Source organism: Phoca vitulina, unplaced genomic scaffold (assembly GCF_004348235.1).
Source record: "Phoca vitulina isolate PV1807 unplaced genomic scaffold, GSC_HSeal_1.0 scaffold41, whole genome shotgun sequence".
NCBI lineage: Eukaryota > Metazoa > Chordata > Mammalia > Carnivora > Phocidae > Phoca > Phoca vitulina.
In genome coordinates, this window is record NW_022589744.1 from 5,790,964 (window position 1) to 5,853,124 (window position 62,161).

Below are 62,161 nucleotides of genomic sequence, written 5' to 3' on the forward strand. Positions count from 1 at the left end.
GATATGGAAACAACCTAAGTGTCCATCAATGGATGATTGGATAAAGACGTGCACACGTGCGCACACACACATACATACTTCTCAGCCATAAAAAGAATGAAATCATGCCATTTGCAGCAACATGGATGAGAGTATTATGCTAAATAAGTCAGACAGAGAAAGACAAATACCACATGATTTCACTTATATGTGGAATCTAAGAAAAACAAAGTGGATAGAAGAAAACAAAACCCAGACTCATAGTTACAGAGGATAGATTGGTGGTTGCCAGATGGGAAGGGTATTGGGGGGGGGAACAAAATTGGTGAAGGAGATCAGGAAGTACAAACTTCCAGTTATAAAATAAATATATCATGGGGGCTAATGTGTAGCATGGGAAATACAGTAGCTAATACTGCATTAATTTTGTAAGTTAACAGATGTTTAGTAGACTGATTGTGGTGACCATTTCCCAGTGTATACAAGTGTTGAATCACAATAGGTCATACACTTGAAACTAATATAATACTGTATGTCAGTTATACCTCAACTTTAAAAACCTCCTTTTTATTCCTATGATTCAAAAAAAGTGTTTTAAAATACACTCCATAGAGATTGCTGGTTTTAAACTTTCTTCACATGGACTTTTTCATATAAATACAGATGCATTTAGTAGCAAACTGAGGTTTCTAAAGCTTGCAAGTAAGGGGAAAAAAGGTAACTAGGGTCTTGTGATATGAACCAAAAGATTTTTGGCAATTTAAAATAATTTTCAAACATAAGCCCTGCTCCTAGAACGGAAGAATTTTGTACATGAGAAAATGGCAGTGTGATTACTATCATGTTTTAAATGATTGATCAATGGCCACAAAAGATGCCGAATCAAGGAATTCAAACTACAACCTTATTTTATTCATAGGGCCTTCCTGCAGGAAAAAAACTCTCATCACCTCTCACAGGAATAGGGCTTGGGACAAATACATACTGCCAATCAAATGAAAAAATGTACCCAAAGTGTCTAGCACAGTGCCAAATGGGAAGTCTGATCGAAGAAGTTTAGTTGTAATAGTGGATTCCAAACTCAGCCTGCACTTAGAGAAAAAGACACACTGATACCCCTAAATGCATTCGTAAGGGTCTTAACTTATTTTAACATCCAATGTCATACCCTCTCTGGCTCAAAGCAACTGACTGTGACAAAAACTTTTATTTATAGGTGAGACAGAGCTGTCCAGCAGAACCTTCATCCAAGAAAACAGAACTGACAGTAGAGACAAGGAAATTAACTTTCCAGGCACCCAACAGCTTTGAAAATAACATTCTTACCCAAGTGCTATAGAAAGCCGGGACTCAGCTAAAGTAAAAAATCACCATCTCTTTAAAAAAAATCTAATAAACAATGTTACAAAGCAGAATTTAGAACATTTACTTCCAATAAGCAAACTGACTCCCCTCCTTGTCCTGTGTTTGGTTGGGAAAGAAAACCTTCTGGCATTTATTTCAACAGCCATTCTCTCTTGCAAAATGCTACTTACAAAATGTCAGAATTTTATCTACACCATCATTTCTATAAACTGCAGGTCTCAACCAATCAGCTGATCTTAAAAACAGTTCAGTGAGTTACAAACACCTTTAAAAGAAGGGATCACACATAGCAGGGGTAAACACTATTTGATGAATCACTTTTCAGGGATATTCTATGTATGTGGGTATTACGGGATGTTGTAATATGTATTTCTTATTGTCGATTGTGGTAAAAAAAAAAAAAAAAAAAAGCTTCAAAGTCACTCATCTAACCAAGCTGTCCAGCTATCCGATTACCCGATTACACACAGTTTTTTCGAACAAAGGCATATTGTTCGGCATAGGGTGTTTTTAAACAGAAATACAAAGGGAATGAAAGCCAGAGTTACTTATGGTACAGCATGGCCTTAATTACACCACTGAATGTTCAATATTAGCACAGCCTCGTCACAGGCAGCCAAAGCACAAGCCTGAAGCCGGCTCCAAACAAGGAACACAACAGAAACTGGTACAGCAGGAAGTGGGAAACTGGAAAGCGGTCATCGCTGCTTGATGCTCTGGGTGCACATTCCAAAGAGATTATTCCATATGGTCCCCAGGACTGGCGTCTAACAATTCTATGAAAAGAGGGAAGGAAACAGGCGCTTGCTTCCAAGGGACTGAATCCTTGAGATGTCTGCAATACAGTTCTGCAACTCGCTCTCTGGCCAAAGTCCAAATGTGCACATCGAAGTGAAACATTAAAAATCCACTCAAAAAGCAACTGGAGCTCGTGCTTCTCAGAGAAGGCAGCCTGGGCCCGGGAAAGGGCTCTTGGACTCGGAGAAGGAGATGCTGCCTGGCCGAGGGGGGGCTACGGGAAAACAGTGAGAGGGGTGGAAAGGTTTCTGACACCCCGAGCCGGCAGGCGAGATGCCCTGGGCTGGGCTCGGACAGGGGCTGGCCTGGCCACAGGGATAGGCTGCCTCTTTGTCCCAGGCCCTGCCCAGATGCCACGTTGAGATGCTCAAGGACAAATGGGAAAGTTTTTCCTGGATTCCCATCTTCCTGGGCCCCAACAACCGCGCCTTGGGTCAACTCGCAACTTCCCCCCTCCCCTCCCCTCCCCTCTCCTTTGTTTTGGCTTCTCCTCCTCCCTCCCCAGACCCCCACTCCGGTCGCTAACCTCTGCCCCCACTGGATTCCGTCGCCTTCTCCCGCCCCACTCCGCCCGCGAACTCCCGCCCTGCTTGCTCGGCCGGCCGCTCCTGGCCCTCGGCCCGCGGCGGGGGTGGGGGCGCTCGAACACCCACCGGGGGAGGGGGAGCCCCCCGCCCCCCAGACCGAGCCTGTCCGGGGCCGCCCGGGCCGGGCCGCCGACGCCCTCTTGGGGCGTAGGCCCATGCCTGTCCGGCTACAGGTTGCCGACCGGACAAGACCCCTGGTCGCGACTTTCCTCCCCCCCGACCCAGCTGCTTACGTGCAGTCCTGGTTGAAAGAGAAGCAGCTGAGCGCCGCCTCGACCCCGCCCGGGGGGCCATCCGCCGCCTCGGCCTCCATCGGGGACTCGACCCGGGGAAGCCGCAGCTCCGAGCCGGCGACAGCCACCTCAGCAGCCCGCTGGCGCCGGCTCGGCGGGCCGGATCGCCGGCCCCCCTTCGCTCCTGGCCCCGCCCCGTCCCTGCTTCGCTCCGCCCCGCCCAGGCCTGGCCGGGCCCCTCCGGCGGGTCCTAGCCAAACCTAAGCCCCTGAGGGGGCGGGGGCCCCACCCCCGGCCGCCATTGGCTACGAGTCCACGCCCACGGCGCCCCCTGGGCCAATTGACGACAGCTGCGGGAGGAACTGCCCCGGTGGCGCCCCGCCCCCAGTTCGGTGAGACGGCTCTCCATTGGGCGAAGGCGCGTGACGCAAGGCTGCAGGCCACGTGGTGGTGTTGTCATTGCCAGATGCTGCGAAGCGGGAGACGGCGAGAATGAGTGCAGCTGAGGCGCGACCTGTTGGCCTCCGGGCATCTGCGCTGGGGCTGCGGCGGGGGCGGCGGGGGCGGCGGGCGGACGCGCTCGGTCCCACCCCGCCCAAACCCCGGTCACGAGTAGCTCTCTGTCTATTAAACTTACAGAGTTTAGTAGAGAGCGTGAGACGCCAAAGCCCCGCCCTTCCGTAGAGTCTTCAAGCTGCTTAGAGAAAAGTTTCTAAAATGAGATGCTAAAGCCGGACAGAGCTGAAGTTATCTTACCGATTTCCCTGCCGTGGAGAGCTCTTCCTTCATGCCAAGAACTGTCTTAACTGTGTAGATGATCTCGTTGAATTCCTATAAAACAGGAAAATATGTTTTATACCCAATTTTTTTTATAAAGAGTCGCTAAATAACCTGTCTAAAGTAAGACAACAAATGGTAGAAGGTGGATTTGTCTGGTATCAAGACTGGTGCACCAAACCACTCTGTTGGAAAATTTGGCAAAATCCATTTGATCTGTAGTTGAAAAAAAAATGAAAGAAAATGTGTGTAAGCTGGTGTATTTGATGAAAGGGATGAGATCTCGAAGGTGGCACGATTCAAAACTCACATATTTGACATGAATCCTGACAAGAGTCTCTCTTCCCAGGTTAAATTCATGTTGCCATGTAGAATACCCAACACAGCTTATAAATCAGTAGCTCTGCTGGCTTTGGATTTATAGAATTCCTGATGAATTTTTAACTCATACTTTTCAAGTTGAGATGAGATGACATTTTAATTGTTATGCCACAGTATTTCAAATTGGCATAATTAAAATTTATCTATTTTGTGACAAAGCTATGTATACATATGTGTGTATACACACATACTTTGGAAACAAACCTATAATGGATGAGTGAAGAGCACTATTTCATATAAGCTTTTCTGGTTGCATTTCTGGTTTGGGTTTTCTGAAGTGCAAATATAACAGTTTCTTCACTCAATGCTATTATTCTTTCTCTCAACTGATGTAAAAAATAGTTCAGCTCATAGATCCACAGATGTTGGTTGCTCTTTAGTTGATTGTGAGGTGTTGTATAAACCATCCTAAGTGAAAACAGCTTCTGTTTGGATGCTTTAACTGCGTCATTTTTGTTACCTCTTGGATCAAAGGCGCTTCTCCTTACCACTCCCAGCTCAGCCATTTAGAAAACCAGGAGTCTGGTAGGCTAGGTGCTGGGCTGTTTGGAGAATTAAATAAAGTGTGGAATAAGGTTTTTATAGTGGAAGCTGTTATTCTCAGTAGTTCAGACTTCATGGGCTAGAGTTGGGAGCTGATGTTAGTTTTTGAGCAGGAGTGTTTCATGATAAAAGCAGTGTTTTAGGCAGATAAACTTGGCCAGGGTGTGCAGAATAGATTAGAAGGGGGAAAAGTCTAGACTAATGTGAAATTCTAGGAGTGAAGGGACATGAGATACAGGCTAGAAAGGTTAGGACAAACCCAAGAGAAATTTTTTTCTATTGAAATATATTTGATATATAACATTGCATAAATTTAAGGTGTATAGCATGTTGATTTCATACTTATATATTGTAATATGATTGCCACTGTAGCTATAATTAGCACCACTAACATGTCACATGAAGAGATATTTTGCAGCAATGCTTTCCAAAAGAAAGATAATGAGCCAAAGAAAGAAAATGTCAGCCACAGATGTGAACCCCATTTGTAATTTTAAATTTTCTTAGAAGCCACCTTAAAAAGGTAAAAAGAAATGAGTAAATGAACTTTAATAATATATTGAACACAGTATGTCAAAAGTCTCATTTTAATTGGTAATCAATGCAAAAGTATTAATCGGCTAGTTTAGATTATTTTTTTAGCATAATTATTTGAAATCCAATGTATCCCTTTCACTTAGAACATATCTCAATTTACGCTAGCCACATTTTAAGTACCAATGTGGCTGGTAGCTATCGCATTGCTCAGTGAAGTTTGGGGAGAATAAACCACAGAACTCGGTGGCTGATGGAGGAGGGGTGGTGTGGCAGGGAAGAGTCAAATCGGATTCCGTGGTTAGGAAGGTGGAAGCTCATGGCACTGCTTTCAGAAACTAGATGCTTGGGCAGGTATTCAGGAAGATGCAATTAGTTACATGTTGACATAGCAGAACTGAATGCTGATTGGGATTACGGTTCAGGCCTAGAGATATAGGTAAAAACTGATCATCTTCCCAGCCCCATCTTTCCTATGAATGATTCCCCTTGGATGTTTCCCACTGAGTTAGTGGTTCACCATCCACCACCACCCATGTGGAAATAACATCCCAGAGCTGCCTCATCTGGTTTTATTTTTCCCAAGATAATACAGAAATCTGTATTTTTATATAAATAAATTTTAAATAAATATTTATTTTACATAAACCTATATTTTTACGTAAAAATTTAAAATGTTGATGACCAATTCTTATTTTTAAAAAACACTGTGTGGGCCAAATTAAATATACCAGCTGGCTGGATCTGGTTCGTGGAGGTCCAGTGTGCGACCTCTGTTCAAGGGAGAAGCAGTCTCTTTGAGAGAAACCACCCTCAAAAAAAAAAAAAAAAAAAAAAAAGAAAATGCTACAAATAAATTCAGAGGTGTTGGATTCATTTAATGTCGGGCTGATTTTTCTTTTTCTAAGTTCTACTTCTAGGTTCTGTGGGAGAGGAAACTCCTGATTTAAATGTTGGGTTGATGGCATCCTAATCCTTCCACATTCTTGGAACAGAAATTTCAACACCAAATAACAGAAGCAGAAACTCTCTGGAGGAAGAGGGGAATACAACACTTTACCACAAGGAAAACAGGATTTCAGCTTTTTGTCCTTCTTCCAATTGAAATGCTTAAGTGTCTATCTTTTCCCAGACAAAATGTCTATTATTTCTAGGGAAATGGTAAATCAGCAAAATCTGGAAGCGTAAAGCTGAGCTTGGGAATTAAGTATCCTTGGTAATACAAAATTGCAGGCCACAATTCAGCTAATGGGAAGCCTTCCTATTTGTGCAACAATCAGGTTGTAATTTTAAAATGCTGATTAGGGAGTGCACAGGGCAATGACAGGGGAAGTTGGAAATGACACATCCTGTCTGACGCAACCCTCATGTCACCCAATATGGTTGCCCACAACACCCAACTGTCTATAATTAGAGTAACTACGAGGTGAGCAAATACCACTCCTGTCCCCTTCTTTGTATAAAACCCATTCTATTTTTATAAAATCAAGTCATAGGAAATAAGCTCCTTTTCCTTTTCTGATACGTTTCAGCACTCAGAACGTGAGCTGAGAAAGAGTAGAACCGGAATGGACGAGTGAATGGTAGTACTTTGAGAAAAGGATGAAGGAGGAAGGGCCTGGGGACAATGCAAAATAGGTAAGACTTGGGGGTGGGGAGAGGGAAGGGTGATGTGTCATAGACTCAAGGAGTCAGCCCTACCTTACTATTCTAGGGTAGGAGGTAAGGGCTTGGAACGTAGGGTGATTTCTGGAAAAGGAGGTGATCCATCAGATTGGCAAACAGGAAGTACCCAGCCAGAGGTATGGCTAAACAGCAGGCTGCAGTGAATAAACAGTCCCTATAATGTGCCTTTGCTCCCCAAATGGAACCACTATATCTGGCTTTATCAATCAAAAAAGGGTGGATGGGGGGCAAAAACCAACAACCATTCTAGTATTCTTGACTTATATATTTCCTCTCAAGAGCAAGAAACAATGGTATTTCATTAAAGAGCGGACTGGTGTCCTTGTCTACATTCTCTCCGCCATCTGTCTTATTTTTGCTTCCAGAAGAATCTTTTTTTTTTTTTTTAAGATTTTATTTATTTGACAGAGAGAGAGATAGCGAGAGAGGGAACACAAGCAGGGAGAATGGGAGAGGGAGAAGCAGGCTTCCCGCGGAGCAGGGAGCCCGATGCGGGGCTCCATCCCAGGACCCTGGGATCATGACCTGAGCCGAAGGCAGACGCTTAATGACTGAGCCACCCAGGCGCCCCCCAGAAGAATCTTAAAATGCTGAGGCAATCACAGGTTCTCCATAAAAACTTGCTCATTGGCTAACATTCACGAAGACAGTAGCTTTCTATGTGTGCATTTGCAGACATACCTTGAGCTAATGGTCTATTAGTCAAGGCAACGTAGAGAGGTTGGATCACGGAATTTTTGTTCACTGGGCCATCTTAAGACCAGCCAGCATTCTAGAGAAGTGTTCGTCAGGTCAACCCATTCCCCCCCGACTTAAGTTTGAAAGTATGAATATAGGTGACATCTGGAAATGGAAAGCAAAGCTTTATAGAAAGCTTGGCTTGAAGCCTCATACATCTTCTCATTTAATGCTTACTACATGTCCTGTCCCGGAGATTTTTATCCCCATCACCCAGTTGCGTAAACCAAGGTTAAGAGATGTTGCGTTAAGTTGCTCAAGGTCCTGGGGCAGTCTGTGGTGGAGATACGGTTCGCAGTCACCTTTCCACCGCATTTCCAGGTCCCCTCTCATTCCATGCTTCCTCTCAGAATGCGGTGCCTCAAAGCCCGCGACAGAATTGGCATCTGAACCTGTACTCCATTCACTAAAGGGACAGAAAGGCAAGGGTGGAGACACGGAGGCAGGATTACGCCAAGAGGGCCACAGGCCAAGTGCAAGGGGCAGGGCATCAAGCCTGGAGCTTTTCAAAGGGGGCCAAAGCTTTGCTTAGATTTGCCACGGGTACTATACTAGACATACCTAGAAACATCTTTTGCTCCCAGGTAAAGGGTTAACTTGTGCTCATGGGCGAGGGTGGCTAGTTAATAAGTGGTGCTCTAGGACCCTGGGTTTCTTCCTGGTCTAGAGAGCTGGTGTGAAGAATGGTAACCATTCCTTAGAATTTTTCATCTCTGGGGGGAAAATGATTTCAAAGGCCTTAGGGGAGCCAGAGAGAGGGCCGAGAATCCCATGATTCTTGGTGAACAGTGCCATCTAGTGACCTGTGGTGTTCAGTTCCAGCCTGGTGGGTGGACCTTGAAGGAGAGACTGGCTTGAGTGAGAAGATACGGGGAGCTAATCCTGAAACCCTAAGAGTCTCAGACTTCCCATGTGTTCTTCCAAAACCTCTTTACCTTCTGTACACGGAAAATACAGAGGCCTCACTCACCACTCTCTTGCAGAAGGAGTTTGGAAGAGGTTGGCCCATTCATTCATTTGACACATTTTTATTTAGTGCCTATTATGTGCCTGCCAGGGTTCTAGGTCCTGGGGATGCAACATGGGTAAAAAATAAATAAAAACCCCTGCTTAAATGGGCAGAGAGACCACAGGCAAGAAAAATAGAGTGGAGAGTATCTCAGATGGCCATGAGTACGAAGAAGAAAAATAAAGCATTTGGTGGTGTGTGTGTGGGGGGGAGGGTTTGATGAAGAGTGGGCAGGGAAGGTGTGACTGGAAGGTTCCATTTGAACAAAGACCTGAAGGAGAGAAGGGAACATGTGGGGAAAAGCATTCTGGCCAGGAGGAGGATGGAGGAGGTGAGGATGACAAGAGGGGGAGAGACAGGAGGGGTGGATAAAGAGGAAAAGAGGTCAGAACGATAGTGCTTGGGCATGTGGGACGAAAAACCACGGGACATTTTGACTTATATTTGAACAGAATCGCTCAGGGAGCCGTGCTGAAAATAAATGAAAGGTGTCTTGGTAGATTCACCATTCCCTTTACGACGTTTAAAAACTCCAGGAAGCCCAGTGTATCGTTTAACATTGTTTAACAAGTTCTTTTTAGGCTTATATAGATCTCATTCTTCTAGGAACAGCCAGTAACTTCTTGTGGGACCCGAGAAAGTGAAAGTCAGCCCTGATAAGCAGACTGTGATGTTCCCAACAGTCATAAACGAGGCCAGTAAAAAGCCAACAGAAAACAGTGTCTTTCCCAAGGCCGCAAAGGGACTAACATTGAGTGATTAAGTCTTTCTTACCAATGCCTTCCGCAGACTCGCTCCATCCCTCCCACCCGCCGAACAGAGATTTGTGAGCCCAATTATTAAACCACCCCACTTCATGACCACCTCCAACTCTGGCCTGATGTCTCTTCCCCAGCCTTCTCACCTTAGAATCACTTAGTGCAAACCCAAACCCTACAAAAAGCCCCTTCCTGGAGCCTCTTACTGAGATAACCCTATGGTTCACTGGCGTGTACGCTTTCCCTTGCTGCATCAAGTTAAGAAAATTAGCATCGACTGGGTGAACTTGGTGGTCTCTACCTACAACTTTATCCGCCCCCAGTATTTTGGAGAACCCAAAGTTTAAGAAAAGTTGGACAAAATAATTACTTCCCACTCTAGCATTTTGTGAATCTAAAGCTGAGATGTTGCACCCTGCCTGAAATGGCTTGTGTATGATCAACAAAAGCACTGAGGACTATCTTGTCAAATATTTTTAAAAAATGTTCTGGATAGTTCCTATACATGAGCGATACAATATGTGAACTTTTGTGTCTGGCTTCTTTTCTGTAGAATAACGCTTTCAAGGCTCATCCTACACGGATGTTATAGCCTGTGTCAGTCAGGATTTCATTTCTTTTTATGGCTGGATCATATTCCATTAAATGTATATACCACACCTTATTTGTCCATTTGTCAGCTGATGGACATTTGAGTTGTTTCTACCTCTTGGCTGTTGTGAAGAGTGCTACTGTGAACCTGCGTGTACGGTGATTATTTGAGTATCTGTTGCCAGTTGTCTTGGGTATGTATATATCTCAGAGTGGAATTCCTGGCTTACATGGTAATTCCATGTTTAACTTTTTTTTTTTTTTGAGATTTTTAAAAAAAATTATTTGAGAGAGAGAGAGAGCCCGAGCGAGAGAGCACCAGCAGGGGAGCGGCAGAGGGAGAGGGAGAAGCAGGCTCCCCACTGAGCAGGGAGCCCGATGCGGGGCTTGATCCCAGGACCCCGAGATCGTGACCTGAGCAGAAGGCAGACGTTTCACCGACTGGCCACCCAGGGGCCCCTAACTTTTTGAGGAACTGAAAAACTGCTTTCCACAGAGGCTGAAACATATTACGTTCCCATAGCAACGTAAAAGGGCTCCCATTCCTCCATGTCCTTGCCAACATTTGTTAGTTTCTGTTTTCAATTTTTTATAATTACTATAGCCATCCCCCTGGGTGTGAAAAACACTGAGTTTTTATGCCATGTCTGCAAACTTGTAAACTCTTGGGACACCCAAGGAGTCCTGGGTCCCCCAGCGCTCGCCATGAGCCAAAGTCATGCTGTATTTTCAAGGCTCCTACACCCATCCTCGGTCATGCTCTGCCAGTTGGGTAACAAAGCCTTGTATCCTATAGACACTCATTCAGCTTCAATATATAAAGCTGAAATGTGAATCCACGGGGCCAAGTCAAGGGAGTAATATCTGAAGCCGGCCCTGGGCTGCCCCTTCTGGCCTGTTCTTTCTATCCTTCTTTCATTCTCCTAGTAAAACCTATTGATGCTGCAACATGGTCTTCAGCTGCACCCGGACATGATTATACCCCAGCTTCAATTCAGCTGGGGTACTCCATTAGGCGGGTTTTTTGTTAGGGTGAAAATGGTGTGTTAACCACATAACTAACGACACAAAGGACAAAGTCATTCCTTTTACTGTGAGGATCCTGTGTGACATCAAGAAGGAATGTCTCAGAGGCATATCTGGGCATAGGGTAGGTATATGGGCACATCTGGGCATAGGGTAGCTATATGGGATTGAGAGAGAGAGAGAGATCCGGGTTCACAGGTGAAGACATAGTCGCTGAAGCCACGGGAGGAGGTAAGATGTAATGAAAAATGTGTCAGTTGGTGAAGAATTGGAGTGAAATGTTCTGGTTTGATGTTTGGAGTATTCCTTTAATTTTAGGAACACTACTAGAAAGGAGGCTGGTGTGTGTGCTTGGAGCTGGCTGCAACAGCTCTATGTCCCACATTGCTGGTGAGTGAGAACCTCTGTTATAAATGGAAACCTGAACTGGCAAATGCTCATTGGCTAAAGCTGAACGCACCAGTTTATTTTGGTACCTATTATCTACACGATCTCCTATTTTGCTTATCGATTGCAAATATGCACGAGGAATAGAAAGCTGGCGTGTTTTCCAAAAACGAGACTGAGAGTTTTCACTGCTGTGTCTCTGAAGTAGGTAGGACTCGCACTTCTCTGTGGTCAGAAACATCCTTTGGTGGATTTCTAATTTTTTATAGAAGTTTGGCTCCAGAGGCTGTTGAAGAGCCTTTGGGAAAGATATCAAGTGTACGGGACATATCTTAAAATATTTAAGGTAGCTATTTCCTAGGCCCTCATCTCTTCTTTCCCCACAGGCATCTGTTCCCATATGTGGAGGTTTAAGTCAGCCTCTATCTACAGATGACCCTTGTCTGACCTCACTCTCTGGAATGCTCTGCCTGCCTCTGTCTTTCATCCCAGAGCACATCAACACTAACTTCCACTGGCATTCCTGGTAGGATCTCTTTCTCCTGAGCTCTTGAAAGAATCGCAACTCCTGGGGAATGGTGGGAGAGTTGGTTTTTAAAAAGAGATTTATCCCATACCAAGGACAGGAATCACTTATTTTGCACTGTTGTGTGCATTGGCTCTGTGTGATAGGCTATGCTTTTTCTTTTCTCTCAATCCATGAACATAGTATGGATTCTTAGGTCCTCTTGACCCAGGCATGCAATCTCCCATGACTTCGTAGACCAATTCCTTCTACTCCCAGGGATTCTTTTGTTTTTTAAGATTTTATTTATTTATTTATTTATTTATTTATTTATTTATTTAGAGAGGATGAGCGGGAAGGGGAGGGGCAAAGGGTGAGGGAGAGAGAGAATCTCATGCAGACTCTGCACTGAGCTTGGAGCCCCACACAAAACTCGATCCCCTATCCTGAGATCACGACTTGAACCAAAATCAAGAGTCAGACACTTAAGCAACTGAGCCACTCAGGCTTCCCATTCCCAGGGATTCTGATCACATTAGCCTGTGTATTTACTTCAAAACAGTCTCAGAACCTGAAATTATCTTGTTTGTTTATTTGTTTACATATTTACTATCTCCTCTGTCTAGAAGGTAAGCTCCATGACAGCAGGGTCTTATGTGTCTTCTCCCAGCATCTAGAACAATGCTTGACCACATAATAGGTGCTCATGGAATATTTTGCCAACTGACTGACTTAGAGAATCAATAATCGAAAAATCATGCAAAAATTAGCTTTCCATTAATTCTTTGTAAGTATCATTTTCTTGTCTCTCTTGAACAATGATATTGCCCAAATGTAACTAGTATCATGACCAAATGTCAATTAACTATGTTAGTGGCTCTCAGAATTTCTGGACCCCCCCCTTACACTTAAAAATTGTTGAAAACCCCAAAGAGCTATTGTTCATGTGAATCATATCTACCATTATTTAGTGTGATAGAAATGAAAACTGAGAAGAGTTCAAAATATTTATTAATTCATTAAAAATAATAAACCCATTCCATGTTAACATTAATACCATATTTTTTTATGTTTCCAAAAAAACAAATTAACAAGGGGAAGAGAGGCACTGTTTTACATTAAAAAAAAAACAAAACATTTTGATGTCTGGCTTGATAGAAGACAGCTGGATTCTCATATCTGCTTCCACACTCAATCAGTGGTGATATCACACATCATATAGACTTTGTGCACTTGTGAGAGATCAGGAGTGAAAGAAGGCAAATAATATCTTAATGTTACAAAGATAACTTACTGACTTTCCAGGTGCCCCAATGCCCCAGGGATCTTCAAAACACACTTTGAGAATGAGTGATTGATATTAATGGAGAGGAATACTTTTCTTTACCTTTGAACCACATGACCTTTAAACACCGTATCTCCCTCTTCAACTTCCTTTGCTTAGCTTACTATTAAAATGTTTATATTCCTCAAAACTGTATCCTTGCCAAAGGCAGCCAAGATGCATAGTGAGTGATGAGTGATGGAAAAGCAAACCAAAGTTAATAATTTGTTACACTCAAGACACATCCGCACACAAACAAGAACAACACTAATAAAAACACGTGCCTTTACTGAGCACATACCATAGGCTCCGTATTTTCCAAAGATCATCTCTATTCTTTATAATAACACTTTCAGGTAGGAATTATTAACCTCATTTCAAAGAGAAAGAAATGGAAGCTCAGAAAATTTAAACTATGTGTTCAAGGTCACCAAGCTAATAAGTGACAGAGAAGCGATGGCCATACTCAACTGTCTTTTACCATCAAATGCTAGATTAGCACAACATGGGGGTAAAAACCCAGAAACAATAAAGAGTTCATTGGACAAATTAACCTTGCTGTTCTGTACAAATGAATCAAGGAACCACACAATGCAGTTTTTTTTTTTCTTTCAGTGATGTACAACTAAAGAAGTTAATGCATGTTTCTGTGATTTGAAAGGAATACATTTACAGCAAAAGACTGGAGAACAATGAAATATCCATCAGTAGAGGACAGGTTACATTAATTGTGGTACATTTATAGGTGGAATACTATGCACGCATCAAAAAGAATAAGGCAACCCTTTGGGTACTGAAACCAGCTCTAAGATATGTTATTATATGAAAATATAGGGTAGCACCAGGTCTATTTCTATTTAAAAAAACGTGTGCATTAAGGTACATATGTAACTGGTTTCTTCCATGAACTCAGTGGAGGAATGAACAGGAGACAGCTTATTTTTCTGTAATCACACCACCCTGAAGGGTGGCACGGGCAGATCCCCTAACTTTTCAAGTCCTTCCGGCCAAAAGAGGGGATTAGCAAGAGAGGGGTGAAGTCTTCATCAGTGACACCCCAGTACTTCTTTCTTGCCTAACACTTTCCCATTAGGGCAGCTCTCTAGATGTCTCCTAAAGCCTACCCCTCACATGGGTCCCAGATGTGGTTATTCAGAGCGATCTCATGGGACCCTCTGTGTTGCCTCGCTCCCGATTTGGGGGATGTGCTCTTTGGCAGACCTCTGTGGCTCTCCTCCTAAGCTTCTTCCCCCAGTGCCCACCCACAGCCTCTTTGTTCTATCATACTGGCAGGTGGCAGGTGGGGCCCTTCAAGGTGGCTCTGGCCTTGAGAATTCCTCCAGCCTCTGTTACTTGGGGAGCTCATAAGTCCTTACCTTGTCATGGCTGGGGTAGAGACTTCCCCACTGCTAACCTGTCTCCCCTCACCCTGCTGGTGGGGAGCAGGCACTAGGCTCCACCTTCATATCTTTCCCTCCCACATTCAAGGGGACACAGGTCAGACTCCATGCACTTTCCTGTTCTCTCTGCTCAGGCACACTGGGATGGGTCTGTGAGTCTTTTTGTTTTGTTTTGTTTTTAAAGATTTTATTTATTTATTTGACAGAGAGAGACACAGCGAGAGAGGGAACACAAGCAGGGAGAGCAGGAGGGGGAGAAGCAGCCTTCCCGCCGAGCAGGGAGCCCGATGCGGGGCTCGATCCCAGGGCCCTGAGATCACGACCTGAGCCGAAGGCAGACGCTTAACGACTGAGCCACCCAGGCGCCCCGGGTCTGTGAGTCTTTACAGTGCAACAAACCTTCCAACAGGGACCAGCTACATGATTTACAGGGCCCACTACAAAACAGAAACTCAGGGTCCTTTGTTCAAAAAAGCAGGAAAAAGTGATGATAAAATCACTAAAATATACATTTTATATATTTTATAACGAAAAATATGTTATTACTTATAAAATAGGGGTAAGAAAGATACTTGAGTATTAACGTAAACTTACAAATTGCAAAACATCACATTTTGATGCCAAAATTTTATATAACACAGTAAATAGTAGTTTGTTTATGTGATACCTTAAGTCATCATTCAGGTTTTCTGGTTCACTTTTATGCAAATTCATTTATTAAGTCACTGAAATTTATACTTTTAGCAGCTTCATTTTTAACTGATGCAATTGAAAGTGATGTTGGTCACTCATGGCAAATGCCAGATTGTAAATAATTTTTAATTTTGAGAAGGGTTGTTCTGTGGATGCAAGTTTCATGTTCTTATATGACTTCCACAAGTTATAGGAGATGTCAGAGGAAACATTCAAAATGTCAGGTACAAACCTACATTTAAACTTAAATTCCTGTCTGCCTGACTGGCTCAGAAGAGCACGTGAATCTTGATCTTGGGGTTCTGAGTTCAAGCCCCACACTGGGTGTAGAGATTACTAAAAAAATAAAAACAAAAACAAAAAACCTTAAAAAAAACTTAAATTCAGACTTACACAGAACTGGTTAGTATGAAGAGACAGAACCATTCATTTGGCTACTGATCTGTCAATGTACCAATCAACTGATCTCTCTTGCAAATACATTGTCAATCTCTGCAAAGATGGAGAGGAACTGGAAAGGGTGATTTTCCACTCCCAAAGCTTTTGAAATTGGGGAAATGTGGTAGGAGGGAGCTTACTCTTTATTTGTAAATTTGCTACTGTTTGACTTTTTATTTTTATTTTATTTATTTCTTAAAGATTTTATTTTTAAGTAATCTCTACACCCAACGTGGGGCTCAAACTCACACCCCAGAGATCAAGTCACGTGCTCCACCGACCGAGCCAGCCGGGCGTCCCTTGTCACTGTTCGGCTTTTTAAACACAGGCACGTATTCATCATTCCATTTTAAAACTTGGTAACAAGAAGAGGAACTCTTCAAAAAAAAGGAATGCGTGTCAGCACTCAGTTGCTCATTGGTAATGTTTTGATTCTTGCCAATCTTTCCAAAGCCGTTCAATACATTTTTATATTCATGTTATATTATACACGGCTGTGTATAGTTTAGCATTCTTCAATTCAGCTGAAAAATGTAAAGCCTGGAAAATGTCTAGATTTAGAGCTTTAAGTTGGATCCACTCTGCTTTTTTTTTTTCCTCCCCTAAGTTTTTGGAAAGGTAAGGAGTCAGCTGTCATTTGTTGGCTGTTTTTAAAAAGATGAGGTGTGCTTCCTAAGGATTGAAGGGGAATGCGGCAGAAGGGACTTCCTGTGTCGGACATCCGTGCGTGTACAGGACGAGCTGAGTGCTGGGTGACTTGGACAGCCTTGCCCCAGGGGCCTGCTTGATCTCCTGCTGCCCGATGTCACACACAGTGACAGCAAGCGGGCAGGGCTGCCTCCGGTCCCGTGATGAATGTTCAGCAGAGCAGGATGTCAGGTGGTGCCCCTTGGACCTCCCCATCCAGCTTCTCAACCAGCTCATCAAATAAAAACCAAAGAACACCAACATTCAAAAGCAAAACACCCGAGTTTTCCTATGTACTTAAAAAAGGAAATAAGACATTTAAAAAAGGTCTTGAAAAATTCCAAAATCTAAATTGGATTTGTTTCTATAATGAAAGGGTGGTTTAACACTCAAAAATCACTTCCTACATGCGATGTGATTTTACACATGCGATGTGATTTTAATGTATTAATGGATGAAGGAGGAAAACACAATCTCCTCAATAGATCTCTTTGTGGATTGATACATTTCAGAAGCATTCATGACAGAAATTCTCAGCTAGCTGAGAATAGAAGGGAACTTCCTTAACCTAATATGTAGATTCTACCAAAAACTTCTAGAAAATTGCATACGTATTGCAGAAACATAGCAAGAATTTCCTTGGAGTCACGCCTGTGTGCCCTGTGTTTCTACATAGCAGTTAGAGGGAGCAATTAAATTTTCATGTGTCAATAACATAGCAAGAAACATTATATTGGGGAGGGTATGTGCTATGGTGAGCGCTGTGAATTGTGTAAGACTGATGAATCACAGACCTGTACCTCTGAAACAAATAATATATTATATGTTAAAAAAAAAAAAGAAGAAGAAGAAGATAGTAGGAAGGGAAAAATGAAGGGGGGGAATAGGAGGGGGAGATGAACCATGAGAGACTATGGACTCTGAGAAACAAACTGAGGGTTCTAGAGGGGAGGGGGGTGGGAGGATGGGTTAGCCTGGTGATGGGTATTAAAGAGGGTACGTACTGCATGGAGCACTGGGTGTTATGCACAAACAATGAGTCATGGAACACTACATCAAAAACTAATGATGTAATGTATGGGGATTAACATAACATAATAAAATAAAATTTCAAAAAATTTCAAAAAAAATAGCTCTAAAAAAAGAAAAAGAAACATAATATTGAGCAAATAAAGCAAAAGCAACAGAAAGATGCACACAGCGTTGAGACATTCCCTGGAAGTTCTCTTTTAGCTTCAGCCCAGTCATTTTGATACAGCCTTTTCATTGCTGTCTCTGCCTAAATATTTTCTAATTTCTAATTTCCACTATGGTGGAAATGTATGTGTGTGTGTATATATATATTTTAAAGGAATATTTCAAAATTTCTAAACACGTCAAGTTTTTGCTATTGTTGTTACTACCCTTACAGTTGATTTCAATGGGGCGCCTGGGTGGCTCAGTCAGTTAAGCATCTGCCTTCAACTCAGGTCATGATCTCAGGGTCCTGGGATCGAGCCCCATGTTGGGCTCCCAGCTCAGTGGGGAGTCTATTTCTCCCTCTCCCCCACACCTCCCTCCTGCTCGTGCTCTCTCTCTCTCTCTCAAATAAATAAAATCTTAAAAAAAAGTTGATTTCAAGTTTCCCAGAGAATGTGGTGATGTGATGTTGAGTTTTTGGGTTGCTTGATTTTGTTGATGCCCTACCTTTGCAGCCTAATGCATTTGTGTGTGTGTGTGTGGCCTGGTAAATTCTGGTAGATGTTCTATAGTGGTTAAAGATATTGTCAGTGTAATAATTGTTGGGTGCAGAGCTCTCTCCGATATCTATTAGAGCTGACTTTTAAATTATGTTGTTCAAACCTTGAATCTTCTTGGTAACGGTTTGGGCCATTTTTGGATCATTACTGTCATTTTATTTTGTGCTTTTTATCTGCCATGTTTGCCTATGCATCTGTTTATCTCATTGATTAATATATTTTTAAAGGTTTTATTTATTTATTTGAGAGAGAGAGAGAGTGAGCAATCGGGAGGAGGAGCAGAAGGAGAAGGACAAGCAGACTCCGCACTGAGTGTGGAGCCCGAGGTGGGGCTCGATCCCATGACCCTGAGATCATGACCTGAGCTGAAATCAAGAGTCAGATGCTCAACTGACTGAGCCACCCAGATGCCCCTCATTGATTAATATTCCTGATTGCCTACCTCACCCCCCTTTTAACCTGTTTTGATTTTGAAGTTATACATCTTAACTATTCTTTTATAGATTCCCTTACAGTGGTTTTTTTTTTGAAGCTTATTTTAACAGTTTTAATCGAAGTAATACATGTGCAAGATTCAAAAATCAAATGATACAATATAACTTATGAGAGGGAACAGACCCCATACCTTACGTCTCCTCATCCTAAGCTCACACACCATATGTATTTACTTTCAAAGTCTTTTGTTTCCCAACATTTCTCCTGAATTCTGGATTCTTCAATATATTGAAGTAACATGCCCTTTGTTATTTATTCATTTACAAATTTTAGACAATGCCTTCAGTTGTCTTGGTGTGATAGTGGAATCTTTAACACCCTCTTCCTCGATAATATAGTAATATTAAAGTCCTCCCTGAGCATCTTTGTATATGCCAGCAATGGTCATATCATAAACCTTTATATCTTTTCCCATCATGCATAAAATCTCACAGAACTATCAGAGGACAATAGATACCCTTCCATCTACCACTTCCAGTTCATCTCTCTTCCTTTGCTGTGTCTTTATTTTTACATTTTCTGCCATTACTTCATACGATCATGTAAATTTTGCTCACTTCAGAACCAAGACTCATTATAAGACTGCATTTCCTATTAATATTCAATTTTACGATCTCTATGTCACCCAGTAGAGAACTAGCCAATAGCTTAGGGAAACAGAAACATGTCTTTGTGTGAGTTCTGGGTAAAATAGAAAATCTCCCTGGAGACGTTGAGATTTCCAGCCTGTACTGCAAGTGGGTTTGGGCCTCAAATGTACAGTAGCTAGATTGTCTGTGAACCCTTGAATTGATACATTAACACTTTTAAAAGTCCCAGGATAAAGATATCTCTGGGGTACCTAGCAGAAGAAACAAACAGCTCTCTGGAAGGATGTGCCATAACTCAGGCCACAGAGGATTCCCACAGATAGCTCTACCCAGAAGATAAGCTCACCATCAAAAATTAGCACACAAGAACTTCATATGATACAGCAGTTTGAAAAAGACTTTCATGGATGCTTAAATAAGGACAGACATTGAAGAGAGAATCAAAATGAAGGGAGGGGCACCTGGGTGGCTTAGTCAGTTGAGTGGCTGGCTTTTGATTTTGGCTCAGGTCATGATCTTGGGGTCCTGGGATGAAGCCCTGCAACAGGCTCTGTACTTTGCAGGGAGTCTGCTTGAAATTCTCTCTCTCTCTCTCTCTCTCTCTCTCTCTGCCCCTCCCCCCCACTAGTGCTCTTTCTGTCTCTCTAAAATAAATAAATAAATCTTTTTTTAAAAATGAAGGGGAAATAGCCAAGACCCTAGAATTTAAAAAGATTGATCTATTTTTAAAAGAATCGAGTAACTTCCAAAAATGAAAACAGGGTCATTGAAATGACAAGCTCATAGACTGGTTCAACAGCATGTTAAGTGCAGCAAAAGATAAAATTTGTTAATTTTAAGAAAAAAATCATGTAAAATTGGTGGAACACAGCACCGAGAGATCAGACCTCAGTTTTATGTAGGGGTCTCAGTTTCAATTTCCTGCCACAGGTGGGTCCAAAGCTTCACCTCTTCTGTCTACGTAGGCAGTGCAATCTAAGCCAGTCATTTACCAAGTCTAACAGCCATATCTCTCCCTACCCAGTTATGGCATCAGCTCACCCCCTTGTGGGTCTGGTTTTCAATACCTTTTTGTTTGTACTTTTTACCTGCTTATGTTTGTGCCATGGTTTTTGGCTCCTGAGGTTTCCCTTTCCTCTTTGAGAACTTAGTGATGCATTAAGCACATTATTATATTTGACCCCAAATTTCCAGGTGAGGATGGCCAGAATGTTTCCTCTTTATCACAGTCTCCATCTTGATAATTGCTCATCAAACCAGCCATTCATTCATTTATCCATGTGATATCGTTGAAGCACTTCATATGTGTTACGCACTGGTGGTATGAAGATGACTAAAACGTGTAGAAACCAATAGCACCCTTGGGGCGCCTGGGTGGCTCAGTCGTTGGGCGTCTGCCTTCGGCTCAGGTCGTGATCCCAGGGTCCTGGGATCGAGCCCTGCATCGGGCTTCCTGCTCGCCGGGAAGTCTGCTTCTCCCTCTCCCACTCCCTCTGCTTGTGTTCCTGCTCTCGCTATCTCTCTCTCTGTCAAATAAATAAATAAAATCTTAAAAAAAAAAAAAATAGCACCCTGCGTGCGCGCGCACACACACACACACACGCACGCATGCGTGTGCACGCGCGCACTCGCCTGCTAGCTATGTGGGGTGATAGGTATGTAAACTAGCTTGATTGTGGTAATCATTACATAAGGTGTACTTACATCAAACCATCACTTTGGACATCTTAAATGTATACACTTTTAATTTGTGTAGAATGAAATGTAAGCTCCACACAGTTGGAGAGTCAGAGACCATGGTTGACTTCACCACCACAGAAAGTGACCAATGCCAAGTGACCTCCAAACCCAGCTCTGGCTGCACAGGATATTATCTTAGACCTCCGAGTTACTCGGTGTGCTTGGATTATGTTGTATTAGTAGATCAGTAGGTTTGCTTTGTAAAAGAGAGAGGGCAAAGTAGAAAGAAGCCATCTGTTACTTCCCCTGAGTTAAGCCTTCTAAAAATATTTCCCTTAAAGTGGCCACTTGTTATTCTGACCCTTTCATCTTTTATTCTGGAGACGAGACCTTCCAAACTCTCCTAATTCTCTGTCTGTGTTTATAAAATGGTGATCATGCCTGAACCACAGAGGCAGTCACTTCATTTTGCATCCACAGCTTTTGGACACTGTGTGAATAAAGGAGGAAACATTCCAATTATTCTTGCAAAGCCTAGAAGAGCTACATTTTATTCACTTAAAAATTATGTTCATTTCACTGATTCTAAACATATACACTTGAAGCTCAACGATCAAGTCCTGCGGTCCATAACATATTTAGTGATTCACTGAACCGTTGATTGATTCAAATGGAAGAAAAGATTCTCTCAGGAACCAGCCAACTTCTCAATCAATTTCACATTAGTCAAAATGACGTCTGGACTAGGCAGAGAAGTCCCCGAGAGATTTTTTAAATGTCTGCATGATTATGAAGTCTTGAAAGCTAATGGGTTTCCAGGGGACTGTTCTATAAAAATCATCAGGCTGAAGTCTGTTATAGTGACAAGAGGCACGAGCTCTTGATTAGGAGATTCTTATTCTTCTTCCACTTCTTCTCTTTCTCCTTCTCTTCCTCCACCTCCTCCTTTTTTTTCCTTTTATTTTTATTTTTAAAAATATTTATTTATTTTAGAGAAAGCATGTGCAAGCTTGAGTGGGGGAGGGGTGGAGGAAGAGGATCTCAAGCAGACTCCTCGCTGAGCGGGGAGCTCAATGGGGGGCTCTATCCCACTGACCCTGAGATCATGACTTGAGCTGAAACCAAGAGTCAGATGTTTAACCGACTGAGCCACCCAGGTGCCCCCTCTTTTTTGCTTTTAAATAAGCTTTCCCCCTCCCTCTTCCTAATAGAAGAATAAATTAAGCTCACTGTAGAAAGTAAGAACGTAGCGTGGATGTACTTTTTCTCCGGAATCAAACTGGAGTTTGAAATCTGGTTCTACTGCTGACTACCTGTACCTTGCAGAAGTCACTCATGTAATACACCTCAGTTACCTAAGTCTTAATGGGTATACTAGTGCTGGTTACCTCCCAGAGCTGATGTGTGGGCTTCATAAGATGTTCATGCACACACATATGGGCCAGGCACATGGTGAGAACTCCCCAACATTGTTTTACTAATAAAAGTCCGAAAAACACAAATAACTAAAACGGTCCACAATTCCACTGCTGGGAAATAAACTTTACCTCCAGGTATATTTTACATTCTAGAGTTTTCAAATGAACATCACCAAATTAGTTCATTAATATTTATTTAGACCAACACTGTGCTCTGTAGTGAGAGGCACCTGGTTATAATTTAAGTCAACATTTTCTGACTTTCTCTTGTGCCAATAATCTTTCTAGTATTCATTCATTCATCATTGCATCATTCGAATATATTTTTTAGCATCTTTTATATGCCAGATACTATTCTAGGTATTAGAGGCATTATAGTGATCAGAACAAAAGCTCTGCTCTCCTGAAGCTTACATTTCTTTTTTAAAAATTTTAAAAAATTTTTTTAGGTAAACTCCACACCACATGTGGGGCTTGAACTCACAACCCAAGATCAAGAGTTGCATGCTTTACTGACTGCACCAGCCGGGCACCCCTGAAGCTTACATTTCTGTGTGTGTGTGTGAGTGTGTGTGAGTGTGTGTGTGTGTGTGTGTGTGTGTGTGAGAGAGAGAGAGAGAGAGAGAATAAACAAACTAGTAAAATACATATAATATGTCATGTAGTGATAAATATGGAGTGAGAATATGGGGGGTCAGGTGGCATTTGGGCACAGACCTGAAGGAGGTGGGGCTGCGAGCCCTGAGGCTGTCTGGGGAAGTCAGTGTTTTAGGGGAAGGGAAGAGTCCCCTGAGGCGGTGGGCGTGACTTGTTTGCCCACCAGCCAGGACTTGTCAGTGTGGCTGGAGGAGCGCATGATCAGGAGGTTAGAGGGGCTCAGATCAGAGGCTGATAGCAACCACACCACAGAGGCTTGTGGGCCATCGCAAGTCTTCTCTGCCCCACGTACAACCTCGTTGTCCTGGGATCTGCCATGACGGAGAAATGCAAGAAGGACTGAGTCGTGTCCCTCCTTGGCAGAATCTTTAAGGGCCAGCAGGTGCTTCTCCAACATTTCTTTCCCTCTGCCACAGTGTTCTACAAAGAGGTCACTTTTTAAACCTGAGACTGGTGTGAAGACAATATGGAACCAGATTTCAGGCCACCTGGTGGATTGGTGTGGTGAAAGCAAGGGGTAAATTTTCAGATGGCTCTTTTTCCAGCCTGTTTCTGGATTGGGCTTGTCTTAAGTTGTATTTGTGAAACGCTTTATATAATATTTGTTGAAGTTAAATTGCCCATATCAAAAAGAAAGAAATGGGGAGAAACTCCTGGAATGGCAGAACTCTCCCCTCCCCCCACCCCGGCAGACCTTGCAGGGCCCACCACCTCCATTACAGCAAGAGCTGTCCAATTGGTCTCCCTGCCAAGTTATTTTCTGCACTGATGCCAAAGTAATGTTTCAACAAGCAAATTAATAATGTCCACTTCCTATTTAACATCTTTCAGTGGAAAAGTACAAAAATATATGGTGAATCTAAAGAGATTGAACATCAAAAATACTGACAGAATTCTTCACAATGTTGTGTTAGTTTCTGGGTGGTGGGATTGTGGATGATTTTAATTTTTTTTTTTGTATTTTTCCATATTGATAATGTTGAAAGAATCCACATGGTCCTCCCCCCACCCCTCCAAAAGCCCTTTACTGGCTCCCCTATTTCTAGTATGGCAGATTCAAGATGGTCAAGGAGCATTGGTACTCCTTCACTGAGAGGTTGGGTTCAATGCCCTTCCCTTTGGATCTGGGCTTGCTGAAGTCATTTGCTTGACCAAGAGAATGTGGCAGGAATAATGTTCTGGTTAGATCACAAAAAGCTATGCAGTTTTTGCATGGTGGTCTTGAGAAACTCTCTGGGAGCTCTGGGCCATCATGGAAGACATCTTGAGACTTCCGTGCTGTAAGTGCCCCAGCCAACAGCTCCAGCGAGGTCTATTGACTTAATCCTCCCCACCACAGCAGCAGACAAGTGAGGGAAAAACCATTTGAATCCTTCAGACCAGCCCATCCTCCTGTTGAATACCACCCTGAGACCTCAGTTGATACCACATGGAGCAGAAGAATCACCCAGTTGAGTTCTGTCAAAATTCCTGATCCATAAAATCATGAGATATAATACAATTGTTGCTTTAAATGGGTCAATTTGTTAGGTGGTAACAGATACCTGTAATTGTAATAGACAAAGAAAGTCTTCTCAGTGGGGCTAAGGACCTCTCAGGTCTAGCCTCTGCCTACCTTTCCTCTCATCTCTTACCTGTCCCCTCCTACTATGCTTTCCTATAATCTCGGACTCCTTATAGGTTCCTCAACCCACCATGGTCTTCACCCTCTGTGCCTTTGTCCACACCCAAGCTCTTTTTCCTTTTGTTTTTTAAAAGAGTTTTATTAAAGCATAATTGATACCCCAAATCCCCACAAAACTACACATGCTTAATATATACAATTTGATGAATTTGGATATATGCACACACCTGTGACGCTATCACCACAATCGAGATAGTAAACATACCCATCACCTCCAAAAGTGTTCTTGGGTCCCTTTGCATGTATGTGAGTGTGTGATAAGAATACTTAACATGACCTCTACCCTCTTAGATTTTGAAGGGCACAATACTATGTTAACTCCAGACACGATGGGTTGTACACCAGATCTCTAGAACTTGTTCATCTTGCAGAACAGAAACTTTATACTCATTGAGCAACATCTCTTCATTTCCCCCTCCTCTAGACCCTGGCCACCACCACTCTATCCTCTGCTTCTATGAGTTTGACTATATTAGGGACCTCACATAAGTGGAATTTTACACACGAAGTGAAATAAGCCAGTTTCAGAAGGACAAATGCCATATGATTCCACTTACACGCTGGGCCTCTTTTCTCATAGATTTCATTGGCCTAGACCACTTGTGCTAATGTTGTCCATCGTGCTTGTTTCTCTTTTGTTCCTCTACTCATCACATTTGCTCCCTGTCTATCTTTTCTGTTAGTTTGTGTGTTAGTTTCCTATTGCCCCTATAACAAATTGCCACAAACTTAGTGTCTTGAAACAACAAAAATTCATTATCTGGAGCTCCAGAGGTCAGAAGTCTTTAATGGGTCTCACTAGGCTGAAATCAAGGTGTTGGTTAGGGCTACGTTCTTTCCTGGAGGCTCCAGGGAAGAACTTGCTTTCTTGCATTTTATATTGTCTAGAGGCCACACATTCCTTGACTCATGGCCCCCCTCCCCCTTCAAAGTCAGCAATGGCCAGGGAAGTGTTTGTCACATCGCATCACTCTGACACTGGCTCTTCTGCCTCCCTCTTCCACATTTAAGGACCCTTGTGTTAGCACTGGGGCCACCCAGATAATCTAGGATAATCTCCCTATCCTAAAGTCATCTGATTAGCAACCCAATTCCATCTTCAACCTTAATTCCCCTTTGCCATGTAATATAACAAATCATAGGTTCTGGGGACTGGCATGTGGACATCTTTGGGGGGCCATTATTATGCTGACTCTAGCCTGTGAACTCTTACAATACAGAGGCTGTGACTTACGATGACTCTTTCCCAGTGTGTACCAAGAGCACGCTACAGGGCCTGCTATGTAGTTACGTAGCAGGCTCTCAATGGTACAGGTATTCCAGGTTATGGAGCTATGAATGGGATGGAAGTTTCGTCTAGAAGGAGCTTATACTCAAGAGCAGGGGTCAGCAAACTATGGTCCGCCTATTGTTTTTCTACAGCTCACATGCTATGAATGACTTTTTCATGTTTAAGTGGTTGAAAAAACTCAATTATCTTGTGAAATACGAAAATCATCGAGATTCAGTTTTAAGTGCCTATAAAGTTTTATGGAACACAGCCAGGCCCATTCATGTATGCATTTATGCACGGTCTAGAGCTGCTTCCATGTTATGTCGATGAGGTGGAGTAGTTACGACAGAGACAAAGCCTAAAATAATTACTATCTGGCCCTTTTCAGAAAAATATGCCAATTCTTTCTCTAGACCTGCACTGTCCCATAGAACTTTGTGACAATGGAAATGTTCTAGATCTGTGCTGTCCAGAACGGGAGCCGCTAGCCACATGTAGCACTTGAAACGAGGCAGGCCAGTGTCACTGAGGAACTGACTTTTACACTTCATTACTTTATTTAAAAGATTTTATTTATTTATTTATTTGAGCAAGCAAGAGTGGGGGAGAGGTAGAGGGAGAAGGAGAGAGAAAATCTCAAGCAGACTCCATGCTCAGCATGGAGCCCAACGCGGGGCTCTATCTCACGACCCTGAGATCATGACCTGAGCTGAAATCAAGAGTCCGACACTTAGCTGACTGAGCCACCCAGGTGCCCCCTGACTTTTACACTGTAATTATAACTGATGTCAGTTTAAAGATCCACCTATGGCTAGTGGCTGCTGCAGTGGACAGCTCAGCCCTAGGGGAGATGATGATTATGAAGATTCTGATGGTTTCATCATGTGCCAGGAGCCGTGCTAAGTAAGAGAACAAGGACAATGCTCTTATAATTCCCACTTTACAGGTGAGAAAACTGGAGTGTACGGAGATTGAGTGATTTGCTGCAGGTCGGGGAGCTGGTGGGTGGCAAAGGTGGAACCCAGGTGGGTTGACTCCAGAGTTGTCACTCTAAGAGGCAATACTGTCTCAGTAAGGTAAGACCTAGACACATTGAACTATGACATCTGCTAGAATATGATGGGTGCTACGGATTTTGTGAAGACAAGGCAGGGAAATGAATGAGAGAAGAACATCTGACCAGGGAGGAAAGAGACATCTTCATAGGTGCCCAACTCTTAAAGCTGGGCTTTGACATTTGGGCAGGATTTTGACTGTTAGCTATGCATCTGGAAGCCAGGAGGGTCTGATGACCCGAACACAGGTGTGGCGTTGGGAAAACGGAGGGGCTGTTAAAGAGCTAGAGAGCAGTCCGGTTTGGAAACCTGTGTCAGAGCTTCGCCAGCCAAGGGACGCAAATGTTTTCTTGACACATGGGTGCATTTCCTCTTTTCTATCAGTAGCAACCACGTAAATGACCTTGTCTCCCTTTTCCCTTGTTGGGAAGCTTAGCCTCACACTGGAACTTAAAGATAGCAACAGTTAGGAAAACCTTAGAGCTTGAATATTTATGTTTCCTCTTCCCTCCTGCCCCCAGCTTGATTTCTGCTCTTATTTATGTTTTTTTCCTGATCTTACTATTTATTCTTATTCATGTTTTAACCTAATTTTATTCTAGGCTTATTTATTCTAACGCTCCTCAGTCCTTTTGTGAATGTGTCTGGGTATACCTAAGAAAGAAGGTTCTGGTCGGGTGAGTATCTCGGGTGAGGGCAGGCAGGTGAGTCTGAAAAGATAAGAGGACAGTCTGAAAAGACACGCTGGTGTCAGGCACCGGGCAGTGACAGCCAGGTGTAATCCCCGAGCCCCTTCCTCCTGCAGCCTCGGCTGGTGTCCTGCCAGCACCTTACTCAGTTCTCGGAAACCTGGCCCCTGACCTTAATTCCATCCCGTGCTGTTGCTCTCTTGCTTCCTGGACTGGCTGATTGTGTTGGTATCTCCCTTGAGTGTTAACTCCCAAATATCCTTGGTGTTAGTGTTGCTGTCGGCGCCAGGGAACACGCTGACCTTTCTAAAGCACCCTTGATCGAGCCCTTCTTCCCCCTGAGGTCTTCAGTTGCTCTGAAGGTGAAAACCCAAGTGCACTGGCTTGGCTCTGGGTTCTGGTTCATACCCCAGCTCGACCTCTCCCAATCTCTATGACTTGGGCAAGTTCCTTGGCTTCTCCATGCCCCAGACTCATCTGTAAAATGGAAATGACAATAGCATCTACCGTAGGAAACTTGACGAGGATGGGCTGAGTTAACATGTGTGAAACATGGGAGTCGTTCCAGGCACAAGTAAACACTGTGTGTGTGTTAGCCTTATTGTCATGAGCTCTTCAGACTCATCTCTGGCCAGTTGCCCTCACACAGTGTCTGGGTTCCCGTGTCTTGAACTACTTGCAATTTCCTAAATGCCATCCCCAATGTTCCCTTGTACCTCTGGGTGTTTTGCACAAGTTTCCTCTGTCTGAAAAGTGTTCCTTTCCCCCCTCTTCACCAACTCTTCCTCATTCTTCTTGTGTTAGTTTAGATGCCACCTCCTTCGGGAAGGTCACCCTGCCCCACTTATAATTTTCTGTCTCTCTCCCTAGAGACCAGAAACTGGTTTGGCTCACCCCTAGAGGGACAATCACAGTTCCTGGTAGAGTAGCTACACATTAAACTGTTATTGAATGCCTGGGTGACTCCTCTGGTCAAGTCAAGACACAGTCCAGACAAAAATGGAGGCACATTGGAAATGAGATGACGTCCATTTCCAACCACAGAATTTCAAAGCTGCTGTGAATCCTAACCCGTTTATACCATTGCCACTGGGTGGCGCCACTTCAGCCATGAAAAACTGATCAGCCTGCCTCAGGATCAGTCTTAAATAACGAGTGCTTCTGGAATTTGTGCTTTGCATAGAAGGCTAACACCTTGTACTCCCGACCAGGGCTGAACAACAAGTGCGTACCATGATGGGTGGTAGGAAAATGGGGAAGGGCAGGGGAATACTGAGACGGGGGTTAGACTCCATCAGGGGGTGGGAAGATAAGAAGGGTCTCTGAGAACCTGGGGTCATGGACAGGAAGCCAGCTGCAAATCCAGAATGCTGGACTCAGTTCAGAGAGCAGGGATGTCATGGAGGCCGGAGAAAGGGAAAGGAGAGGGATAGAAGTAGGTAAGACCCAATCGACAAGAACTGATGAGAAAACATTCAGAAATGGAGCACTGAATTCTATACTGGAATCCAAGTGTAGAAGCAGGCAGGGCTGGGCAGCAAGCTAAGATTCTGGCCACAAAAGGACCAGCCATAAGAACTGCTTTATTAAGCCTCACCAATAGCCATCATTGAGATGAGTACATATAGGATGTTTATTTCAAAGTGGAAAAGGCACATAGGTTTTCCCAGTGCAGGTGCTAGAAATGTTTCTATGCTTTTCTCCAGCTTATAGAGGAGAATGTTTGGTGTTGGTCCTCTACAGTTGAGATGGCCACTGCACTGGGCAGTGATGGATTGTAAGCAATAGCCACAGATCAGAGCTCCCTGCTCTGGGCTTCCACCTTCAGGCATGGCTGGATCAGGGTTGGTCAAAGTGTGGCTAGCCAGCCTGGGCTCTTCACACAGCGGTAACTTTTGATTGGGTGAGTATCTCACTCACTGACCCTGTCACTCACTGCTCACTGTCTCATGGTCTTTCTTTTTTGGATGACATAAAGACTGCATATGAACTAACAGGTCGCTTTATAATTATCCAGATAGAAGTCTAGAGACTTTTATACTGTTGTTTTCCAGAAACTTATATCAGTCAGTGTTCTTGTCTGTAAGCAAAGAAGTAAAGGCTGGATGACCTAAGTAGGAAAGGAATTTATTGAACGGGTATTGGGTAACTCACAGAACTTCTGGGAAGGCATGACAACCAGGTTTGGGGAACGTGCCAATCGGGGCAACACTTAAAATCACACTGTGGAAGTAGTTGGGTAAGGACACCATTCAGGCTTCACTCCGTGGGACGTGACTAGAAAAGCAGTTAATGAAAGCAATGCAGTCCTACATTCTGTATGGTTCCCCTCTGCCTTTTGATACAGCTTGCAAATGAACATTAAGTAGCCTGACAGCTTCCTGGTTATTTATTCTCTAATCTCTAGCTGGCTGGTCAATGCAAATGAGTTCATGTGGAGTAACAGCCCGGAGTATATTTCCTCCCTGATGGCAGATCAGACACGGCATCTTGGTTTCCAGTGTCCCACCTGTGCTGTGAATTGCCCTGACTCTTCATTTCTCATGCCATCCCTTTGTAGCATCTGTCTCCTTCTGGAAACACTTGCTTCCTTTGGCTCCTGTGACCCCATTCTCTCCTGGCATGCTGCCTGCTTTCTAAATGTTCCCTCTGGATCCCCTTCTTCCCTTTATCCTCTCATTCTTGGTCCTTCTCATGCCACCTTTCTTCTTCCCTTTTCTTCTCTCAGCACCGGAGGGATGATGCATCCACTCCCATGGCTTTGTAATGAATAAGCTGGTGATTTCCAACCAGCAACTGGATGGCCCCTTGCAGATGTCCCAAGGCCCCCTCAGACTCAGTGTTTTCCCACCCACCCTTGCTGCTCCACCTGTGTTCTCTGAATCCGTGAATGGCAACAGTGTTAATTTCCTTGTCCAAGTCAGAAGCCTAGGCATCATCTCTGGATTCCCTCTCCTGTGTACCCTCCATATCAATCCCTGGGTTTTGTCCCTCTTATTTCCTTAATATCTCTGGAATCTGCCCAGCTCTACTCACCTGTATCAACACTTTTTTTTTTTTTCAAGTAGACTCCACACCGAGCGTGGAACCCAATGTGGGGCCTGAACTCACAACCCTGAGATCAAGACTCGGACGCTTAACCAACTGAGCCACCCAGGTGCCCCATCAACTTCTTAAATTTAAGCCATCACTATCCTTCACCTGGATCATTGCAACAAAACCCCTAACAGGTGTCCTTGCTCCAGGCCCCTCATACTTCCTACTCCCGCCCTTGCTTCATTACAGGCAGAGTGATAAAGTGGATAGTTGGCCACTTCTCTTTACTGCATGTGACCACTCAATGAATCCCCAGCGGCTCTAAGAAGAAAATCCAACTTCTACAGCAGAGGCACATGATGGGCCTGTGGGTTGAATCTGTCCCACCACGTGTTTTCATACAGCTCACAAGCTGACAATAATTTTTGCATTTTTATTTTATTTTATTTAAATTCAATTAATTAACATATAATGTATTATTGGCTTCTGAGGTAGAGGTCAGTCATTCATCAGTCTTATATAATACCCAGTGCTCATTACATCACGTGCCCTCCTTAATGCCCATCACCCAGTTACCCCATCCCCCCACCCACCTCCCCTCCAGCAACCCTATTTGTTTCCTGACTAGGAGTTTCTTATGGTTTGTCTCCCTCTCTGATGTCATCTTGTTTTATTTTTTCTTCTCTTCCCCTATGATCCTGTTTTGTTTCTTAAATTCCACATATAAGTGAGATCATATGATCATTATCTTTTCCTGATTTTTACATTTTTCAATTGTTGAAAGAAATCAAAAGAATGTGACATGTGAAAAGAACATGAACTTTGTTCAAAATATACAAAAAACTCTTAAAACTCAACAAATAGAAAACAAACAATTGAATTTAAAAATGGGCAGAAGATCTTAACAGACATACCTCACCAAAAAAGATACACAGATGGCAAATAAACATATAAAAAGATGTTTAACATCATATGCTATGAGGGAATTGTAAATGAAAACAGCAGTGAGACACCATACACACCTAAAAATACCCAACATCCCAAACACTGAAAACGTGAAATGCTAGTGAGGATGTGGAGCACTGCTAGGGGGAATGCAAAACGGTGCAGGCACTTTGGAAGACAAATTGGTGGTTTCTTACAAAACTAGACATACTCTTACCATATGATTCAGCAATTGTGCTCCTTGGTATTTATCCAAATGAGCTGAAACATGTCCACATAAAAACCTACACATGATGGGCACCTGGGTGACTCAGTTGGTTAAGTGTCTGACTCTTGGTTTTTGGCTCAGGTCATGGACTGAGGGTCGTGAGATCTGCATCCCACTCCACATAGGGCCTGGACACTGCTTGGCATTCTTTCTCTCCTTCTCCCTCTGTCCTTGCCCCCCCCCAAAAAAAACCCTGTACATGAATGTTTATTGCCAAGTCATAATTGTCAAGACTTGGCAGCAACCAAGATGTCCCTCAATAGGTGAATGGATAAATAAACCGTGATCTATCTACACAATGGAATGTATTTCTGTGCCAAAAAGAAATGAGCTATGAAGTCATGAAAAGATATCGAAGAACCTTAAATGCATAATATCAAGTGAAAGAAGCCCATCTGAAAAGGTTACATGCTGTAGTTTTCCAACTGTTTGATATTGTGGAAAAGGCAAAGCTTTGGAGACAGTAAAAAGATCAGGGGTTGCTAACAGCTCAGGAAAGGCAAGGAAGGATAAAAAGAATCTGGTGGACCTTTAGGGCAGTGAAACTCTTCTATATGAAAGCATTCTATAGGATACTATAATAGCAGATACGTCTCATTATACATTTGTCAAAACCCATCGAATGTGCAACACCAAAAGTGGACCTTAATATAAACGATGGGTTTCAGTTGATAACCATGCATCAATATCGGCTCATCATTTGTAACAAATGTCCCATACTAATGGGAAATGTTCATAGGGGAATGTGTATGGTGGGTGGGGGTGAAGTGGTATCTGGAAATTCTCTGGATTTTCTGTTCAATTTTTTTTTTAAACCTAAAACTGCTCGAAAACTAAAGACTATGGATTTCAAAATTAAATCAATTTCAGTGTTCCTAACGTATTATTGGAACATGTGCACATCATTCACTTACATGTAATCTATGGCTGTTTTGTGCTACAAAAGCCACCTTGAGAAGTTACCAATGTGACCAGATGACCGGAAAAGCCTAGGTCAGTTACTACCTCGCCCCTTCTGGGAAAGAACGTGCTGGCCCCTGGTCCAAGCCTTTCTGCATTAGGCTATCACTTACCCTTCTATCTCCCTCCTCACCCTGCTGCCTCCCATCTTATCCTTCAGCCATACAGAAAAATATTTTCTCTAAAAACCCATGCTCTCTCTTGCCCATCAGTTTCCTCTGCCGCCAAGACCAGGCGGGACTCGGGCAGAATTCCATGTGTCCCAGCCTCTTTTTGGGGCAGCCTTCTCTGACCTCCCGAGCCTGAGTTAGGTGCCCCTTCGGTGCTCCTCACCCTTTCTTTCTCACATTTCACCCCATCTTTGAAAAATACTGTATTATTGCTGATTCCGTGACTGTGAGCTTTTGAGGGTGGGGCCATGGCTCATTCCTCTGCGTTCTTGGTGCCCTAGAGCCTGCTGTGTGGATGCCGAAGGAACATTTTCCAAGGCTTCTGAACCTGGCATCCATGCATGGATGGGCTTCGGAATCTGTGCAATCAGATGGTAAATGTCATACGTGTGTCTGTTTAGGCATATTTTCTGGGCAGAAAGCCCGTTGTGTTTATGAGCTTCTCCAAAGGGACCATGACCAAAAAAATTTTTTTTAATTAAAAAAATTAAGATTTCCTGGAAGAGGTATAGATACATGGTTAGTAAAATGGCAGTAGGGATACATTAACAAGATTTGTTTACTTTGTCCATTTGACAGAACGAAAGTTCCTGATCCTACTCAACACAGTCAAAAGGTCTTTACGGGTGAAGGACCCACTGTTGTTTTTTTTAAGCCTCATATCCATGACCTATTGATATAAAGTTAGCATTAGTTAAAAATAGCATAGGCATAGGAGATGGATGTCCAGAGGATGGATGGATGGATGGATGTCCAGAGGAAGAAAATTCAGAAGAGATACATACAGATATCTGGGCTTGACTTGATTCATGCTTATGATGATTAATTTTATATGTCAAGTTGGCTAGTCCCTGTGCCCAGTTTTTGGTCAAACATGAGTCTGGTTGTTGTTGAGAAGGTATTTTTCAGATACGATTAACCTTTAAATTAGTAGACTTTGAGGAAAGGAGATTACCTTCCATGCTATGGGTGGGCCTCACCCAATCAGTTGAAGGCCTTAAGTGAAAAGATGAGGTTCACTGAGGAAGGAGTTCAGCCTCCAGGCTGCCTTCACACTCAAGGCTGAAACATCAACTTTTCCCCAGGTTTCTATCCTGCTGGCATACCCTGAAGGCATTGGATTTGCCAGCCCCTAACAATCACCTGAGCCAATTCCTTAAATCTCTATACCTTACTTAATACAACTCTCTCACTGAAATTCATGAATTTAAATACACTGTTTTGGATGAAGCTGTTTTCGCCTGGAAAACTCTTTCATATCAGACCCAGGATTGCCGCTCTTCTGGTTTTGTGGTTCATATTTTCAATTAATGCTCAAGATAAACACCCCTCCCGAGTTCACATAAGCATTTGCCAGTGAGAAAAGTAGGAAGACTTTTGGCATTTGAATGCTTGCTGGATTTGGGTTATGTTTGAAATCACAACCTTGGGTTCTGTCAGAAGCATAAATCCTCAGCACCCCTGTGTACTACAAATAGGTGGTAGTAGTCTGAAAAGTCCTCCTTGGAAATCTGAACTACGTGGATCTGTCCTTTGCCAATGGAAACTAAGCATAAGAAATAGCAAGAAATGGGCTGCCGAAATATTCCTTCCTTTTACGTATGGGCTTTCTTAGTTTCTACTTCTGCTTACTAAATGCACCACTGACATTTATGTTGCTTTTAAAATTGTTTGCTATCATTTCACAAACATTGTAACGGCAATTAAGGGATTTTTTTTTTTTTTTAAAGAGAAAAATTTACCTGTAACTGCCCTAGAACCTGATTTTGTTGAGTTTTCCAGGGACACAGGCCAAAGGAAAGGCTGACAGACCTTGGAATCAAGGGCAGAAGGCCTCTGGAGGAGGGAAAGCCGCACAGAAACTACAACAGAGCAAGTGTTACTTCCGAAATGTAATTTACAAGTTGTTAGTCTCCCAGCCGCCCGGAATCACTGAAAGAGCATTTGCACCATTTGGAAACCAACCACAGATGCTGTTCGTTTTTTACAACAGCTGTCTCCGTGACCTCTCCCCAGGCTCAACTCTCTACTGCCTGTTTCCCTTTTTGTCTTTTAAAGCCCCAGCATATGAGGATTTGGCAGCTAGAACAAGGTTGAGCACCATTGACACAGGAAATGGTCCATGGCTGGACTGGTGCCTGAATGCCGCTGAATGGGGACACACACCCAGGCCTTAGCAAGGAAGCAGCTGTTGCTCAAAGCCCTCCTCGGTTCAATGTCACCAGCTTGCTTGTTTCCCTATTCAAAGTGTCTTGACTGCCTTAGGAAGGTAACACTAATGGTGGGACACAGGATAGCTCAGGCTTCACCTTGTAGTTTGGGTGGCTCTTTAGGAAGAGGGGGAAGTGGGAGGTACACTTGCACTTATTCATTGTATCCCACACTGTGCTGGGCACTTTCTTTGTATATGTTCTGCAAAGGAGAGTGAGTGGTTAAGATCCCTGCCTGGGTGTGAGCCACACTAGTCGTGCGGTCTTGGCCATGCCACTGCACTTCTCTCTGCCTCATTTTCCTTCTGCAGCACTAGCAACGGTCCCTATACCACAGGGTTATTATGAGGATTACGGTAATTATGATGTGTGAAGCACTTAGAACCGTGCGGGGAATATGTGTACCATTATTAGCTTTATTGGTTAATTTCAACACAGCCCTGCTTATTCTTTTAAGACTGGGGAAACTGAGGCTCAGGGAGATTAAGTCAATTGCCAGAGATGGCAGAGCCTGCAACCAAACTCAGATTTATCTGCCTGCAGGGTTTTCTTCTCATAACATGACTGGGCCTGCTCAATGCTATCGAATTCCCTCTCCTCCCTGCCAGCTCAGGGTTCAGTTTATTAGCCCTTCTTTGTACTGACAACGGTGAAATCCTATATGACTGAAGCTCTGTCTTTAATCCCTTGTTCCACCCATCCCTGGCAAAACGCCAGTGATCACCAAGTGGGGGCAGTGGGGGGGAGGAGACACTTTCCTTCTGCATTTCCCTCCTATAGGCCTGATCAGCCCTTTCTGATGGTGCCTATTCTGCTTCCGACTTTCTGAAAGCAGGAGTAACCATAACTGAGTAACAGACATATTCTGATGAGCAGGACCCTTATCAGCCTGGTGGATTTAGGGGAGCAGATGGCCACCTAAGGCAGTGCTGTCCCACAGAAATGCAACATATGCCATATATGTAATGAACATTTTTCTAATAGCTATATTTAAAAGATAAAAAACATAACACACACACCAAACACAAAAATAAATAAAAAGTAAAAAAGATGAAATTAATTTTAATAATATTTAAACCCAATATATCCAAAAGATTACCATTTCAATCTGGAATCCGTATAAAAATTATTGAGATACTTGTATATATTTTTTGTGTTAGGTGTTAAATCCACTGTATTTTCACATACAGTGCTAGAGCTATGTATCTTGTGAATACAACAGGTACCCCTCACAAGGATACGTGTTCTCCAAGGGCCTTCTTTATTCATTTAGCGACTTTTTGTCTAAAACTGTCTCCTGCTCCCCCTTTCTTCCTCTACGGACAGATACCCCGATGGGAAAAAATGGCTTCTCCCCCCTCGAATCCGAATCATCCTTGATGAGTGGTTTTTGCAGGCAGTTGAGATTTCTCGTGTGGTCACAGAGGGGGTGCGCCTATCTGCACCCTTTGTACTTGTCACCATGCCAGGTCAGGCGTCATGATGGGGGGGGGGCAGTTCAGGTTCTAGAAGCACCCTGACAAGTCCTTTTCAGTGTCTCGGGCCCACAGCGATGGCGTGGCCTCCATTGACCACAGCACCTCCGGAGCGGAGAGCAGCCCGATCAGCCAAGCAGACACTCGGCAGAGCTCGGACTTCCTGGACCGGATGGCGGGCCTGAGCCCGGAGGCCGGCGAGGAGAAGGCCGGACACAGGATGCACTGCCGGGAGTGCGCATCCTGGGCACTCGCCCGCGCTCGGCCCGCGGCGCAGCTGCGGCAGATCCGCCGGGGCCGCCGCGTCCTCCGGGGCCTGGAAACGGCAGGAATCTCCCCGCCCCGGCCCCGCGTCCTCCCCCTGCAGGGGCCACGGGGCGGAGTCGCCCACCTGTCATCCGAGACGCCCCACGTGGGTCGGCCCGGCTAGGGGGTTGGGGGTTGAAAAGGGAGGGAGAAAAGGCAGAGGCGGCGAGCGAGGCCGGAGTGAGAGTGGGGCTGAGTGAGGAGTGGAGGCGAGGGACCGAGGAGAGAGGGGAGCTCCTGAAAGCCGCACCGAGAAGGGGCGAAGAGCAGAAGGAAGAATAAAGGGGACCTGCGGCGTCCAGGGAGGAACAGGTAAGGGGGGCAGGTGAACGGAAGGAGGGGAGCGCCGGGCTGGAGAGAGTGGGGAAAGGAGAGAAGGCGGGCGAGAGGAAAGGCCTGCAAATAAGGGACGAGGTTAGATGGAAAGAAGAGCGGAAGAGCGATTCTAGGGCGTGGAGGGGCGAGGGTCCTTCAGGGAGGGGCGGAAGGGGAACCCGGGCCGCAGTGCCTTTAAGGTTGCCAAGGCGACGGCTCTGGCCAGAGCGAGGCGCATTGACGTCAGCAGCCGAGCGCTGATTGGTTGCGGCCGGGACGTTTCCGGTGGAGCCGCCGCTGAGCCGCTATCGCAGAGTAGAGCCGGGCTGGGAGGGAAGCGCCGGGAGAGCTCAGCTAGCCGCAGCCTCGCCCCCGCCGCTCCGTGTCCGCCGCCGCCCGTCCCTAGGTGAGTGGGGTCGGTGGGGAGCCCCGACGCGCCCGGCTTCGCCGCCCCGCCGCCCGTTTGAGGGCGCTGGACCGATCCAAGATGGCGTCACGGGGAGCGACCTGCTGGGGGACGGCCGCACCCCCTGCCCCTCCCCGGCCCCGGCGGGCGCCTCCCCGCAGGCCTCACGCCCCGGGCCGCGCCCCCGGCCCAGAGTCTGCGGCTCCGAGGCCCCCAGGCCGCCGGGGCTGCTCCCGTGCCGGGCTCACCGGCCGCCCCGGCCGTGCGCGCTCCGCGGCGCCCGGGTCCCCGGCCCTCCGCGGCCATCGCGCCCCTGCCGCCTCCGCACCCGCGCGCCGCGGCCTTTTCGCTCGCCCTCCCCCATTTCCTGAAGGACATCAGTTGGATTTTACTGGAATCCGCCATCGTTTTCCCCAGCATTTCTGGCTGATCTTGAGACTCGGCAGTTGTCGTCGTTTTTCTTTCTAGTATTTCCTTGTCATCTCCAGCAGTGGCTTTCCCTCTCCTTCGTGGGATTCCACCCCCACCCCCATGATTTTAGCCTGGCTCCTAAATTTTTTTGTCCCTTTTCACCTCCCCTTTCCCGATCCCCGCCCCCCCTTCCTCCGTCTTTTCGCCACCATTGTGGCCTTCCGACTAGAGGAGGATGGAGGGAGGATAGGCCTCCCTTCTTCATTTTGTAGCCGTGACTGTGGCATGAGTGAAGTGAAGGGCACTCTCTTGTCCTTCCTCTTGAAAATAAGTACGTGGTACCTATTAACCCCTGCAGCGCAGTGCTGGTGTGATACCAGACAACTACTTTGATTCTCAAGAGATCGGTCTTTCTAACAGGAGAGAAAAGAGAACACTTGCTCGGGATCACCCGAAGGAGGTGTTCCTGGCTGGTCTGAGGGGCTGCGGTCTGAATCAGCACGTTTCTCAAAAGTGTGTTAAGTATTTCCTCGCGTGTCATCCCTTTGAAACTGAATTTTTTTTTATCACAACTGAATTTACAAAAGAAAAAAATCTGAGTGTTTCCTTATGAGTATACAATGCAGTGGAAGTTTCAAAGTAGTTAAATAATTTTTTGGGTGGGGGTAGAAGCTAAATTGTTGGGCTCTTTAGTTTTAAGAACAAGTACGGAGTTAATCTAGGTATATTCGATTAAAAATACTAAGACAACATGTTAAGTTTGGATTAAGGGGTTCACATGATGACCGCGTTAATCTTGGGGCATTTTTGTTCATGTGCTGCCTTAAAAACAGCAGTGTGTTCTTTTTCATGCATTATTTTGTTTCAAACAAAGAGCCAGTTTCATTTCTTAGACACAGTTCTCTCATTTCTACCAGCTGAAGACCTGATCTTTGAATGATTTCTCTGATCAGTTGAATACATGTACTGGTATTCCCGAAATATGTCTGAATATTTTGAAACATAAAAGATCTGATTTATCATTGTTCTTGGTGGCCTTTGGTATTTTTTGAAATGCAGAAAATTATACTGAAGTGGATTATCAGTTCATATGATTGTCTGACCTGGAAAAGTGGCTGTTATAAATCCAAAGTAAATGAACTTTTTTTTTTTTGGATTGTATATTTCTGAAGTAGCATGATTCTTTTTCTGTGGCTTTTAATTTCTGTGCTTGTCAGGGAGCTACAAACTTTCTCATGGTCTGTTAGTCTGTTATTGACCTTTATCATGGAAGTTGTCAAAACAGAATGAGTAACAGTGTAGCACTTTGGCTTTTGACTCTGGTATTTCTTTTTTCTTTCAAATTTACAATTCCATCTCTGATTTTGAGTGCATTATCTTTGGAAAAGATTGATTTGTATTGAATTCAGTTGGGGAGGGGAGAGGACCTCACTTTTATTTTCTAATCTTAATTGCTTTTAATAATTAGAAGTTGGAAGGAAAATAATTTATGACTTGTTAAATTATTAAGCTTTTAATTCCGAGGTAAAGTCAGCTGCTCACTATTATATTTCTACTTATTTTATTTTACATCAAGGTAGTTTGAATCCTCTAAAATTGATTAAATGCAATTTATCTATTGAATCTTCATGTAAGTTTAAAATTTAACCTGTTTTAGCATTTTTCTATCCAGCTGAAGAAATGTTTTGACATTTACCTGTCCAAATCTTTTATGATTTACTTGGTAAGGTTTTTTTGTTTGTTTTGTTTTCATTTATTTATTTTTTTCTGTTAAGGATTTTTTTTCTCTTACCAGTGTGTTGGTGTGCTGTTATTTAGGGCTGGAATTTTATAGAAGAGTCTGGAACAAAAGGCTGCTTTTAAAAGTCATTTGGGGTTCCTTTTGTGTTTTTAAATTTTTTGATTACGCTAGTAGTTGGCTGATCAGATCCTTTGCTCCAGTGGTTTGCTGGGTGACAGTAGGTCACTCCCCCAGGATAGGAGTTACGTATAGGGAATGTCAGATGTTCTTCATTGTGCTTACTTGCTTTCACTTAGAGCCAACTTGTGTGCCCTTGTAATTCTCGGTCCTGTTTACCATTTACACACTTCCCACGTCATCATGATTTATTTTGCAGGGGGAGAACTGAATGAAATTCCCGTAAGGGCCTGACTCCTCAGCAGTTCGCCTCTGCAGGGGATAGTGGCTCATACTTCCTCCCAGGAGGTCAGGTTCTTGCCTTTTACTGTTGCTGTGTGCAGAACCTAAATGAAACACTTCTTTGGGAGAATGCTATTTTCCTACATATTTTATTTCTGAGCCCCCACTTCCCTGTCTGAAAAAAAAAAAAATCTACCTAGGAAAAAAAAAAAACCCTTGTGAATCAGTTGCCTGATGAATTTATTAAGTCAAAGGCCAAATTGGCATTTGCTCTTTATAGTTTCCAGAAGCATACGTGTGGTTTTTTCCTCGTAGACAACCATGGCGTCTGGCAGCACTGCCACCAGTGAGGAGGAGCGCAGCCTCCGGGAGTGCGAGCTCTATGTCCAGAAGCACAACATTCAGGCGCTGCTCAAGGATTCTATTGTGCAGTTGTGCACCGCTCGACCCGAGAGACCCATGGCATTCCTCAGGGAGTACTTCGAGAGGCTGGAGAAGGTAAAGATAAATGTGGGGAGGAGATGACCCTGACCATCGTTAAGTGTAATGCTGTGGAATGTCGCTAATTTGTACCATTTGGAAGAAAAGGAATTCTGACCGAATAGGAAATCTAAAACAGAATTTCAAAAAAGAAATGCAGTGAAGGCATTTATAGTAATTTTTAACTTTGTCATCAGGAGAATTTATCAGAAAACAAACTCATATGCTAAGTTTAGTTGGGTAACAGAGGGCTTCTACACATAGTTCCTTGTAACTTTTAATCCATAAAAATGATTAACTAATTAGATACGGCTGATCAGAAGTAGCAGTTGTATGACAAGAGAAATCCTTCAGTACTTGAAAGCAGTTAATGCTTTCGTCTTCCTCAACAAAACAAGTAAACTTGATAAACCTTATCTCACCTTTTAAAACCAATGTAGTGAAGCATTTGAGTCTAGCTTCTGAGTGATCTATCAGAAGTTCTGAATTAGAGATGTCCATATTAGTACAGATACTAATATATCTCAGATGAGTTCACTATAAAGCGGAGATACTAACTCAGATTGATGGTTGTCAGAATTTTACTTTATTTACAGTTTCAGTCAGGACGCGTTTCCTCTTGAAAAAAAATTAATTCATTAGTTTTTATTCTTTGTTCATCCTCATTGTGTGTATGTTACTGTGACCTAAGCATATGGTGTATGCTTTTCTAAGCAAAAAGATAGTCAAGGACAATGCTTCAATTTCACTTCCCTTAAGAAATGATGAATGAGAAAGTCTGGAACATTAAATGTTTTGAGTACTTTGATTTGTTTTTGTAAATCAACGAGATGAATTTACAGGTTTTCTTATGTGTATTGAAGTTTGATGTGGTTCATAATGATTATGAACCAATTGGGAGGCATTTCTTGGGTATATGATCATTAATTATCTAGTTACATAATAGAAATATTTGTAATACATCCCATTTGTTTGGAAAATCTTTTAAGTAGCATACTTTATTACTAAAAGAATCTGTTTATACTAGGATTCAAAAAATGTTTGGTTAGCACAATGATCAGACATTTCCTACTGTTTTCTTGAAAAGCTGTTTGTTAAAATTGGTGTTTAGTACTATGATTAAAATAATTAACAACAACAACAAAAAACAACTATCCAGCCCCCATGAAAGTAGCCTTGGTGTCTTAGAATTGTGGTAGAAAGTCTGGTTTTCTCCTTTTTAAGCAATTTGCAAATAGTTTGTGAAATCCTGTAGAGCCAGGCTGTCGTGGGCCTTCCTTGTTTTGAAATAAAGTGCGTTCCTGGAGATCTGGTTCTGAAATGGGTCACTGTAAGGTGATCCCTCTTCGCTTCGGACATCAATAGAAACCATCAGATGAGGGAATGAAGTGGATGAGACATTAAGTGTGTGTCTTTTTATAGGGAGTGTTGAATGTGTGGTGCTAGTTTCAGAGCCTGGGCTTACTGTAGCACTGTTTAAGCACTAACCAACAGGGAAAGCAAGAAATCATTATTCACATAGTTTTTTTTTGCACGTGGGATTTTTAGATTTAATGTGTTTTGTTTGGCTTCTCTACCTCTTAACAAAAGTCATAGCTTAACCTACTCTTTCCTGTAACTCAAGGGTCTTGATTCACTTGCATACATTCCTTTAGCTAGGGTTGAATATAGATATCTGGGCTTTCAAGCAACCAAATTTTCAGCTTGTCAGTGGATCATTGTTCTGTGCGTTAGGTGTTAGGTTTATATGTCTGAAAAGATACAATCACGTTCTTGTCATCTCCTTTCCTGTGTTAACCATGGGTCATGTTTCGGGTACCCTCAGCTACTCAATAAGAAATGTGCCAAAAAAGTCACAGTTGGTCCATTGAAAGTGTCTGCATTTTGCTTCAGACTGTCTCCTGGAATTTAAGTCCTCATTTCTGCATATATTTATTAGTACCTTGCCTGTCTGGTGGAGGAATTTTAATAGCTGTGTCCATTGTCTCCTGTGTGCTGGATACTGTCTGAAGCACTTTGCATACACACATACTCATTATTTCAAATGTGTGAGGTAGGTGATTATCACCGTTGTAAGAGGTAGCAGGTAAAACTAAGAAATGAAGTAATGTGGCTGTGGTCTTGCAATGTACTAGTTAGATTTTGTTGTGGCAGCATACAACCCCCCCAATTTCAGTGGCTTACTCCACATACAACCCCCCCAATTTCAGTGGCTTACTCCACATACAACCCCCACAATTTCAGTGGCTCACTACAAAAGACCTTATTTCTCTATCATGTGCAGCTCTTCTGGGCTCAGCCCATCCTGCCTTCTTGACTCCACAGGTCTTGTTCCGGGGCTGAGTGGAAGGAGCAGTCACTATATAGAGCACGCTGTTGTCAAGGCAGGGAAGGACCAGAAGCTTGGGGGGCAGACCATAAGAGTGGACACAGTATGGCATGTCCGCTTACATTCCATGGCCAAGGCAAGTCCTGTGGCCAAGCCTCAAGTCCATTTGGTTGGAAGTTTATTTCACCTACAGGGACGAGTGGAATGGCAAGGGCAGGGAGGGAACAGGTGATTGTTGAGAACATGGTAAGTGATTGGCCGGGGCGGTGTGAACTTAGAATTCCAGAACTGAAGGAGTGCTGGTAGCCAGTAAGTAGACCAGGAGGGTTTGTTTGGGTTTTTTTTGCTTTTGTTTTAATAAATGGGACAACTGAAGAGGGAAGAGACTGACAGCAGAATGACAACAAGAAAAAGGATAGAAAAATGTATCATAATCTGTACTAGAATGTGATCTCTGTTAATGGCTCTGAGTGGTCAAGATTAGGTTATATTTGATTGCTGTTTAAAGAGAATCCATGAAACTGTTAAAAATCAACATGCTTTTAGTACTTGAAAATTATCTTAAAAACTCATTTAGATGTAGTTCCAAATGAGATGTTATTTGTGTAATTTTTCATGAAATTTTTACGAAATGCCAATGACTGATTTTGGGGGGTAGAATGTGTTTTACTTATGGTCTTAAACTAAATTTGGGGAGACTTGAGTTTTATAGTTCTGTGTTAGTATGAAATAGGAAAACCTTACTGGTTATTGGAATTACCAGAAGGAAAATGAAGTAAGTTTTCTGAAAAATGTATTTTTAAAATATTGGTTACATATTTGCACATGGTTCATAATTTTACAGGTACAAAAGGGTATGACAATAAAATATAATGAAATATATGAAATATATTGCATTTCCTATGTAAGTATGTGGTTAACATAGCGTATAATATATAAGGCATTTTATATATGTAAAAATTATATATTATTAAGTAATAATGTATAAAATATTTTAAAAAGTCTCCCACTCCATTGTCTTCCTTGAATGCGGCCAGTTTTCCATAGATAATATAAAGGCATTTACCTACAGATTCAATTATAAAAGAGCTTCTTATTTTCCAACAGGTGCATGGCATTCCATTGTATGGATAGACTCTTAATTTATTTAATCACTCCACTGAGGATCATTTTGTTTCCATTGTTTTACTATTATAAACAATGATACAATGAATAATTTTGTATATATCACAAAGTTTTGTATGTTAGATCCCATATATGCATATCTTGGAATAAATTTCCAGAAGTAGAATTACTGGATTATTTGGTCAAGAAGTAAATGCAGGGGTGCCTGGTGCCTGGGTGGCTCAGTTGGTTAAGTGCCTTCGGCTCAGGTCATGATCCCAGGGTCCTGGGATTGAGTCCCGCATTGGGCTTCCTCATTAGTGGAGAGCCCGCTTCTCCCTCTCCCTCTGCCTCCTCCCCCCCCCCCCCCCCCCCCCGCTTTTGGGCACGCCATCTCTATCAACTAAATAAATAAAATACCTTTTAAAAAAAAGTAAATGCATTTGTAATTAAGTAGACAAATTATATTAGAATTGTTTTTATTATATTTTTTTGTTGTGGTTTCTTTTTCTTAATTTGAAAATTAGAAAATCCGGAGAAATGAGAAAAATAAATCCAGACCTTCCCTCCAGAAAAGAAAAAAAATCAGGCATGATTCTACTAATAGAAATTAACATCGTTAATACCTTAATGGTTATCCTCCTAGACTTTGTTGCTGCATTTATAAGTTCTTTTATTTGTCTTAATGCCAAAAGCAGGGCTAAGTACCATGCAGGAGAAAAAGTAGGCATCTCTTTAATTTCTTTTTTTATTAAGTTTTTTTTAAAGACTATTAGAGAGAGAGAGAGCGCGCAAACCAGGGGAGGGGCAGAGGGAACCAAACTTGTGGCTGAGCAGGGAGCCCACATGAGGGGCTCGACCTCACAACCTGGAGGTCATGACCAGAGCCAATACCAAGAGTCTGACGCTTAACCTGACTGAGCACCCAAGCACCCCTTCTTTTAATTAGAAAGAAATTTAAAATTTCTTTTTTATCAAAAAATTTTCTGAAATTATCAGTGAATCCTAATGAGTTCATTTAGAATTTGAAAGATGGTTTAGAAAAATACTGGGGAATGAGTCAAATGAATATGAGTGTTGTAGAGAACACATTCTTATTTATATCAGGCATAATAACTCATTCTTCACTGCAGAGCTAAGAGGAATTTCTTTCTAAGCCCTGGATCTGAAAAATAAGAATTTTAAAGAGTTTATTTCAGTTTTTATATGAATTGGTTTAATGAGTTTTTACAAACAAGTAAACTTTCTTGGTTTTAATTTTGGCGTAAACCCTGATAATAAAGAAGGCTTCTAGCTCTGCTGGGAGAAGTATTTTTAGATCTGATCTTAAGATTTTATTTATTTGACAGAGAGAGACACAGCGAGAGAGGGAACACAAGCAGGGGGAGTGGGAGAGGGAGAAGCAGGCTCCCCACGGAGCAGGGAGCCCGATGCGGGGCTCGATCCCAGGACCCTGGGATCATGACCTGAGCCGAAGGCAGACGCTTAACGACTGAGCCACCCAGGTGCCCCGTTAGATCTGATCTTATTTAAATTCTTGGTTACCATCACATCATTTTGTTATTTGTTTCTGTCTGAGACTCCAGCTAGAATATGAATTCCACAGGCTGAGGACCCTTTCCTGTTAGTTTTGACACTGTCTTTTCCTAGCATAGACTTGACATGGCAGATCTGGAGATACTTACTGAATTAATGAAATAATACGGTAACCTAGACATTTGTGTATTGCTTTGCTGTACCTGTGTGATTATTTCTAGGTAACATTCTTTTGATATGTGTGTGTGTGTGTGGGGGGGGGGTGGTCTTCATGCTATCTCTAGTAGCATACAAAAACCCCAGGATTTTGTTTTGCAGTTTTATTACTGTTGTGTGCATTACAAAGCATTGTTGTCAATGTATTACCATAACAAGTATCTAATTTTTCATTTGTGGGTTGTGTCTGTATTAATGGCTTTTGCTCATTAATAAGTATAGTATCTGTTATTGTCTGAGGAAACATTATAGTCCTTTCAGAGTATTTTTCAAACTTGACTCCTTTTTTTTTGCATTTGGAATTGGCATTTCCCCCTTTCACATTGGTAATAGAGGAAGAGTTTTGAAGTGATGGAGATTGGTTCTCACTGGGATATGAGCATACCAAATTTATATCCTGAAGGATCTCATTTTATAAAACGATAATTTTTTTCAGGAGGAGGCAAAACAGATTCAGAATCTGCAGAAAGCAAGTTCCCGTGCAGATTCGAGGGAGGATGAAATCTCTCCTCCTCCCCCCAACCCAGTGGTTAAGGGCCGGAGGCGACGAGGTGCTATCAGTGCTGAAGTCTACACGGAGGAAGATGCTGCATCATATGTTAGAAAGGTAGTCTTGTCACCTATGCATTGGGGCAATGTGTTCAGGACCCACGTGGTAGTCAGCCGGCCTCTGTTGATGAGTGCATGTACCATTTTGCAGGGTAAAACACTGACAGGATGGATTGTACTTCATCCTGTACAGGTCTTGGGTACTGGAGAAACAGGTTTTCTGTAATAAGATGCCATCAGAGGAAATAACTAACAGTGATTGTAAAATAGTGACTGTATTTGGAGGGGGTTTCCTTTCCATGTTGTGTTGCAGTAGAAGAAGCAGGCAGTACTCTTTTTTTTCTTTTGAATCATGGTTTGTTTTTTGACATTCTAGAATTCATGTTGTGACTTTTAACCTTTTATCCTATAAGCTTCATCCTTTTGACTCTTCCTTAGAGTTAGCCTGCCATTTTGAGTTATGCTATTAGACCAAAGGGGGAAGAGAATTGTCCTGGCAAGAGGCTTGTGAAGTTAGTAGTACATAATCACAGTTTAAAAAATGACTAATTATCATAAAATGCTTAGTTTTGCCTCAGAATAATGACCTTAGTTAAGGTGTTGATGGTTTGTTTCTTTAGTTGTTGACTGGAAACCAAATACCAGCCTTTAAATACAGGCTTGGTTGTAGGCAAGGGGATTAATTAGCCAATATTTATTGAGTACTTTGTATATCAAAGATATTACAAGTGTGTTGTGTTAAATACTTAACACAAAGCAGTCTTGTTTAAATACCGTAATCTATCTAGACATTTAATTGAAATGCATGTTCAAACATGATCTGCTTTTCGTTTATGGACTTGTTATTGGACCTTCTATTCTTTTCTAGGTTATACCAAAAGATTATAAGACTATGGCTGCTTTGGCCAAAGCCATTGAAAAGAACGTGCTCTTTTCACATCTTGACGATAATGAGAGAAGGTAGGTACAGGTTCTTTGTTACACTGTTACTTCACTACAGTTGTGGCCCCAAACTAGTTTCATCATTGTTGCAAGTTTTAAGACTCTTAATAATTGTTCACCTGTGGACAGTCCAGGCTGAAAATCTGGGAGCTTTAAGTCTAAAGTTAATGTTTGAAATCTATAGAAGACGCACATGAGATGTAACTCAAGGCCTTCTGTCTCTTGCAGTGATATTTTTGATGCCATGTTTCCGGTTTCCTTTATTGCTGGAGAGACTGTTATTCAGCAAGGTAAAGGCTGCTGCCTCTGGGTTCTGTAGTACTGTGGGAATGTAGGATTTCTCTATTGAAGTTTGTTTTCCTCTTCCAGTCTACCATTTTCTTCTGTTATAATATGATTGGATTTTCCTATTTCTTTGAGTATAGTTGACAAACAATGTTATATTAGTTTCAGGTGTGCAACTTAGTGGTTTGACAAATTTATACATTATGCTATGTTCACCATATTTGTAGTATCATCTGTTCCTTTATCGCTATTACAGCATTGTTGGTTGTATTCCTTATGCTGTGTCTTTTATTCCTATGATCCATTCATTCTGTAACTAGAAGCCGGTACCTCCCACTCCCCTTCACTCATTTTGCCCAACTCCCCACCTCCTTTCCCTTCTGGCAACCATCAGTTTGTTCTCTGTATTTATAGGTCTGATTCTGCTTTTCGATTGTTTATTCATTTGTGTGTGTGTGGTTTTGCTTTTCTTTTTTTTTAGATTCCACTTATGAGTGGAATCATATGGTATTTGTCTTTCTCACAGTCTGAGTTAGTTCACTTAGCATAATACCTTTTGGGTCCATCCATGTTGTTTCATGTGGCACCATCTCGTCCTTTTTATGGCTGTGTAATGTTCCACTGTGTATGTACACCAAGTTTTCCTCATCCATTCATCTGTTGATGGCCACTTTGGGTACTTCCATATCTTGGCTATCGTAAACAGTGCTACAGTAAACATAGGGGTGCATATGTCTTTTCAAATTAGTGTTTTCATTTTTTTCTGGTTAATACCTGATAGTGGGATCATTGGATCATATGGTAGTTCTATTTTTAATTTTTTGAGAAACTTACATACGTTTTTCCGCAGTGGCTGTGGCAGTTCACATTCCCACCAACAGTGCGATGAGGATTCCTTTCTCTCTGCATCCTCGCCAGCACTTTGTGTTTCTTGTCATTTTGATTTTAGCTATTATAACTGGTGTTAGGTGATATCTCACTGTGGTTTCGATTTGTATTTCCCTGATGATTAGTGATGTTGAACATCTTTTCATGTGCCTGTTGGTCATGTATATATCTTTGGAAAAATGTCTATTCCGATCCCCTGCCCCATTTTTTAATCAGATTATGTTTTTTTTGGTGTTGAGTTGTGTAAGTTCTTAATATATTTCAGATATTAACCCTTTATTGGATATATGATTTGCACATATCTTCTCCTATTCAGTAGATTGTTTTTTTGTTAATGGCTTCCTTTGCTGTGCAGAAACTTTTTATTTTGATGTAGTCCCCTGCTTTAGGAGACCTATCTAGAAAAATTTTGCTATAGCCAGTGTTAGAGAAATTACTGCCTTGTTCTTTTACAGGATTTTTATGGTTTCAGGTCTCACATTTAGGTCTTTAATCCGTTTTGTGTTTATATTTGTGTATGGTGTAAGAAAGTGGTCCAGTTTCATTCTTTTCCATGTAGATGTCCTGTTTTCCCAGCACCATTTGTTGAAGAACCTGTCTTTTCCTCAGTATATATTCTTGCTTTGTCATAGGTTAATTGACCATATACTTGCAGGTTTTTTTCTGGGTTCTCTCTTCTGTTCCATTGATAGAACAGAAGAATCCATTTTCTGTACCGTCCCATTTGGATCACTTCAGCTTTGTAGTATATCTTAGAATCTATCTGGTATTGTGATACCTCCAGCTTTGTTATTCTTTCTTAGGATTGCTTTGGTTATTTGGGGTCTTCTGTGGTTCCATACAAATTTTAGTATTATTTGTTCTAGTTTTGTGAAAAATACTGTTGGTATTTTGATAGGTATTGTATTGAGGCTATAGATTGCCTTGGGTAGTAGGGACAGTTTAACAACATTAACTCTTTCAGTCTGTGAACATGAAATATCTTTCCATTTGTTTTTGTCATCTTCAATTTCGTTCATTAGTGTTTTATAGTTTTGGAGTACAGATCTATCACCTCTTTGATTTATTCCTTGTATTTTATTCTTTATTGGTGCAATTGTAAATAGTGTTTTTTAAATTTCTCTTCCTGCTTTGTTATTAGTGTATAGAAATGCTATTTATTTCTGGCTTTTATTTTGTATCCTGCCACTTTACTGAATTCATTTATTACTTCTAATAGTTTTTTGTTGGAATCTTAAAGATTTTCTATGTATAATATTGTGTCATCTGCAAATAGTGACAGTTTAAACTTCTTTACCAATATGGATGTCTCATTTCTTTTTCTTGTCTGATTGCTGTGGCTAGGACTTCCGGTACTATGTTGAATAAAAGTGGTGAGAGTGGACATCCTTGTCTTGTTCCTGACCTTAGAGGGAAAGCTCTCAGTTTTTCACCATTGAATATGTTAGTTTAGCTGTGGGTTTTCGTATATGGCCTTTACTATATTGAGGTATATTCCCTGTGAAGTTCATACCTCCTCAAACTATTCCAAAAAATAGAAGAGGAAGAAAAGCTTCCAAATATATGCTATAAGGCCAGCATTATCCTGAAACCAAAACCAGACAAAGACACCACAAAAAAAGAGAACTACAGGCCAGTCTCAGAACATAGATGCAGAAATCCTAAACAAAATATTAGCATTCAACAATCCATTAAAAAGATCATTCACCACAATCAGGTGGGATTTATTCTGGGGATGCAAGGATGGTTCAAAATTCACAAGTCAATCAACATCATACACCACATCAGCAAAATGGTAAAAGTTGTATGATCAACCTAAGTGATCCTGTTTCTTTCTTAAGTTAAAATCCTTTGAGCTATCAACACCAAAAGAACAAAGAATCCAATCAAGAAATGGGCAGAAGACATGAACAGACATTTTTCCAAAGAAGACATCCAAACGGCCAACAGACACATGAAAAAGTGTTCAATATCGCTCGGCATTAGGGAAATCCAAATCAAAACCTCAATGAGATACCACCTCACACCAGTCAGAATGGCTAAAATTAACAAGTCAGGAAATGACAGATGTTGGCGGGGATGCGGAGAAAGGGGAACCCTCCTACACTGCTGGTGGGAATGCAAGCTGGTGCAGCCACTCTGGAAAACAGTATGGAGGTTCCTCAAAAAGTTGAAAATAGAGCTACCATGTGATCCAGCAATTGCACTACTGGGTATTTACCCCAAAGATACAAAAGTAGGGACCCGAAAGGCTACGTGCACCCCGATGTTTATAGCAGCAATGTCCACAATAGCCAAACTGTGGAAAGAGCCAAGATGTCCATCAACAGATGAATGGATAAAGAAGATGTGGTATATATATACAATGGAATATTATGCAGCCATCAAAAGGAATGAGATCTTGCCATTTGCAACGACGTGGATGGAACTGGAGGGTATTAAGCTGAGCGAAATAAGTCAAACAGAGAAAGACATGTATCATATGACCTCACTGATATGAGGAATTCTTAATCTCAGGAAACAAACTGAGGGTTGCTGGAGTGGGGGGTGGGGTGGGAGGGATGGGGTGACTGGGTGATGGACACTGGGGAGGGTATGTGTTCTGGTAAGCGCTGTGAATTGTGCAAGACTGTTGAATCTCAGATCTGTACCTCTGAAACAAATAATGCAATATATGTTAAGAAAGAAAAAAAGAAGAAGAAGAATGTAGCAGGAGGGGAAGAATGAAGGGGGGGAAATCGGAGGGGGAGAAGAACCATGAGAGACAATGGACTCTGAAAAACAAACTGAGGGTTCTAGAGGGGAGGGGGTTGGGAGGATGGGTTAGCCTGGTGATGGGTATTGAGGAGGGCACGTTCTGCATGGAGCACTGGGTGTTATGCACAAACAATGAATCATGGAACACTATATCTAAAACTAATGATGTAATGTATGGGGATTAACATAACAATAAAAAAATTAAAAAAAAAAAAATCCTTTGAGCTAAAAGGTACACTTTCCCTAAAGGACTACTACTTTTCTAGTATCTGATACAGTTTTGTTTATAGTAACTCTTAAAAAATATTCTTACATTTTAATTTTGTTTGTTGTGTGGGATTTCAGAACCATATGTATTTCATATATCCCTTATATTGATTATTAAACACTTCCAAAGTAAAATAAAGTAGGAAGTAGCAAAGCATTTGCATTCTTAATCATACAGCCCATCTGTTTGTAAGGTTCTGTGCCTTCTCCTGATTCTTAACCTTTTTGCCCTGTATATAGACACGGATCTAACCTTACATGGGTCCCCCCCGCCACCTTGTAAAATTTATTCTTGAATATTTTCATTATGGGTCTCCACAATCCATGTATTTTCCAGGTTAGTGACAGTCTGATATTTTGTTACTTACTCTTTGAGTTGTTTCTTGTTTTGTTGTTACAAATGATGTAGCAGTTAATATCTTTGTACACATGTAGCTTTTTTTTTCCCCCAGAGATATTCTTCACTATGAGATGACTAAAAAAATTGATCAGTTTTATGGCTTTAAAAATATATTGCTGGACTTTTTTTCTCTGAAAGGTTGTGTTAATTTATAAAAACATGTATTTTAATGTATAAAATAAATTTATTTACTATTTTACATTAATTTGGTAGTTCTGATATATGTTTCTTTAATTTCTGTTGTACATCTAACATTTTTACTCTCTTTTAGGTGATGAAGGGGATAACTTCTATGTGATTGATCAAGGAGAGATGGATGTAAGATTTAATGATAGCAAAAATATATTGGTAATCGTAGAAGTTAATGTGTTGATATTTATTACTGTTAAAGAGTTTTTGAAGGGCTTATATAACCCTTGTATGTCAGATTCCATCAACATCTTTTGCTAAATATTTTAATGACAGAGAAACTTTAAACTACTGAAGACAATTTCTTTAGCTAGACATTAAAAATTTTTTTTTTTTTTTGAGAGAGAGCGTGCATGCGTGCTTGAGAGTGGCAGGAGGAGGAGGGGCAGAGGGAGAGAGAGAATCTTAAGCAGACTCCATGCCCAGTGTGGAGCCTGATGCGGAGCTCTGTCTCACAACCCTGAGGTCATGACCTGACCAGAAATCAAGAGTCAGATGTTTAACCAATAGCCACCCAGGCGCCCCTTGGTTTAAATCTTGCTGGAGTCACGGTTGAGGCATGTGTGTGTGTGCTGTGTGGTAAGACAGATGGAAGGGAGAGGCTCAGTCCTACGTGGTCATTAGCTCTGAGACTTGGTGTAGCTTTCTTGATTCTGTGAGTCTTGTTTACAAGTGAAATGCGGATAATAACAGCATTGCTGCCCCAGGATTATTAGACAGTTCAGTGTCTTCTGCAGGGGAGATGGTTAGCATAGTACATGACACGACACTCTGTGAATGTACATGGTTGTTAATGCTGTTTACCTTCTTGCCCTGATCATCCCTATGGGAACATTTTTCTTGTAATTAAATCGGGTAAATCACAGACACTGGGTTTTTTTAACTCACTGTCAGCAACTGTTTTGCTCTGCTTTGTAAAAACATACTCTATTTTTTGAAACAAAATTCAGGATTCTGCCCCCTTAGAAAGGTTGGGGAGTTTTTAATAGTTGTATGTTGTGTATGTGGAAAAAACTGATTCTTTGTCATTTGTGTTTTAGGTCTACGTCAACAGTGAATGGGCAACCAGTGTTGGGGAAGGAGGGAGCTTTGGGGAGCTTGCTTTGATCTATGGGACACCTAGAGCAGCGACTGTCAAGGCAAAGACGAACGTGAAACTGTGGGGCATTGACCGAGACAGCTATAGAAGAATCCTCATGGTGAGGCGGCATGGCTTTGGGAGTGCGATTTAGGATTTCAGTCTGTGTGACTGATGTTTGAGTAGTGTCACCAGATCTTGTAGAACAAACATCCGGCCAGAGAAAGCGTGGGAGACAAATGTGGTGTGTGTGATGGTTAGCTCATGTTTGGAAGTCTGTCCATTTGCTGGTCTTCACTTACTTTATCTTTACACTTGAGGTAGCTTGATAGATGCTACTCGTAAGTGCACTAAGTGACTTAAAGCCATTCAGAAGTAATCCACTTCTCTAAACTGCAAGTGGGTTAAGTAGTGCAAATGTCCCCTTTCACTGAAGGAATAAACAAAATAATAAAACCATTGGAACGTTCTGCTGATATAGTGAGACTTTTTGAGAACTTTGTGACAGATTTATAGAGTAGCTTTAGATGTTTAAGTGCCAGCTAATGGCATTAGTCATCTTGAATGATTTCCATAAATTTGTACAGTGCCTGTCTGGCTATTTGACAATATACAGTTGGATGTACTTTGAATATTTTCTGTATCTGGGGGATGTGTATGTATAGATAAGTATATATGTATATATGTAATAAGGGTATTATAGAGGACTGTGTTTCCCTCTTGCCTTCCCTCAGATATATTTAACAAACCTTACAGATAAGACAGCTTGGTTAGGTTTGGGGCTAATGGCACTGTTTTTGGTGGGAGGTCTAGAAGTGGTAGCAGCTTTATTTCCTTCCTTCTGTGGAGAATTGGGGTTGTGGGGAAGAACCCTGGGCTGGAAGTATATTCAGCTATAGTCACACATGTAACTTGGCTGTTTTTTTTTTTTTTTTGAGAACTGAGTATTTATATAGCATTTCACTAATTGGTGGTATTAGGCACCTTCTTTGCCCTATGCCTGGTGTTATACTTTGTTTTTTTTTGAGGAGGGGTGGGAAGGGGAAGGGAGAAGCAGAGAGAGAATCCCAAGCAGGCTGCATGCCCAGCACACAGGGCCTGACCTGGGGCTCGTTCTCACAACCCCAACATCATGACCTGAACCAAAATCAGGAGTCGGACTCTTAAGTGAGACACCCAGGTCCCCCAGCTTGGTGTTACTCTTAAGAATGAGTTACACAGCTTTTTATTGAGCTGAACAGAGGGTTTACCGTCACCGACCTGAAGAAAAATAATCATGTATCAAGAAGCAGCAGCAAGTGTTGACTTTTTTTTGTTTACTTAACACTTAGTATTTTTTATTCCACAGCATTATGTGATAATTACACATTTTTGAGATGACTTTTATTTTTTTCATTTATAGGGAAGCACTCTGAGAAAGCGGAAGATGTATGAGGAGTTTCTTAGTAAAGTCTCTATTTTAGGTGAGTTTTGGAAGATTGCACAGAGAATCATTAAATTGAAGTGTTGGTGATAGTTAAGGAAAACCTGTTGCATTTCATAAAAACTGCTCTGGTTATTAACTCGCTTTTTTTTTTTTTGCTAATAGTAATTAAAAACACGTGGGATACAAAGTTGAAATTTGACTAAGTTAGAAGTAATTTTACAGTATATTTAATTTGCTAGTATGTGACAGACCTCTTAACTAGAAATGGTGGACCTGAGAAAAGCTTCCTGGAACTATGTGCTCCTCATTCCTCTGGGGGAAACAGAAAGGCTGAAAGTATCCTCCTTTGACAGTGGACATTGGTAGTCATCCCCCTGTGATGTCTGTCTCTGTTGCTCTGTTGGTGAGTTTATTGGTTCAGGACAGTGAGTGTTGCCAAGAATGCCTTTTCTCTGTAGAAAGATTAGGTGTCATTTTCTGGCTTTCTTTGAAAAACTGCTAGAAGTTTGGTAAAGTTTAGAGTAAAGCAGGTTAACTTGAGATAGTCGTGTGTATTTTGTTTTGTGGCCTTACAATATTGTTACAACCTGTTCTTCCCTGGGAGGAAGGGTGTGGTGATTCTTAAGTAATAGTCTTCTGCCATTGTTAGAGCTAATGGACTTTTTCCCTTATTTTTCCTTTCTCTGGAAGGATTACATTTACTTAGTGACTTGGGTTTTAGTTTGGCCTTTGGGAACTAATATTGTCTAGTTCTCCTTGTTGGTTTCGTAAATAAATTCAACTTAGGATTTAAATAGATAAGTTATTTCTATGAACCTTTGGAATAGTACGGTTGGTAACACTATGACTTTTGGGTCTTGTAAGTTTGATTTGCATTGATGGTGTTCATTAGGAAGACTTAATGATTACATTTTTTTACTCCTTTACCATTGAGTGCAGTTGATAATTAACGTGGCCACTGGACTACTGAAGTAAGGATCTAAGGGTTATCTGTAAATAATAGGAAGATCTTGCTGAGACTTGAGGTAATTGAAGAGAGGTGCCGTGTTTAATCTGTAACATTTTAGAATATTGAATGGGCATGGCTATTTGATTCTCTTTATAGTTTTGTTTTGACATTTTTAGCATTGATAGTTAATGTAGAGAAATTCTTTTGATTCTTGCCTTTCAGAATCTCTGGACAAGTGGGAACGTCTCACGGTAGCTGATGCATTGGAACCCGTTCAGTTTGAAGATGGGCAGAAGATTGTGGTGCAGGGAGAGCCAGGGGATGAGTTCTTCATTATTTTAGAGGTAAAGGCAACTGTGTTTGATGCTATTAAAAAAAAAATTGTATAGCATAAGAGAGAAAAAAGGGCCTAACTCTGATTTATAGTTTGATTTTTTTTAAGAATACCTGACAGTTTTATTTGAAAATTATCTTTCACTTTGAAATGGTGCCATTTGGTTTTCTGCCAGGTCACCACATTTTATTTATTTTTTAATTTTTTAAAAGATTTTATTTATTTTTTTGAGAGAGTGAGAGAGAGAATGAGCAGGGGGGAGGGGCGGAGGGAGAGGGAGAAGCAGACTCCCTGCTGAGCAGGGAGCCCGATGTAGGGCTCCATCCCAGGACCCTGGGATCATGACCTGAGCCGAAGGCAGACGCTTAACGACTGAGCTACCCAGGTGCCCAGGCCAGCACATTTTAAATGAGTTTGAGTCAGAATTCTGGAAGGGCTATTCATGAAGTAATAGCCAAATTCTGGCCTACTCAGTCCTTACGCAAGCCGAATGAAACTCAGTCATTTAGCATAACTTAATGGTTCTGTACCATCCTTGTTAAAATCATGTCTGGACTATTTGGCAAACAAGGATTAAAAGCGAGTACTAAATTCTAGCCATTACTATGTTTGTTTGTTTTTATATTTGCCAAATTTTAGTTTCTGAAACTAAAAGTTTTCCATAATCTTTTTTTTTTTTTAATCATATAATGTATTATTTGTTTCAGAGGTACAGGTCTGTGATTCAACAGTCTTGCACAATTCACAGCGCTCACCATAGCACATAACCCTCCCCAATGTCTATCACCCAGCCACCCCATCCCTCCCACCCCCCACTCCAGCAACCCTCAGTTTGTTTCCTGAGATTAAGAATTCTTCATATCAGTGAGGTCATATGATACATGTCTTTCTCTGATTGACTTATTTTGCTCAGCATAACACTGTTACTATGGTTTATATCTTCACAATTCATGGAAATGTAGAACATACTCTTGCCTGCCAAGCAGAGCCAAAGAGCAGATTTTCTATGAAAGTGGCTCAGTAGATGCTAATTGGATAATTCAGGAGTCGAGGGACTCTTTCTCTGAAGGGCCAGTTGGTAAGTCATCGAGGCTTTTGTGAACCATAGGGTTTCTGTTGCAAAGACTCAGCTCTTGCCATAGTGCAAAAGCGACATAGACAGTGTATAAGTGAATGGGTGTGTTGTTCCTGTAACGTTTTATTTATAAAAACCGACAGTGAGCTTGGGTCTGGCCCTCTGGCTGCAGTTTGCTCACTTGAGTGTGAGCCCTCTAGGTTCCTCAGTGCGATGAGGAGACCCTCCCAGTGGGGGCTGCTGGGTAGATGGGGCTTGACGCTCATGCTGTGGCTCTTCTCAGTCATCTTTTATATGGGCGGGAGGATTGAAATCACTGCTAAATCCTTTTTTTTTTTATTTTTTAAACAAAGTAGTCCAAATTGTGTTGGATGTTTAAAATGTCACCGTGGATTTGAAAGTATTTGTTTTGCCGTTCGGTGATTCTGTGACAGGGCTCGGCTGCTGTGCTCCAGCGTCGGTCAGAAAACGAAGAGTTTGTTGAAGTGGGAAGACTGGGGCCTTCTGATTATTTTGGTATGTGGATTTCCTTGAAATAAATACGTAGCTTAAGGCGCCTTTCAGTGAGATAGCATAGTTGTTCTTAATTTTGTCTTTCTCCCTAAGTTTATTTTTTAATTGTAGTCTTTTTGGCTCTCAGAGAGTGTGAGATTTTGGAGCGCCTGCCTTTACCCTGTTAATAATCAAGTTACTGGTTGTCTTCTCTCAGTTTTGTTTTTTTTTTTAAATGCACGTGTGGTCTGTCTTAAGTTACTGAGTTATTAAGACAAATAAATCTTGTTTTCTCATTGCTGTCAGAAGTGCACCCCCGTGCATGCGTTTCCCATCGATGCTCACCCCGCCTCGTGTGTCCCCCCCTCCCTAGGTGAAATCGCACTCCTGATGAACCGCCCTCGCGCCGCCACGGTGGTGGCTCGTGGCCCTCTGAAGTGCGTGAAGCTGGACCGGCCCAGGTTCGAACGCGTTCTCGGCCCGTGCTCAGATATCCTCAAACGGAACATCCAGCAGTACAACAGTTTTGTGTCGCTGTCCGTCTGAGATCTGCCTCCTGTGCCTCCCTTTTCTCCTCCCCGCCGTCCGGGCTTCACCCCTGCAGACTGCTTTCTCTTCCTGTTCGCAGCGCCACGTGGCCGCTGGTACCGCAGCTTCTCGTCTGTTTATATTAAAAGTTGCTTTCATTGCACCGTTTTTAATTTGGAGCATTGACCGAATGCTCATACACAGTTAAATAAATAGAAAGAGTTCTGTGGAGACTTTGCTGTTACTGCTTCTCTCTGTGCAGTGTTAGTGTTCAGCCTAGGCAGTGCGTGCCCTGCTTCCTGGTGAGGGCGCAGCCCTGCACCACGTGAATTTCCGTAGAGTAACGGTGTAACAGTGCAAGATTCGTTTTTTTAAGTGACATAATTTTCCAGTTACCATAAGCATATTTTAGACTGTGGCCGTATATGCTGTGTTTCTTTATAGAATAAATGATTTCTCATTAAGCTCTGAGGATTAGGAAAAACAGATCTAGAAAAATCTTAGTATAGTAGAAAGACATCTGCCTGTGTTTAAACTAGTTTAAGGGTGGAAAAATGCCCATTTTTGCTAGTTCTTGGATGGATAATGATCTTTTGAGTTTTTTTTTTTTTTTCTTCCCTCTTAACCAGAATTTTTTCAAGCTCATCCGCCTGGTTTTGTTTGTATCTTGTTTAGTAGTGTTTCCTCCAATTCTGAAACGTGTGGGTGTGGCTACCTGTACCCGCCTTTGGAGTTTGAAACCAAATCATAGACTGCAAGTACTGAGTTATGATTTAACTACATCTGCCTCAGCTCAGAAGTTCCGATCCAGCTAGTGCCAAATACTGATCACCAGATGCTGAATTGGGAATTAGAATTTGAGGTCTACACTCTTGGTAGTTCACTTAGAGCTTTTGGCTAAATGTACGACGTCCTTCACTTGGCTCCGGGATTCTCTCCTGTGCTCCAACGCTGCCTGCAGGAGGTTGGGTTTGCTGGGAGTAGACAGGATAGATGGAACAGACGTCCCCAGTAGAAGAGTGGAGGCGATGTTGGTGAAGGAGAGATACCAGGGGGACAAAGCTCAGTGTTGGGGACTCTGTCCCACTAACTTCCTTGGGACATGAGATTTGGGAAGAAGTGTTTACTTTGGTTTCACCTTTTTCCCTTCTTTTTACGTCAACTAGAATTGGGGGTGGGGTGGGGGTGGGGTCGGGCGTGTCTGTACTGTTTCGGTGGTCTAAAAGGCTGTCCTGCTGAAAAGGTCTGCTTTTCTGTTTAGCATTTATTTTCTCTGGCAAACTTTGTTTTTTTTAAAGTAAACTTGTGTTTTGAGTCTTAATTGTTTTTCAGTATTTTCCAGCCTTATCCTTCTATGTTACATTATTCCATGTGCACCAATGATACCCAGCAGTTTATTTGTATTATGGTTGGTTTTTTTTTTTTTTTAAACGAAATTTCACAGTTCTGTAACGTTAGGCACTTTTATTTTCATTGTGATTTATATATAATGTAGGGTTCTGTTTGGGAGTGACTGCAAGCATTTTTCCATCTGTGTGCAACTGGCTCTGATTATTAATCCCCTCTCCTACCCTTTCCCAGGTAATTTAAATTGGTCACGGTAGATTTGTGTCATAGATTTGAACAGTTTTTAGGTTGTTACTAAGTTTGGAGTTTAGATCTGGGAAAGAGGTTTTATTTACACTTTAGTGTGAGATAGCCACCTTATTACAAATTTTTTTATTTTTCAAAATAATCTATATTAAATGAGGGTTTTCTGATCTGTATTTTGTGTTTAGCTACCTTTTTCTATTTAAAAAATTAAAAATAAAAGTTATGTTCTTATTAGCTTAAAGCTTGATTTGATCTTTGTTTAAATGCCAAAACTGTACTTAAATGAATTATTTAGAATGCCACAAATTTGCACAGTTTTCATATATGTATATAATCACGTTCATGTATATTTAGATACATATAACGCTTTCTAAATGAGTTTTGCTCTTAAGTCATTTGGCTTGCTGTTTACTCCCTTTTGTAGTTTTTAATCTAAGGGATTTTAAGTCTCAATTTAAAAATTATCACATTTAAAGCTTTCTCTTTGTGCAATCTGAGTATATGTGAGAAATCATAATTGGCATAATTTGTCTTAGTTGATATTCAGGGCTTTGGAAGTCATTATTTCTGGGCGTGGTAAGTGAATTTAAGAGATCTACTGCTCTAGAAAGTATAGGTGGCCAAAGGACCATTTTGTATCGTTTCCTGGTTACTAGTCTAATTATACTGTGTGTGCTAATATACTCTATTCTTTTTGTTATAGATTGTCTTAACAGTAGGTCAAGTAATAAAAAAAAGATTAAATAATTTAAATCCTTAAATGAATCAGTTTTTCTTCCCCTTCTCCTTTCCTTGTCTTCTTCCCCCTCTCCCCCAGAAACTTTTAATCTGGTGGGCAAGAATGAAAATCGAGAGTGAATTATGGGCTTAGTGTTTTGAAAGAATAATGTTTGTTTTCAGTGTTTTCCAATCCATTCCAAAGAATGAATCTCAAATCCTTACTTGAAGCATGATTGAGTTGAAGCAGATCTGTTTACTGAGTAGTGGAAGGAAAAGATTCAATCAAAAGCCAAAAGAGTTCCTTTTTTATTCGAGACAGACTGGATCTCTGGTCTTGGAACTTTCCCAGACTTCATGGGAAATGTCATTTCTGGATCAGCATACTCTCTCGTTTAAATTTAATACATGCCTTTGGGTATTTAGGTATGCTTACTTATGTATATTTTACATTCATAAAGTCTTATTTCTGATATTCCTCAGATTTCTGAGATGATTAAGTTGTACTCATTAGTTTATTGGTATTAATTCCTTCATATCCAGTGAAGTTGGAGATGTGTCGTATTCTGGAACATTCTTTAATTTGTGCTGCTTTGTAACCGATGCACTTTGTCCGGATTCAGTAGCCCCTTCCCTCAGCCCGCTGAAGGGGAACATTCAGAGTCACCACAGAGTGTAACGGAGGAGAACTTCCTTGGATTGACTGTACTGGTTCTAGTTTCGTTCTCCTTCTAGAACTCTGGCTCATGTGGAATTGTCTTTTGTTTTTTAATGACTTAAATATTGACATTTTATTATTTATTTATTTTTAAATATTGACATTTTAAAATTGAAGTACCATGATGTTCATTTTCTTAATACTGCTTTATCTGCACAGTCACAAATTAATAACTGAACCTTTTTGTATTTTTGTTCGGCTCCGGCAGCGTGTTTCTAGATGGGCTAGAACAGCATCGAGAGGCGGTGGCCAGATCACCAGTTAATGTGTCCCCCAAAGTAGCCATCATACTGCTGCCAGGAAAGGCTGCAGATAGGAGACTCTAAAAGGGCGAGTCTTAAACCTCTCCCTTTAACCCTGTGGCGCTTTCACATAGAAATCAGTATTGTTGTGTACATTTAATGTTAAAATTTAACATTAACTTCAGAGCTGTGACTTCATCCTGAGTCGACCTAAAACTCAAACCAATGAGCCGTCATTTTTTCGTTGTGTGCAAGTTCTGCCAATTTAACTTAAGTAGCTTTGTGATTCTCAAAGTCACCACTAGATGGAGAGCTTTTGTTTTATCATCTTGGTGAATGTCAAAGGCGTTAACAGTCGGTCCTCATTATTCACGGTGTTGTATTTGCGAATTTTGTGAATTTGCCTACCTGCTAAAATTTATGAGTAACCCCCAAGTCAGTACTCGGAGCACTTTCCCTGTCCTTCCCGGACGTGAGCAGAGTGGCAAAGGCTTCGATTGTCCCGACGTGTGCGTGCCCCGCGGGGCTTGAACGAAGCGCCGCTCTGCCTTGTGGTCCCGGCTGTCCGGCTGCCCTCCCGTGTCCGTGTCCGCCTCGCGGTCTGTCCGGTGCTGCTCCGGCATTTTTGTGCTTTCTCTGGGTGATTTCAGTACTTAAAATGGCCCCCAAGTGTAGTGCTAAAGTGCTGGCGAGTGTTCCTAAGGTC

General features: G+C 42.1%; 2 protein-coding genes across 4 annotated transcripts in view; one reads left to right on the top strand and one right to left on the bottom strand.

Annotated features, from left to right (window-relative positions):
* The window catches only part of WIPI1 (WD repeat domain, phosphoinositide interacting 1), a 33,059-nt gene extending 29,947 nt beyond the window's left edge, over nucleotides 1-3,112 (bottom strand). Inside the window, exon 1 of the mRNA XM_032429447.1 lies at nucleotides 2,963-3,112. Coding sequence (XP_032285338.1) covers nucleotides 2,963-3,042 — 80 coding nt within the window. The 5' untranslated portion in view covers nucleotides 3,043-3,112. The remainder of the gene's footprint in view (nucleotides 1-2,962) is intronic.
* A 33,979-nt stretch (nucleotides 3,113-37,091) lies between these two features.
* PRKAR1A (protein kinase cAMP-dependent type I regulatory subunit alpha) lies at nucleotides 37,092-60,539 on the top strand. Of its 3 annotated transcripts, none has more exons than XM_032429372.1 (11): nucleotides 37,092-37,401; nucleotides 40,677-40,859; nucleotides 46,463-46,633; nucleotides 47,444-47,535; nucleotides 47,746-47,807; nucleotides 52,386-52,432; nucleotides 53,344-53,502; nucleotides 54,784-54,844; nucleotides 55,979-56,100; nucleotides 57,600-57,681; nucleotides 58,031-60,539. In XM_032429372.1, the coding sequence occupies exons 2-11, from the start codon at nucleotides 40,683-40,685 to the stop codon at nucleotides 58,201-58,203; spliced, it is 1,146 nt and encodes a 381-aa protein (XP_032285263.1). In that variant the 5' UTR covers nucleotides 37,092-37,401; nucleotides 40,677-40,682; the 3' UTR covers nucleotides 58,204-60,539. The 3 variants fall into 3 exon arrangements, with proteins under 3 accessions (XP_032285263.1, XP_032285262.1, XP_032285264.1); XM_032429371.1 differs by lacking the exon at nucleotides 37,092-37,401 and adding an exon at nucleotides 37,672-37,810; XM_032429373.1 differs by lacking the exon at nucleotides 37,092-37,401 and adding an exon at nucleotides 38,155-38,734.
* Nucleotides 60,540-62,161: the final 1,622 nt, after the last annotated feature.

What these genes read in the sequence shown, in the direction of transcription:
- PRKAR1A (XM_032429372.1), top strand. Translation starts at nt 40,683, where the DNA reads ATGGCGTCTGGCAGCACTGCCACCAGTGAGGAGGAGCGCAGCCTCCGG. An exon ending in CTGCATCATATGTTAGAAAG is followed by an intron (nt 46,634 to 47,443) that starts GTAGTCTTGTCA and finishes ATTCTTTTCTAG; the next exon opens with GTTATACCAAAAGATTATAA. An exon ending in TAGTAAAGTCTCTATTTTAG is followed by an intron (nt 54,845 to 55,978) that starts GTGAGTTTTGGA and finishes CTTGCCTTTCAG; the next exon opens with AATCTCTGGACAAGTGGGAA.